At 50.1% G+C, this 64,153-nt stretch overlaps 3 protein-coding genes across 7 annotated transcripts in view; 2 read left to right on the forward strand and 1 right to left on the reverse strand.

Moving 5' to 3' along the window:
- The window catches only part of UBASH3A (ubiquitin associated and SH3 domain containing A), a 46,738-nt gene extending 40,496 nt beyond the window's left edge, over positions 1-6,242 (reverse strand). For all 4 annotated transcript variants that reach the window (XM_032276796.1, XM_032276793.1, XM_032276795.1 and 1 more), the window contains exons 1-3: positions 6,003-6,242; positions 3,743-3,796; positions 2,902-3,088 (exon numbers count right to left, since the gene is read on the reverse strand). In XM_032276796.1, the coding sequence (XP_032132687.1) occupies positions 2,902-3,088; positions 3,743-3,796; positions 6,003-6,115 (354 nt within the window). In that variant the 5' untranslated portion in view covers positions 6,116-6,242. The remainder of the gene's footprint in view (positions 1-2,901; positions 3,089-3,742; positions 3,797-6,002) is intronic.
- Positions 6,243-14,161: 7,919 nt separating this feature from the next.
- TMPRSS3 (transmembrane serine protease 3) lies at positions 14,162-39,864 on the forward strand. 2 transcript variants are annotated; one of them, XM_032276797.1, is made up of 13 exons: positions 14,162-14,310; positions 14,782-14,926; positions 21,079-21,189; positions 22,061-22,177; positions 22,583-22,706; positions 25,948-26,073; positions 27,590-27,633; positions 28,395-28,560; positions 29,383-29,552; positions 31,322-31,417; positions 34,803-34,948; positions 35,552-35,704; positions 38,971-39,864. In XM_032276797.1, exons 2-13 carry the CDS (start codon positions 14,833-14,835, stop codon positions 38,986-38,988), a joined length of 1,365 nt encoding a protein of 454 aa, XP_032132688.1. In that variant the 5' UTR covers positions 14,162-14,310; positions 14,782-14,832; the 3' UTR covers positions 38,989-39,864. The 2 variants fall into 2 exon arrangements, with proteins under 2 accessions (XP_032132688.1, XP_032132689.1); XM_032276798.1 differs by having other exon boundaries at positions 14,194-14,310; positions 34,806-34,948.
- A 9,703-nt stretch (positions 39,865-49,567) lies between these two features.
- TFF1 (trefoil factor 1) lies at positions 49,568-54,062 on the forward strand. Its single transcript, XM_032276799.1, has 3 exons — positions 49,568-49,936; positions 52,937-53,089; positions 53,867-54,062. Exons 1-3 carry the CDS (start codon positions 49,789-49,791, stop codon positions 53,881-53,883), a joined length of 318 nt encoding a protein of 105 aa, XP_032132690.1. The 5' UTR covers positions 49,568-49,788; the 3' UTR covers positions 53,884-54,062.
- The last annotated feature ends 10,091 nt before the right edge of the window (positions 54,063-64,153 follow it).

Below are 64,153 nucleotides of genomic sequence, written 5' to 3' on the forward strand. Positions count from 1 at the left end.
AGCAGTGGAGGGGGGACTGAGCAGTGGAGGGGGACTAAGCAGGTTCTGAGCAGTGCCTGGGCAGCCTTGGAGTCTTGCAGAGAGCTGCAGGGCCGCCCTCTCCTCCACTGCTGAGCGCTGAGCCGGGTTCCACAGGGGACTCCTCCAAGGCACCAAGGCTCTGCCCCACCTCCAACCCTCCCCTTCTCCTCTTTTGCCTTCACCAGCAGTCTCTCCCCTGTGTGTTTCCTGCACTTGGAATGCTGCCTTGGGGTCTGCTCCCTGGAGGACCCTAGCCTGCATAGCCCCTGGCCCGGCCTCCCTGATGCCCCTTGTGTGGCTGTGGGACTCTCTTTTTGAGAGTCCCTGCGGCTCCCGCTCCTGAAGCTGCAGGTTCTCTGTCACCTGGAGAATCCCTTGCCAGGGCTCAGCCTGCCCACCGAGCCTGACGGGTGCTGGTCTGACAGCCTTGCCCATGGGGCTCCCACCCTCACCTCCAGCCAGACGCAGTGTTTCCTGGCATCTGGGCCTGGTGTTGCCCGCCGCCCTGGCCAGGCCACTTCCTGGGCTTGACAACCTTTCCAGTGCCACTGGCCATGTGGGACCACAGGGGAAACCCAGACACCACGACCTCCTGGTGGGAGATGGTCTGATCCCTTATCTTCCCAGCACCGGGCTCACCTTGGAATTTCCCATAGTGCTTTCGACATGCCCAAGTATGAGGCCCGATCCCATTGCTGAATGCGGTTTCCAGCGCCCCGTGGACAGGCCTGCCTGACATTCGTCCTGTTTTCTCTGCAGCCCTCAGTGGCACGCAGCACAAAACCACACAGTGAACGCATGTCCATTCTGGAGTCCGTCTCACATTGTGTTTCGTGGCCTCAGATACATAATTTTCAAGAATAGTCATGTTATAAACGTAGCCGTGATCAATATCACACTTCAAAAGGTTGGTGTTTTCATTTTGCAGCATGGAAGGTATACAGCAAGTCTCTGCCACGCTCTCCTGCCTGCGAGGGGAGCTGCACTAACCACGACTAGGCCAGACCTGGGGAAGGGGACTGGGAGGAGCTGACAACAGAGCGGGGTGTGTGTGTGTGTCTGCACATGTCTATCCGTGTGTCTGCGTGTGTCTGTGTGTGTCTATGTGTGTTGTCTGTGTGTGTCTATGTATGTCTATATGTGCGTCTGTGTGTGTCTGTGTATGTCTATATGTGTGTCCGTGTGTGTCTGTGTATGTCTATGTGTGCCTGTGTGTATGCATGTTTATCTGTGTGCATATATGTGCATGTGGTGCTTATGTATGTCTCTGTGTGTGCATATGTCTATGTCTGTGCATGGATGTGTGTGTCTATGTTTGTGCATGTGTGTGTATCTAGGTGTGTCTCTGTGTATGTGTATCTGTGCCTCTCTGTGTGCGTCTGTGTCTATGTGCATGTATTTGTGCATTCCTGTGTGTGTATATCTGTGTGTATTTGTGTGCATGTGTATCTATGTGCTTGTATGTGTGTCTGTGTATGTCTGCGTGCATGTATGCATTTATATCTGTATGTTTGTGTGTCTGTGTGTGTGTATGTGTCTGTATGCATGTATATGTTATATCTGTATGTGCCATGTATACGCCTCTGTGTCTATCTGTGTGTGTCTGTGTATCTGTATCTATGTATGTCTGTGTGCATGTATATGTGTGTATGTGTCTATGTGTGTGAGCTATGTGTGTGTCTCTGTCTCTGTGTGTGTGCGTGTGTGTGTGCTGTGCCTCAGGGGGTTGGGGAAGGAGCCGGGGGCCAAGGCCGACTCTGATTTCTGAGCTGTGTCACATGGCATGGGCTGCCTTGCCTTGTCCCATTTGCTCCAGAGGGTGACCCAGAAGGAAGCCTACTTGTCACAGATGCCATAGATGTCTATGTAGGGTGAAAAGTCTCTTGATTTGCCTGGGGCTTTCCCAGGCTTAGTCCTGTGTTCTGGGAATCCCTGAAAGTCTCAGGCAATCCAGGGCGGTGGCTGGAGGCTTTGGAGGGTGCTGCTTCTCCTGGGACATCTTCCAGAAATCTTTTCCCTGCAGAGATTTGCGTTCCCCCTTTCCATCCAGCACGGAGGAGCCTGGTGTTGGAATGGAGGGTTCCTTGGGCCCTGATGGAATCCCTTGAAATGGGTGGAACCAATCAGTTTGCCAACAACAGAGTTGGGGTCAGGCCAGGGTATCGGAAGTGGGTGTGCCCTTCCCGGGGCCCTCTGGTGGAGCTGAGGAGGCCGTGGCTGTCTGTCCCCACCTTCTCCTTCTTTTCTCTTGAGCAGCCCCTGCATCCTTCTCGCCTTCCCAGTGCCCTGTGGAGCTGTCCCCTGGGTCATTTTGTGCCCCCGTGGAGCTACCCACTGGGCCATTTTTTTCTGAATAGCAGGGCTGGTCCCTGAGACAGGGAAAGTTCTGCATCTGGGAGTAGCCAACCATCACCTGTTCTCCAGTTAACTTATCACGCATTTTGGAAGCACCAACTCTGTTTTAGGGACTGTGCTAGTTTCTGGGGTGCAAATATCAGTGAAGCATCTGCCCTCCCTTGAGGGACCCAGTCTCGTGAGGGATGCAGTGCTGGACCAGACACATGGCCCATATAATACGCAGGTGCCACTAGACACGTGAACAAGGAATGGGCAGCAACTCCTTTTGCCTGGGGTGCTGGAGAAGACTCAAAAAAGGAAGGGGATAAATGAGCTGTGTTCTGAGGGATGAATAGGAGTTGACCAGATGAAAGCAAAGAGGAAAATAAAGCACAGCTCACATGAAGATGCCAGGTAATGATGCAATTCTGGACAATCCCACTTAAACGAGTCACCTTTGTCCCGTCATGGCCTAGTTATCACAGAAAAAATGCCTCCAGCTGCAGTGATGGAGAGCCTTGAAGGCACACTGGGCTGACTCACCGTAAAGAAGTCACAGAGTGTCACATGTGGGAAGACCTCATGAGCTCTGTTCTTTGCACACTGGCGCTTGCTCTCTCTCCAGAACTCTTGAAGTTTTTCCAGCAGGGGCCCCGTTGGACAGAGGAAAAGGGCATACTCCTGGGGGATGGGGTCGTCTAGGGAAGGGTCATTGCAATGACCATGCAACCTGCAACAGAGAGCAAGCCGGCTTCACCCACCGCCACAACGAGAAGGTTTCTCCCCTTCGAGGACACACAACAGCAATAACAGCAAAGCAGAATTATAGGGTGCACCGAACACAGAATATATGCTCATGACATAAATGAATCCCCGTGCCAACCTATTGGCGGAGGCACCTGCAGTGGAGCTGCGTGTGGGACAGACCTGGTCCGTGTCCATCCTGTCCTCAGACCCACCTGAGTCTCATTCCAAACTCACACGTGGAAAAGATGAAAGAAAGCTGGCAGCAAGACCTGATACCTGGCCTTCAGATCATCTGGGGCCCCAGCGTCTCTTGGATGGTGTGGAAACATTTTGTTTCCACAAGCTTTACCTCAAGCTTCAAGTTACATATAAAAACCCAAACCAAAAACTAGACAAAATTTAGATAGCTACTACGTTTCTTTTGATTCAGTTAGTTATTTTATTTTTAAGATGGAGCCTCGCCCCCTCCCGGTGCCCTGTGAGTAGCAGGGAGGTTACTTTGGTTCACTTCCGCGGTGGCCCCATCCCACCCAGAGGCACCAGGCTTTTCCTGGTGTCCGCCCTGTTGGGAGGGGGCCCTCGAGCACAGGATGTTCAGCCCAGATGCCCCCAGGTCTACAGGAGCAGCCGCACTCACCAGGCCAAGGCCTCTTCTGCCGTCTTCCTGCCTGTGGCTGCCAGCGCTTTCAGCCTGCAGAAGAGCAGACACAGGCACAGAGTCACACCGCCATTCTCAGGGAAAGGGTCAGAGGCACAGGGTAGCCTTGCACTCCTGGATATTTGGGGTGTGCTCTGAAGAGGGCCTGACGCTGAACTTCCAGCGGGCATGTGCCCAGAGGTCCCTGTCCCCGAGTGCCACCATCATGGCTTTGGACAGTGCTGACCAGCTCACATCCCCCCCTCACTTTCCTTCCCTGGCTAACTGCTCTGGCCCTTGGCACGGGGTCTTGGTGCTGAGGACCTGATCTCTGCCCTCTCCTGCAATCCCTCTCCTTGGCCTGCCCCTCCCTGCTAGCTAGAGCAAATGGACCCACCTTGTGGATCCTGGAGGCAGCTTTGGTGGAGTGTGTCCCCGCTTGGACACATGCTTCCCTGACAAACGCTTCCTTCACCCCAACATCCCTTAGCGAAATGGCCTGATCCTCAGGCTCAGCTCCCACACGTGTCCCACGCTGGGGAACAGCCCTTCCCAAAGCACCGGGCAGCCACCTGTCACGGCTCTCATGGTCCTTCGCTCCCACGGCTCTCCCTGCTAGACCAAGAGCTCCCTGAATGCAGGGCTGTGTCCTACTCATCATGGTAACCAGGACGTAGGTACATCACATTGAATTTGGCTGAACTGGACCAAATGAAACAATGGAATGTAGCTTAGGCAATTTATCAGGACTGCCGACGGGAAACAGCGGGTGTCCATGAGGCACCCACCACATGTTGCCCGCTGTTGCTATTTGGGTGGGTGCCGACAGGCTGTGGCCACCTGGAGAGGTTTGAACAGGGGGGTCTCGGGACGGGGCCTTACTCGGAGGTGCTCTGATGTGAGAAAATTCACACCTTTCTCTTCCCCCAACATGTGTTTAATGTTTAAACCAGAAGGGATTTTGAGTAGGAGTCCATGCTACAGGTTCAACAGCAAAATACAACGTGGACTCCTTCAAAGGCAAAGAGGGCTGGTTCAAGCCCCAGCCCCACCGCCAACGCACTGTCTGGGCCCAGGGTCCTGCCTGCACTGGGTGGCGAGCAGAGGGTGAAACCTGCCTTGTACTCACTGCCTGAACGGTGCTCGGCGGTCGCCCTCCCCACGCCTGAACGCGTTCCCTGTTCAGAGGCCTGGATTAGCTTGAACATAACCGTGACAACCAAGCCCTGATTTGGGGAGAAGAAGGCTTTATCTAGCTTCAAAGTTGCTTTACCCAATTTGGCCAAGCTTTTGTGACAGTGTGGAAGGAAAGTTTAGCTCCTTCTCCAACCCAAAGTCACCTCAAGTGTGTTTCGGATTCATATTTCCGCGTGAAAAATGAATGGGCCCGATCGAAGGCGCTGGTTTGCCGCGAAAGCTGAAAAACCCAGTGTTGGCTGAATCTCCTCCTTCTTCGAGAGGGGTGACTCTGAAGGCTAAACTCTCCCACACACAGACCCTTCCCACAGGGGTGCGCTCGCACTGCGTCTGCAGCTTCCGACCCATTTGTTTCATTATCGGACACTCAAGGGATTCTCCCTGAGGACAAGTGGCTCTCCCTGGGCAGTGTGGCAGCACAGTCCTGCTGACAGTTGGTCCCAATGTTAGAGACTCAGCGGGCTTTGGGGTCTTTCACACTAGAGTTTGAACACCTTGAAATACCACCTTCAGAGTCACTGAGCTGCACACAGAGATTACAGCCAGGCCCCGAGTTCCCCCAAGCCCCCACAATGAGGCACCTGGAGTAACACATGGCTTCTGATTTCCACAATTTCAGGATCCCCCTGGCATCAGCCAGCAGAGCTAGTGATTCAAAGGTCAAGAATATCAGGGGTTTCCAATCTTTGCCTCCCTGGCCCCCACTGGAAGAAGAATTGTCTTGGCCCAGACATAAAACACACTGACACTAAGGATAGCTAATGAGCTAAAAACAAACAAACAAACACGAATCTCATAACGTTTTAAGAAAGTTTACCAATTTGTGTTGGACAGCATTCAAAGCCGTCCTGGGCCACACGTGGGTTGGACAAGCTTGGTCAAGATCATGTCCTTTACAACAAGCAGAAGAGAGGCTTCTGAAGAGCCAGGGTGTCACCCCACAAGGTACACGGCTTTGACAGGAGGCCGTGCCCTGCGCCCCTGCAGCTCCATGTCAGGGGCTGCAGCAGGGTCTGGCTCCAGCCCCATTGGCTGGGCCCCAGGGTCTCTGGGCAGTACTCACGAGGTGTGCACCGGGAAGCCCATGGCCAGGAGGGGCTCCAGGAGCAAGGGGGTGCTGCGGCCCTTGAGCTTGTTGGAGACCTTGGCGTAGAGCTGCGTCTCCCCCGCTGCCATCTCTTCCTGCCCGTAGGCCAAGAAGCTCGCCTGCACACAGAAACGAGGAGATAAAGTGAGAGGGGGAGAGGCAAGGCTGAGGCTGCGAAGAAAAACCTCAAGCCCTTTTTGATCTTTCTGACAAAAGCTGATATCCTGTTTGCATGAGATACTGGTTTTCAGAATTCTGCTTGCAGGGTGCTGAGTGCAGTGTCCACCAAAACGAACTGTTTCCACCATGAGTCTAAAGGTCCAGCCGAGCCCCTGCAACGGACCAACCTCAATGGGGACTTGGTCAGTGTTTGGGAGCAAGAATGCATGAGAGCAGGGGAAGGAGGTGGGAGTAGGAGTCAGGGAGTGAGCTGTCTCCTGGACCCTGCCGGCCACCTGCTCTGAACCACCCTGGATCCCAGTCTCCTTGTCTGCGAACAAGACATTAAACCCCCCTCTATCTACTCTCTCTGGGATTGCTGGAAAACTTGCTGGTTCTTTCAGACATTCGTTGACTTGTTTTCTTATTTTAAAAACTTTAAAAGCTTAACATGTGTACAGAAAAGCTGATGAATCATATGTGTACAGATCAAGGAATTTCCATAAAGGAGCCCACACCCGTAATTCCCCCAGGACCCAAAATAAAACTGTGCAACTAGGGGAATATTGTGGGTCCTCCACCCAAAGGGACATTTGGCATATCTGGAGACATTTTTGATTTTCCATACTGTGGGTGGGGGCAGTGGTGGTGGGGGTAGACATTGTGGTACTGGCACTAGTGGGTAGAGGCTGGGAATGCCACAGTGCCAGGAAGGCCTCCCCAACAAAATGTCAGTAGTGCCAAGGTGGAGAAAGCCTGCTCTGGAACATTCTCAGGATCTCAGATGCACCCCTGCCTCTTGCCCAGCCTCCTCCAGTTAGCTCCTCCCTCCCCCATGAAGGAAACTGCTATATTGCTTGTATATGAATTGTGCCTGCTGTTGAGCCTCATAAATAGAACCATATAGCATATTCTATATCACATCTGGTTTCTTTTGCCTCAAATTATGTCTGTAAAATTTATCTACATTATTGCTTGTAGCCACAGTTAGTTCACTGTTACAGCTGTGTAGTATTTGATTACAAAATATACTGGCAAGGTGCAGTGGCTCATGCCTGTAATCCCAGCACTTTTAAAGGCCAAGGTGGGTGGATCACCTGACGTCAGGAGTTTGAGACCAGCCTGGCCAACATGGTGAAACCCGTCTCTACTAAAAAATACAAAAGTTAGCTGGGCATGCTGGTGGGCACCTGTAATCCCAGCTACTCGAGAGGCTGAGGCAGGAGAATCACTTGAACCTGGGAGGTGGAGGTTGCAGTGAGTGAAGATTGCACCACTGCATTCCAGCCTGGGTCACAGCAGGACTCCAACTCAAAAAGAAATAAATAATAAATAAAATAAAATAAATATACCATAATTAATTCATCCATATTTCTGTTGATGTGCATTTGGGAGGTTTTCAGTTGTTTTGCTATTGTAACTAATGCTGCTGAGGACATTCTTATATGTGTCTTTGAGTGTACTGCACGTGCATTTCTGTTAGGTGTGCATCTGTGCATCTAGAAATGGGTTTGTTGGATCACAGAGCATGTGAAACTCCATTAGAAACTGCCAAGCAGTTGTAAAAATTTCTACATCCTCATTCACACTTAATATTATCAGTCCCTAATTTTAGCCCCTCTAGGGGGTGGTGGTGTGTAGTAGTACCTACCTATGGTTCCCATTTGCATTTCCCTGAGGGATAATGATATTGAGCACCATTTCACAGGCTTATTGCCCGTTTGAATATCCTCTCTGGGGAAGTTCCTGTTCAGATTTTCTGCTCTTTTTTTTTTTTTCACTAGGTTGTTTGCTTTTTCTTATCAATTTGTAGGAACTCTGGTTAGAGTTTTCTACATCCTGTTCAAGAGATTGTTGTTAATCCAACATTGATGAAGATAATCTATGCTTTGTTATAGAAGTTGTGCTACTTTTGACATTTGTATTTAGCTCTATGATCTATTTGAATTCATTCTGTGTATGGTGTGAGGTAGGGGTAAACTTTCATCTACTTCCCCATTGAAACGGCCATCCTTTGCCCAGTGAATTGCAGTAGGAGGGTTACTATAAATCAAGTGACTGTATATGGATTAGTTTTTTCTGTTATGCTCTCTTGTTTGATTTGTCCATTTTTGTGCCCATTCTACACTGTTTTAATTACTACAATGTTAAACCCTCTGATTTTGTCCTTTGCTTTTTCATGAACATTTACAAATCAAGTTGCCATAGTATGTCATAGTGTGTCATTGGGTAGTGCAAAAAGATTCACGCCTACCATCAACTGAGTTTCAACAAGGCTGTCAATGAAATTCAGTGGGGGAAAGGATAATGCTTTTGATAAATGGTGCTAGGGGCTAGTGCCTGTAATCTCAGCACTTTGGGAGGCTAAGATGAAAGGGCCACTTGGGCCCAGCCAGGGCAGCAGAGTGAGGCTCTGTCTCAGACAAAAAAAAAAAAAGGGTATCGTGGCATATGCCTGTAGTTCCAGCTACTCAGAGGGCCAAGGTGTGATGATGGCTTAAGCCCAAGAAATCGAGGCTGCAGTGAGCTGTGATTGCATTACTGCACTCCAGCCTGGGTGACAGAACCCTGTCTCAGGAAAAAAAAAAAAATTGATGCTAGGAAAACTGCATATTGATATGGGAAAAAATGAACCCCAACCCTTACCTCACATTATATACAAAAATTAACTCAAAGGCCAAGGCAGGCGGATCACCTGAGGTCAGGAGTTCAAGACCGGCCTGACCAACATGGTGAAACCCCGTCTTTATTAAAAAAAAAAAAAAAATTAAAAAAATTCTGATTTTCAATGTTGTTTACAGAAATTTAGGTCTCGTCTAATCTGCTAAATATGTTAATCAGTGTCAGATGCTGGATTCCAATTCATTTTTAGTGTCCACATCTTTTAATTAAATTTATATTACTTGTTAAAAAAATTAACTCAAAATATAAAAGCTAAAACTATAAAACTTCTTAAGAAAACCTAGAAAAAAAATGTTTGCTATGTTGGAGTTTACAAAGCTTTCTTAGGACATAAAATGAATAAGCCAATAAAAGAAAAAAAAGATGAGCTGGACTTCACCAAAGTTGAAAACTTCTGCTCTTTGAAAGACACTGTAAAGAATATTAAAAAGCCAATCACAGACTGGGAGGAAGTATCACTATATGTATACCTGACAAAGGACTTGTATCTAGAATATACAGAATATTTTATAGATACTTATAATAAAAAAAACAAGCTTCTAGTTTAAGAATGGGCAAAATATCGAAAACGTTACTTGCAAAAAGAAGATACAGACATAGACGTGACAAGGTGCCAACATCATTAGTCATCAGGGAAATGCAAATTAAAACCACAGCGTGATTCCACAACACACCCACTAAAGAGCTAAAATGGAAAAGACTGACAATACCAGGTTTAGACAAGGCTGGGGAATAATGAGAACTCTCACACAGTGTTGGTGGGAATGCGTAACTGTCTGACCACTTTGGGGAGCATTTGGATGGTTTCTTATAAAGGTAAACATACATGAAAATGTGTGTCCACACAAAGACTGGTCTACGAATGTTCATGGCAGCTCTATTATTTTTTTGGGTTTTATTGCACTGGTTTGGACCCCAAGTCAAATGTCAAACAGATGTGGTACTAGTGCACCTTCTTGTATAACTCTCCATCTCAGAGGACAAGGTCTCAATATTTCACCATTAAATGTGAGCATGTTATGATATTTATTTATCTATATATTTTTATTTTTATCTTTTTGAGGCAGACTCTTACTCTGTCACCCAGGCTGGAGGGCAGTGGCATCATCTTGGCTCACTGCAACCTCCGCCTCCTGGGTTCAAGCGATTATCCTGCCTCAGTCTCCTGAGTAGCTGGGACTACAGGTGCCCACCACCATGCCTGGCTAATTTTTGTATTTTTAGTAGAGACAGGGTTTCTCCATGTCAGCCAGGCTGGTCTCAAACTCCTGACCTCAGGTGATCCACCCGCCTCGGCCTCCCGAAGGGCTGGGATTACAGGTGTGAGCCACCACGCCTGGCCTGGTTTTTAAATAATATTCTTTTCACTGTACATATTTAAGGTGTACAATGTGATGTTTTGATATATTTATACTTAGTGAAGTGAGTGCCATCATTAAGCAAACTAACATATCTTCATCTTGCATTGTTACTTTTTTACTTTTTTTAATGGTAACAGAAACTGAAATCTGCTAGTGGCAAATTTTCAGTATTCAGTAGGACATTATACCTCTGGTTGTCAGTTGTACCTTCCATCTCTGGACTTCTTCACCCTACACATCTGCCACTTTACACCTTTTGACCCACACCTCTCCATTTCCTGGCCCCACGCCCTCCCCTCAGAGCCCCCACTTTATTCTCTATGTATTCAACTTTTTTTTTTTTTTTTAAAGATTCCACATATAAGTGAGATCCTGCAGTATGTGTCTCTCTGTCTGGCTTATTTCACTTAGCATGATATCCTGAAAGTTCAGTATTTTTTTTCCTTGAGGAACTCAAATGATGAAATAATTCCACAATCAAATGATTTATCTTGAACTTGAAAGTCTGCAAACAGAGGAAGCTTGTGACCCAAAAGGAAAAAACAGATTTGTGTGTGAATATAGTCTCTATTCAGGTGTATTTTTCTCTTCTAAATAATAAACGCTGTTTTGAGCAATTGTGTTATGGTTATAACATATTAAAATGAAAAATGCAGCTGGGCACGATGGCTCATGCCTGTAATCCCAGCACTTTGGGAGGCCAAGTGGATCACCTCGGCAGGTGGATCACCTGAGTTTGGGAGTGCAAGACCAACCTGACCAACATGGAGAAACCCCATCTCTACTAAAAATAGAAAATTAGCCGGGCATGGTGGCACATGGCTGTAATCCCAGCTACTTGGGAGACTGAGGCAGGAGAATCATTTGAACCCGGGAGGCAGAGGTTGCAGTGAGCCGAGATCACACCATTGCACTCTAGCCTGGGAAGCAAGAGCGAAACTTGCATCTAAAATAAAATAAAATAAAATGAAAAATGCTTCTATGCATTTCTCTTGTAAAAAAATCTTATTTGTGTAAGCCAAATGGAGATGTCTTATCTAGCTTAATTCTTCCTTTACAACTTGAAAAGTTGTCTTCCAAGCCCAACAGGGAAGAGTCTACCAGTTTCCCCCCTCACTTACTGAAGAGAATGTGCCTGTAACTCAAGCTGTTTGCGAATCGTTACTAAAGATTCACTGGGCTCCTGGGAGAGACATCAGGACAGGAAAAGGCGCTCGCGCCCCGAAACCAAGTCTGCTCACGGCACTGGCTTCGTAACTGTCATATGGTAGGCCCCAAATACGCTTATTTCTCTGATTCTTTAACATTTTAGTTTGAGCTCCATGGAATCGATTTGTAGGTAAACCTCTGAGAGGTTATTTTATGGCGAGGAAGACCAGCCATTTTTGTGGGGCCTTACCCTCCTACCCCCGGGGAGCTGGTTTGACCTTTAACATACATCTGACACACTTGCTAACATGCCCTTGTTGTTGGCTATGCATGTCGACGTGTTGTGATTTGCTCCCCCGGGTCAGCTCATCCATGTATACAAAGCCCCTGTCACACACACATGGCTCTGCTGAGCACCGCAGGGTCTTAGGAGTGAAAGCTCATGCCAGAAGCTGTCCCCTGACAGCTTACTCCAGGCGGGAGCATCTCCTATCACACACAGGGAAAAGCAAGGGAAGGATGGCATGTTAAATTTCCTGCCATTGCCTTTGAGGGCAAACATTCATTCAGGGACCGGAAAGAGTAGCCAGGGAAGAGGCGAAGGAGAGAGAAGTGAGCCTGAAGGAGACCTCACATCAAAGTCAAAGGGCACTGACAGGCATGTGGGCAGGCACTCACCGGGAGGGGGGCGAGGCTGACTTCAACATGGACTGCCGGGACGCGTCTCCCAGGCACTTGCCGTCAGCACATCCTGCCAATTCTGCCTTCAAAATCAGTCTCAGGCAGTCAGTCCCCACTGTGGGCACCACTGGCGCCTGGTCCAAGCCATGGCCCTCATGGCCCATGAGATGCAGCCTCCCCGTGGCTGTCCTTGTGTCCCTCAGTCTTACCCTACTCTGTGCCCTGCTTGTCAATCCGAATTTGCCCCATCCAGATCCCCCGAGGATTTCCGCACACCAAAGGTAAATCAGAGCCCTCCCCATGCCCCTGGGCCCCGGGATCTGCCATTGGCCCCGCCGGCCTCACTTCGTGGCACTCCCCGTTCCCTGCTCTCTAGGCTCACGGTCCCTCTTGGGGTTCCTCAAATACTCCAGCACAGCCCGTCTCCAGGCTTTGGAGTTGGTGGTCGCCTCCTTGGAGCAATTTCATAAGACTCAATTCACTGGTCACCAGGGTCCCTGCTGAAACGTCTCTCTCTCTAGAGGCCGTCCTGCCACCACTCTTCCCCCATGGCTCTCAGCCCCTCCTGCCTCATCTCTCCCTAATGCTTATCACCTGGGGCCCACGAGAGCGTTTTGTCTTTTTTGCTGTCTGCTCTCTGTCTAGAGTCTGACTCACGGCAGATGCTTGCTAAATATTTGCTGAAGAAATGCATGGATTCAGGATTCCCCATCCACAATGGTAAATCCAGCCCTTCAACGATGGTCCTCACAGCAGGAGGGAATTGTCCTCACCTGCTAAAACCCCTTGAAGCAGGGCTGTGTGTAGAAGCCTCTTGGGACACAGAAGCCTCTCAGGACGCAGAGGCCTCCGAGGAAGGAAACATGACCTGTCTTTTGTGGAGTGCTGGCTTCAGTGACCATCTTCAGGCTCCCTGTCTTTTGTCTGCAGGGCAGGTGCAGAATTGAATTTGGGGGCTCGGTTACAGGGAGGGACAGAAACCCCCACCAAAGAGTGTGCCTGCCTCTTGACGGCCGTCACTGACTCTGCACGGGGCCTAGTGGTTCTTTCAAGTAAAAGGAGCGCGTGTGTTCCAATGACTCTCTGAGGCAAAGTTTCTGAAAAGGTTTGCTCACCTTACTGACTAATGAAAGGGCAGCCACATTTTTCCCTCCCTGGTCTCTGTAGCCTCACCGCCCAGGGCTACCTGATAGCTCCATGCAGATTGGGTTACATGGGTGCCCACATAATGCCATTTGCTACGACGATTGAGTCGACAAGGCTGAGTGACTCGGGGAAAATGTGCCCCCATTGGTCTAACCTGTTGGCGGCCTGCTTACCATCACACTTGTTTTTATAATGAAAGAGGAAATTATTTCTGCTTTTAGTAATGGCAGCTCCAGAAACGGTGAGTAAAATGGGTGTTCGGAGAGAAGCCTCTCTGCATTTCTCAGTGTTGTACAGCTGCCAACCACAGCCTGTCTGGGAGGGAACGTTCTCACCCTGGTTCCATCTTTCAGAAAGCATTTTCCCACTTATTCTTTTGATACAGATAAACTGTATAATTTGCTACATGCTGATAGTAAACAGAGGTATCAGCAAGAATGAAAGCCAAACAATGGCCCACCATGACCTTCTTGTTTTTCTAAGATATTCTTCGAAGCTATTCTTGCGATAGAAATGAAATAAACATTTTTGGCACAAAACTCTTGTTTAGATTTTACTACGACCATGTGAAACACGGTTTGTTTCAAATGGCTTGCTGGTTTCCTTTGGAATTCCAAATGTTACCACAGGTAGCCCCAAAGGAAATGAAAGCGGATGATCTGGATATCTGTGTTTCTGTGCCTGCTGGAGCCTCTGTGGATTTCAGCCCTCGGAGGAAACAGGTTCCCAGAGCAGCCATGCCCGATATCTGGAAGAGGGAACTGGAGTTTAACTGGGAACATTCTGCTATTTGCCTACTTCCTCCGCCCTCTTGGGGTTACAGGGAACGACTTGGAAAGGCCTCTGGTCTCTTTTGCCTTGCGGTAGGTGGAATTCTTTCGTAGGAAACACAGCCCCAGGGTTTTGATGCAAGCCATTGGTCCAAAGCCACTCCCCACTTTGTTATGTGGGCGAAGGACTGGGCACCGGGCAGCTTGGATACTTTCACTCTTAATTAGGTCATGCTCGTGTGAGCAGGAAAGGGCTGAGTTTATGGGAAGCTGCTAATATCGTGGCCAGCTATCCCTTCCCGGGTGCCATCTACGTTTCTGGGACTCGGGTATTATGTGAGTATCGAAACTTCTTATGCTTTTGGTAGGTGTTCCACACGTGCAGGTAAGAATTGCGTTTATGTGGGACAGGTGAAAACAATTGCAAAAAAGCGACGGAAAGGTCATTGAGAGTAATTTATCTTCTGAAGAATAACAATATGGTCGGGAACTTCTAAGTGGTGAAAGGGAATCTCTCTAAAGATATGCTACGCAATCAGTTTGAAGATTGTTTGGACAGACACCGGGAAAGTCATTGTCTTAGCGGAATTAAGTTCATACTTTCTTTGCTAACTCTAGAAGCTTTTCTGTTATCTGCCGTGGCTCAGACAAAATGTATTCTCACCAGACGAGTGTTTCTGATTAATCCATACTGAATGTGTTTTGTGTGGACTGTCGAATTTCAAAGATTTACCGTGTGACCAAGATGCACCTGATGCTACAACCATAAATAGACTAATAAATGTTTTCTGTTCTTCCTCCGCTAAGGAGGTGGAGGTGGAGGTGGAGCCGGATGTCAGAGGTCCTGAAATAGTCACCATGGGGGAAAACGATCCGCCTGCCGCCGAAGCCCCGTTCTCATTCCGATCGCTTTTTGGCCTTGATGATTTGAAAATAAGTCCTGTTGCACCAGGTAGGTAGACCCAGGTGGGGACCTTGTGATTTCTGCCCATACCCCCATGGAGATGACCAGTGTAGCTGAGTGTCCCTGTAGGGGAAATATCTCCGCAGCTGTTCTGACATCCACAGGCTGGACACCTGCACTTCCCTAGACCTGCAGAATCTCGGGGAGAAGGGGCACTGAAGAGGGAATTGTTTGGTTAAGCCACTTGCTCACTCCCTGGAGATAGGTGTTTTCTTCTCTTGTTGGAGATTTTCAGAGATTGGGCTTCCGCAATTGCACTGTCAATCCTGAAGGAGGTCAGATCCTGGCCAGGAAATCTCTGAGCCCTCCAGGAAGTCCTGAGAAGCAGTGACCACTCATCCTTCCAAAAACTTAGGACACACTGGATGTCACCAAAGATATGAGAGGCCTAGATTAAAATCCAGAAGCAGATGACAGAGTGGCTCCTAGCAGAGGAGGAAAAATCTTGTTTCATAAATGAGTCACAAATGCTTGGCAAAACACTGGACTCTCTAGCAGCCTGTACAGCTAGGATCTTTTTGACGGGAGACGGTCAGGACTGGTCAGAGGGAGCTGTGGGCTTGCTGGTTGTGGAAGTTGGGGCTTGAATGCAGGCAGAATCCTGACCTGTTGGTGCTGGGGAGGAACCACAGAAGCTCTGCCTGAGTTTCCAGAAAGCAGGAGTGGGGGCCACCCTATGGACTCCTTTTAAAGCACCTGGACAATTGGCTTGGAGGAGGTTTGGAAAGGATGAGAGGTGGGAGAAGAGGTTTCAAGTAACTGAAAAGGCACACTATTTAAAAATATGGCTCAAAATTAGCATAAGTGTCGATGAAAGAAAAGTCTTGCAATCACCGACCCCCCCAAAACTCCCCTGGTTTTTATGTCCACATTCAGTCCCTTCCTGCTTTTGCCTCTAAGTGTGGTTTTGTGCACGGTGCAGATATAGGCAGGTGGGTTTTTTCTGTAAAAGGTTTTTATAAATCTTGTGGAATCACAATATTCGATCAAGTAGATATGCAATTTACATAGCCATTTGGTCATCATTTGACCTGCAGTTGTTCCTAATATAATTTAAATAATATGAATATTGATAGCACTATAATATTCCTTTCTCTTATTTTTTGATGATTTTGCTGTGACTAATTCTTAGCAATCATGAGGAACAAAAACGTTTCCTTGTAAACAGACCAACATATTGTTCATTAGAACAATTCAGAAAATACAGTTCAGCAAAAAGATTTTAAAAAATCACCCACAATGGCACCGTTACTAAGAGATAATCCTGCTAGCAATTCATGATTGGATTTCTTGCCTTCTATCTGTAGATCTGTATTTCCTCTTGGAAGTACCGTGTACTATTTATAATATTTTGAAGCTTTTTAAAAAATTAACAATATCATCTTTATCTTTCTATGGCATTAAATAATTAAATATTTTCTAGATATTGACAAACTATGGCTGCTGGGTGAAATCTGGCCCACCCCCTGCCTTTATAAATAAAGTTTTATTGTAACACAGACACATTCATTTGTTCACATACTGTGGCTGCTTTCATGTCATAAAGCAGAGTGGGGTTGTTGGGACAGATGGCATGGCCCATAAAGTTTAAATTGCTGTGTTTACTATCCGGTCCTTTACAGAAAAAGCTCGCCGACCCCCTTTCTATACCATCTTGTCCTCCTATAGGTATTCTAGTATATGTGTACATCATTTCTGATTTCAACTGTTCTGTTTTGTGGATCATTTGGTCTGTTTCCTGTGCATCAATATTATAAGTGTCCTTGGGGGTCGATATTTGCATACATCTATGGTGACATTTTAGGATAAATTCCTAGAAGTGGAACTGCTAGGTCAAAACTTTCATCTGTGTTTGAGCTTTCTGGTTTCTAAGTTTATATAGTTGGGAAGTTTACGTAATTTATACCCCTATGGACTGTAGGTGGGGGTCCATTTCCTTTCACTTCAGTTGAATCATTGTGAAGTTGGTATGTAATTATGTCTAATTTACTTTGTTTTCATTTCTCAAGAAGTCAAAAGCTTTTTTATTTTTTTTTCTTTGAGACGGAATCTCGCTGTGTCGCAGGGCTGGAGTGCAGTGGCACAATCTCGGCTCACTGCAACCTTTGCCTCCGGGTTCAAGTGATTCTCCTGCCTCAGCCTCCCAAGTAGCTGAGACTGCAGGCACCCACCACCACGCCTGGTTAATTTTGGTATTTTTAGTAGAGATGGGGTTTCACCATATTGGCCACGCTGGTCTTGAACTCCAGACCTCGAGTGATCTACCTGCCTTGGCATCCCAAAGTAGCTGGGATCATAGGCGCGCACCACTACACCCAGCTAATTTTTATGATTTTAGTAGAGATGGGGTTTTACCATGTTGGTCAGGCTGGTCAAGAAGTCTAAAGCTTTTCCATACTTGTGTGCCATTTGCATCCCTTCTTTGGAGAAATGCTGTACATTTCACTGTGTTTTCCAGGTATGCCCTCAAGGACCAAGCACAGGGGAGGCGTGGGGCCCCTACAGTGCCCAAAGGGCAGCCTGGCAGAGGAGTAGGGCAAACGGAAACAAATACAAAATTTCTATTACATGTCAATCTGTGATTTTACAATTTGGGGTTATTTTCTAAATCTAACTTAGATACAGAGCAGCTGGAATGCGAAAAGGTCATGCCTGGGGTTCCTGCAGATTTCTAAGTGTAAGATGGAGGGTGGGCATCCTCATAGGAAGAATTGTTAGTTTGCTGGGGATGGAGGTGTGAGGGTGGAGAGAGAATCCGTTCCGCCAACTCAAGACCACAGATAGGCTGTCCTGAAAGCACTTGGTCTCAGATCCTGAGTTAAAGCAACTTCATTATCATGATGTCATTCATTCACTCACCTAGATTTTTAAAAACGAATTTTTATTAGAACACAGCCATGTTCATTCACTTATGTATTGTCTTTGTGTGTGTGTGTGTGTGTGTGTGTGTGTGTGCGTGTTATGTTATTGTTTTTGAGACCAAGTCTCGTTCTGTTGCCCAGGCTAGAAGTCTTGCTCTGTTGCCCAGGCTGGAGTGTGGTGGCATGATCTCTGCTCACTGCAACCTCCACTTCCCAGGTTCAAGCTATTCTCCTGCCTCCGCCTCCTGAGTAGGTGGGACTACAGGTGTGTGCCACCACACCTAGCTAACTTTGTATTTTCAGTAGGCATGGGGTCTCTCTATGTTGGTCAGGCTGGTCTTGAACTCTGGACCTCAGGTGATCTGCCTGCCTCTGCCTCCCAAAGAGATGGGATCACTGGCATGAGCCACTGTGCCCGGCCTGTCATCTAGCACATTTTCACCAAGGACTACTGTGTACCTCCTGGTGTTCTAGGAATGGAGAATGCAGCCTCAACAAACTGCTGAGCTTGTCCAGGCCTAAAACACAGAGCTTGCCTGTCTCTCGTCCTCCAACCCTCTGAGTTCCTCACAGCCTCCGTGTCTGTGGTGTGCACCTCCTGTGCCCCTTCTCTTCCTCCACCTCTCACTCACCCTCTCCTCTGCACACTCTTTTCTCCTCGCATTCTGTGTCTTTTCACCATTTTTGTCTTCAAATTCTCATTTCTTAGGCAACCTCTGCTGATATTGATCATTTCATAATCATACCCCTTATTGCCAGAGGGTGAAGTTGTGAGTCTCCATGGACAGGCAGGGAAAGATCTTCTTAGCTGTTCCATGAGAGAGCTTTTGGTTCAACATGTCCAAGACTAGGAGAAGCGAGGCGGGTGCTTAGTCTCGTCCTGGGCAATTGTGCCACCCTGGGCAGGCTTCCCTCCCCTTTCTGGATTCCAACTTTCCTAATTTTTAACAGAGGTGACTTGGGCACAGATGTGTTTTCAGGATTGACAAAGCAATTTTTGTGAAATGGCCTGCTCTGCCCTGGAGGAAAGAGTGCTAGTGGGAAATTTCCTGCTACCCAGAGAGACATTCTTCTGGGCAGGCATCTGGACACTGCCTATACATTGTTTCCACCAGATGGGCCTGGTTCTCAAGGCAAGAACTGTGAAGGGCCTGAGATTTCACCCAACCTGCAAGCTAAAATTTAGTTTGCCACAGTTTCATGGGTGCTTCCGAAGACACAAGACTCCTGGGTCAGAGACAAGGGACGCTATTCCTCACAGTGCAGCAAGAGGCACAAGCGTCCTGATTGTGCTGGGTGGTTGCCTTTGCGTTCTCAGTCCCACAGAGGCATGCGGAGCAGCCCATGTGTACACTGCACGTGCAGGCAGCTTGCATTGCTGCTGCACATCCTAGAGTTAAGGAAACCCTAATCTTTATAACGGGCTGCAAGCAGGCCTGTGCAAATTTTGCTCTGGAGGAAGACATTGTATTTGTGAAACTGGACAGTAAACAAACCTGCCACATGCTCTGGAGGGAGATGCTATTTCTATATTCCAAGGATGTTTGCTCTACACACATCCTTGAAGAGATGATCTGGAATGAAAGCTGTCAGTGTTTCTGTGCACAACAACTGTGGAGTATGGTGTATCAACATCCTGTCCTTGGCTGGACATGATGGCTCGCAACTAGAATCCCAGTACTTTGGAAGGCTGAGTGGGAAGAATCGCTTGAGCCCAGGAGTTTGAGACCAGCCCGGGCAACGTAGTGAGACTCCCATCTCTCTAAGAAAAAATTTAAACAAGCAAACCAAAATTAACATCATGTCCTTGCATCCCCTCTGGCAGACCCCAGCACTACCTCTGGACTGCAAGTCCCCGTGCCAGTTTCATACCCTCCTCTGAGGGGGAACTGCCCCTCTGTATTAGTGTCCTAGGGCTGCTGAAACAAAGACCCCAAAACTGGGTGACCTAAAACAACAGGAACTTATTGTCTCAGTTCTGGAGGTCAGAAGTCCGAATTGCAAGGTGTCGTCGAGGCCATGCTCCCTCTTAAACCTGCAGGGCACCCTGCCCTGCCTCTTTGTAGCTCCTGGCGGTCTCCCAATAATCTTTTGCATTTCTTGGTGTGTAGATGCATTGCTCCATCTCTGCCTTCATCTTCATGAGGCTGACTTCTGCCTGTGTCTCCTCCCATCTTCTTCCCTCCACGCATGTTTGTCCCTGTGTCCTGATTTCCCCTTTTTGCTTTTTGGAGACAGAGTTTTGCTCTTGCCACCCAGGCTGGAGTGCAGTGGTGCTATCTCATCTCACTGCAACGTTCGCTTCCTGAGTTCAAGCGATTCTCCTGCCTCAGCCTCCCAAGTAGCAGGGATTACAGGTGCCCACCACCACATCCAGCTAGTTTTTGTATTTTTAGTAGAGACGGGGTTTCACCATGTTGGCCAGGCTGGTCTTGAACTCCTGACCTCATGTGATCCACCTGCCTGAGCCTCCCAAAGTGCTAGGATTACAGGTGTGAGCCACTGTGCCTGGCCAATTTCCCATTTTTTAAGGACAACAGTCATGTTGGATTAGGGCCCACCCTAATGACCTCATTTTAACTAGATGGCTCTGTAGACACCCTCCAGTTCATCTCCAAATAAGATGCCATTCAGAGGTAGTAAAAGTCTTTCTGGGGATCCTATTCAACCCGTAGCACCATCCCTGCAGTCCCCATGGAAGGACTGGGTCGAAGGTGGAGCAGGTAGGACTGAACTTCTAGGGAACGTGTCCCTCGGCAGGTGGCCCTTTCTCTAATTAAGGCACCTTTCTTTTTTTTTTTCTTTGAGACGGAGTTTCGCTCTTGTTACCCAGGCTGGAGTGCAATGGCGCAATCTCGGCTCACCGCAACCTCTGCCTCCTGGGTTCAGGCAATTCTCCTGCCTCAGCCTCCTGAGTAGCTGGGATTACAGGCATGCACCACCATGCCCAGCTAATTTTTTGTATTTTTAGTAGAGACGGGGTTTCACCTTGTTGACCAGGATGGTCTCGATCTCTTGACCTCGTGATCCACCCGCCTCGGCCTCCCAAAGTGCTGGGATTACAGGCGTGAGCCACCGCGCCCGGCCAATTAAGGCACCTTTCATTGGGCTGAGGCTTCTCTGCAAAGAGGGGAAGGGGAATGGATAGCTAGATTTGTGAGTTTCACGCCACCCCAAGTGAAGCTCTGTGGCCTTCTGCTCTTCTAGATTTGTGAGTTTCACGCCACCCCAAGTGAAGCTCTGTGGCCTTCTGCTCTTCCTCTTCCTTCTGGTTTTCAGATGCAGATGCCGTTGCAGCACAGATCCTGTCACTGCTGCCATTGAAGTTTTTTCCAATCATCGTCATTGGGATCATCGCACTGATATTAGCACTGGCCATTGGTCTGGGCAGTGAGTACAATTCATTATTTAGTAGGCTCTCCAATACCTAGCCAAGCAGTTAAACTTTCATGAGCGCCCCCACTCATTCTGGCATTTTGCTGCTGCCCAGCCTTAATTACTGGAGGCAAACATCCTTTTCGTTTGCTGACTTGAAGTTTTATTTGCCTGCTTGGATGTAAAGCCAGTCTGGGGCACAGCAAGGGCTGCTGGCCGTGCTCATGACTTTGTCACCAAGGAACCTGCCCGGTTAGGAGCGGCCAAAGGCAGCTGATGAAATAGAATCCCGAAGGTGGGAAGGAGGTGCTGACCGGAGCAGTGGGGAGAAGACAAAGGGGCCCATTCATGCGAGGCAGGCGCACCAGCTGTTTTTATAATAAGGTGCATGTGGCTTTTGAGAAAGTGGGTCATTTGGATGGAGGGTCTCTAATAGGGAACAATTTTTGTTTCAAATAACTGAATCACAGGTCAGCTGAATTTGCCACCTGCCCCACTGTGTGGTCCGAAGCTCATTTGCCTTCCCCCCAGGGTAAGAGAAACCAGGGAGATGAAGGAGTTCTCAGTCAGGACTCCTTGCTCGGCCGGCTCAGCAGGTCGGCCCCCAGCCATGCAGTTTCTCTCTTGACCTTGAGCCCTCCAGAGTCTAAATTCACCTCGCACTGTGGTTTCCTGGCCAGGCCACTTAGTGAGACAAAGTGGGGCACAGCAGCCCCACCCCTTGGAATTCAAAACAGAAACTAGGCTTTGGGAAACAGGGAGGCGATTTCAATACAGGTTTTATCATTTTGCTGGCCGGCTCCGCGCTGTGTGGCAGGTGGACAGTTGTTAGTGCTGCACACTGAAGGAGCTGTTGGTTATTCCCTGCCTTCCTCCCTTTTCCCAGTCCACTTCGACTGCTCGGGCAAGTACAGGTGCCGCTCATCCTTTAAGTGTATTGAGCTGACAGCTCGATGTGATGGAGTCTCAGATTGCAAAGACGGGGAGGACGAGTACCGCTGTGGTAAGGTCATGGCTCTTCCCGGGGAAGTGGAAGGAAGCAGCAGAGGCCAACCCTGACCCTTCCCGTCTGTGAAATGGGTCCAAGTCACTGCCATTTTTAGGTCATGTCCTCAGTGGGGATTGAACTGACATTTGCCCAAAGACATGTTGTACTGGGGGTCAGGGAGGGCCTTCCAGGCACCACACAAGCAATGAGACCACCGAGAAGTCTCAGGGGTCCAGGGTCACTGCTCTGTAACGGGGAGCCTTCTTACCCTTAATGTGCCCCCTCTGTGAGAAAGTCCAGGGACAAGGAGTGGGTCAGATTCGGCAGGGGAGGGGTTTGAGCTGGCTGTGGAGAAGCCCCTGCCTGTGGTTCAGGGTTCCACTGACCACTAATGAGCCTTTCTCCCTGCGCGTCGGCCAGTCCGGGTGAGCGGCCAGAATGCCGTGCTCCAGGTGTTCACAGCTGCTTCGTGGAAGACCATGTGCTCTGATGACTGGAAGGGTCACTATGCAAATGTTGCCTGTGCCCAGCTGGGTTTCCCAAGGTAAGTTAAAGAGCATTTCCAACCCACGGGCAAAACACAGAGAGGATAACAGCGAAGAAAGGCAATGACCGTTCAGCTGGGCAGCCTCGGCGCTTTCCCGCTCTCACATCCCATCCTCACAGCCACCTGGGGATGCCCAGTACTATCCTCACTTAGCAGGAAGGCAAGCCAAGGCCAGCCAGGCTAAGTGACCTGCTTGAGGTGCCTGGGAAATGGCGTGTTTGGGGTTCTGGGGGCCAGGCCAGGACCTCAGATGCAAACATGCAGTAAAAAGCCTCAGAGTCAAAAACAAGTGCTTCAGCTCCTCAGCCTGCAGCTCCTGGAGGAGACTCCTGGACACTTTCCCGCCTGGTCCTGGTGGTCACAGCAGTGTCCCTGCACACTTTGCCAAGAACCCCACAGAACCAACTGTTCAAAGTCAGGAGTGTAGTGAAGACACAGTCATTCAAAACGGTTGTTTAGCAACATGTAGAACAAAGAGCCATAGCAGTTGACTGCACTTGTTAGTGTTTGGTGTTGCCTACGTGACTGTTTGCATTGGGATGACACTGTTTTGGCCCAGGCCTGGGCCTCCTTCTCTCCCCGGTCCTTCCTTCTGACCTCCACAGCTTCCGCTGGAGTCTTCCTTACTCTCCTTTGCTCCGGATTCTCCGTGTTCAGAGCAGGCAGGCACATTCTGCGTTGTACTCAGGAAGATGGGGTACTAAAGCCACGCTGCCTGAGGCCCCCACAGAGACTCAACTTTCAAAGTCTATGCATCGTATTCTCGGCTCTCTTTCTCCAAAGCCGGTGACGCCAAATTACCCTCCAGACTCTAGCCCTGAGGTCTGCCTCCTTCTCCCTCCACACCAGCTGAGATTCAGAAATGAGCTGCCATGCAAGTTCAATGAGAACAGCAAAAATCATCCACGCTAACGCCTTTAGGAATTAAGTATTACTCCTCAGAGACAAGGAGGAAGAGGTATACACACACTGTACACACACATACACACTGCACACAGCTGAGAAGAGGTACACACACTGCACACACACACTGCACACACACTGCACACAGCTGAGAAGAGGTACACACACACACACACACACTGCACATACCTTGGAGCTTTCCCATTGGGTATTTCTCTTCCCTGCTGAGCCTCTTCCTCTGACTCATTGGGTGGGGGGCATGGGGGGCCTCCTTTTCTCTTCTCTCTGCATTCCTTCTCTGTCCTGGAGGGCCACTCCTCTCTCTGAGCAAACCCCAAGGCCTCTCTGCTCTGTCATGCAGAAAAACTCAGCTCAATCCCGCTCCCTTCCCAACCAGCAGACCCAAGTCAGGGGCCCCAGCTGTCCCAGGGATCAGTTAGAGGCCACCTCACGGTGGTGCAGCCTTCCTGTCTGTCTTCCACCCCAGTCTGTTTGCTGAAACATTCCTTCTTACACTTAAGGTTCTCCCTCTGCGAGGAAGTCCAGGGAATGCCATCTCCCCTGTCTCTCACACAGCATTGTCCGCTTTCTTCTCTACAGGCTTGTGCTTTCGTTCCCTAGCCATTGCTTCAGTTTCTAAGATTTCTTTCTGCGTTTTGTTCTGTTAATTTTTTAAAATTCTCTTTGAAAATCCTTCTTTAATATTCTCTGCTCTACTAATCCTATGTCAGATATCTGTGATTCAGAAAGAAAGAAGGAAAGAAAGAAAAGGAAGGGAGGAGGGAAGGAAGGAAGGAGGAAAGGAAGGAAGGAAGGAGGGAAGGAAGGAAGGAGGGAAGGAAGGAAGGAAGGAGGGAGGGAAGGAAGGAAGGAGGAAAGGAAGGAAGGAGGGAGGGAAGAAAGGAAGGAGGAAAGGAAAGAAGGAAGGAGGGAAGGAAGGAAGAAGGGAAGGAAGGAAGGAAGGAAGGAGGGAGGGAAGGAAGGAAGGAGGGAAGGAAGGAAGGAAGGAAGGAAGGAAGGAAGGAAGGAAGGAAGGAGGGAGGGAAGGAAGAAAGGAAAGAAAGCAGGAAAGAAGGAAGTAGGGAAGGAAGGAAGGAAAGAAAGAAGGAAGGATGGACTGTCAAGCCAGATTGCTTGGGTTCACATCCCAGTGTAGACTCAGGCAAGTTCCACACACAGCTCCTGCCTCAGTTTCCTTCCTTAGAAAGCAGGGATGGTAATAGCACCTGCCTTGAGGGGCGTGGTAAGTTCCGATGACCCCGTGAGGGTGAAGAACTTGGTGCGCGACAGCACGCTGGCGGAGCATGGGGCTGCGGTTGCCATTGTTAGCACTTTGAGACTTGAACAGTTTATGGGGCTCCAATTGCAGCACTGGGGTCTTCTTGCCTGGCACAAGCCCTGCCACTGGCACCGGGACCAGGCCATCCCAGCAACAATCCGCCCTTTCACGCCAGTGCCCGTGGTATCAGTGCATTGAGCAATCCTTGGAAGGGTGCCTACTGCCTTGATTACATTTTCCTCAAAACTCCAAGTCGACTGAACTTTGTATTTCACATACACATCCCCATAGCATTTACGGTAAGCTGATGAATCCTGTGGGTAAGCTGGCATGCTCACCACGAAAGCAAGCCTTCTGCACTGTGTTTTCACAAAGAAAGGGGAACATGGCTGTTTATTCACCATTTTCCATCTTGTGACTTTCTAAACATTTGATTAAAAAAAAAAAAGTTGCACCACTTTCACCATTGTTCTCCAGAAGACCCTTGTCCTGGCACTTTAAACATGAGCTGGGCTCTGATGTTCACGGAATCACTTTCTTGTACGTGTTCATCTCTTTCCGGTGGGGACCCATGCTGGTCCTGGGCAGATGAGGGGCATCTCTCCTGTTTCTCCAACTCATTGTTCTTGGGGACTTGGTGTCCCTGCTTTGCTGCCCCCTGACAATACTGGGCTTAGTTCTGTGCTCAGCTCCACTCAGGACTTGCTTCAAGCCAAGCAAAGGGCATTTCAGCTAAGTGTGTAAAGGGTGTGACCCATTCAAGGACATCAGGAGGTGGTCATTCATCCGTGTGGCTGCAACCCAGGGTGGGTGGATGGGGATGCTGGGTGCAGGCAAGAAGCGGGGGTCATCCCAGGACACAGGAGACCTGGAATGAATGCCTTGCCAGGGTGAGTGAACTTCATTCTCTTGGAAAAAGGAAGCCTTCGATGGGTTTGGGGGAACAAAATGACACCCCCCATGTACAATCCCTGTAGTATTGTGACTCACACATGGGTTGGATGCTTCAAAGGGTAAATTTAACACGTCAGGTCTGTGTTTCTGATGTGCTTGCAGCTATGTAAGTTCAGATAACCTCAGAGTGAGCTCGCTGGAGGAGCAGTTCCAGGAGGAGTTTGTGTCCATCAATCACCTCTTGCCAGATGACAAGGTGACGGCGTTACACCACTCGGTGTTTGTGCGGTAGGTGGTCAGGCGATGCTGTCGTCTGCATGGGCCTCGAGACACCTGCTGGATTTGTGACGCTGTGCTCAGCTCCACAAGGACTTAAGAGGCATAAGTGTGTCATCTCAGATGGCCAGTGGGAGGGGTCCACCTTGGTTAGACTGGGGGATACACCAGGTTGGGGTGCGAGAACCTGGTCCCAGCTGGGCAAGTATGGCCCAGCAAAGAAAGAGAAGGAAACAGAGCAGAAGGGTGACTGTGTGGTGCGTGTGACCAAGGTAGGGTTAGCTTGTCACGTAACGGGCACGCTGGGTGTGTCTGGGGAATGAAAGCAGGCAAACAAGAAGGGGGGGTGGGAGGAAAAGAGGAAGGAAGGAAGAGAGGGAGGGGACAGGAAAAGAGGAAGGAAGGAAGAGAGGGAGAGGACAGGAAAATAGGAAGGAATGAAGAGAGGGAGGGGACAGGAAAAGAGGAAGGAAGGAAGAGAGGGAGAGGACAGGAAAAGAGGAAGGAAGGAAGAGAGGGAGGGGGACAGGAAAAGAGGAAGGAAGGAAGGGAAAAGAAAAAAACAGAAATTCAGATAGAAATGTATCCTTCTTTGTTTACGAAGTATTTCAGCATTCATTATTTATTTTACATGTTTTCCCCAACAACTCATGGGGAAGGTAAAACCAGGTGTCCTTAAAAAACAGTCAGGTACCTGAAATTTACAGGGACCACCTGCCTTGCCCCAGGTTAGATGGTCCGTAGCAGATACAGCCAAGCGGTCTGAATCCAATTCCATAGTCTCTTCCTGACATCTTGGCCCAAACTCCAAGATGTGCCTCCTGCTCCGGGAATAAGCTCGTTGGCCTGTACGTCGGGGATGAATAAGCACGCAGGACCCACATGCGGTGGGCGGGACAGCTCATGTCTTGGGTGCTGAATCCTCAGTCTGGTGACATTAGCTTTCTCTTGCATGATGAGCGGGGGCTCAAAAGACAGAACATTACAGAGATTTTGGGATCGCTTTCCCTTCACTATGAGAAAAGCACACACCCTGGTCTCCCCCTGTGTGTGGGGTGGGGGTAGGAGTGTCAGGTCTGGGGCAGTCACACTGCTGCTCTGGGGAAGGAGCCCTCTGCCAGGTGTGTGAACCCAGGCTACAAGGAGTCCTGGAGGGCTTGCCACGCTATCCTTTGGGCACTCTTGTGTCCCCAGGGGCCAGGAGGTGGAGAACATTGGGCTGAGTCACCATGCAATGACAGCGTGATAGAATAGATCTCCTTACACATCCTTTATCATTAGCTATCTAAAGCTTAGAAATACAGAACGGCCCATTGCATACACAATACTTCACTGTTAGTTGAGTGTTTTAGAATGAATCATGTGACCTCATCCTCATTTTTTTTTAACATAGACTAAAATTGTAATCTATATTCAAGAGAGGGGGAAATAGAATTTATTTTTCTGTTACCCTAAGATTAAGTTTTTGAAAGTGTTCCTTTCACAGACCTGAGCATTGTTCACGGAGCCTACTTTTTCTCCACTTTAGGGAGGGCTGTGCCTCTGGCCACGTGGTTACCTTGCAGTGCACAGGTAAGAGTTCTAGAAAGGCAGGGCTCCAGGGGAAGCAAGCACACACCGAGCCCCATCTCCCTGCCCTCAGAGTCCTCTCTCCCCATGCTGCTCTGTGTCCCTTCCTCCCTGGTGCCAGGCGGGAAGCCTGTGTACCCCTACCTGCTGGAGAAGGGGAGCAGTGTCCTCACCTGCCAGCCTCACCCGTTAGGTGGGGGAGGCAGACGGAGGGACTCATTAGCTGCAGATAGGACCAAGGTCCACGGTGTCCCATCACTCTGTAGAGCCTTGAGTCCCTGACTCAGTCCCACTTCCTCCTTACACCTGCACAGTGCCTACTCCAGGCCCGGGGCAGGGCCCCTCATTCCTGGCAGAGGGGAGTGTCCACACAGCAGGGGTGGGGTCCAGAGCAGTCAGGGAGGTGCGTGCACCCGTGTCAGTGAGAGGGGGCTGCAGAAGGTTCCGGCCTGCTCCTGACATCCCAGGGTATTGTCATCACCAGGGGACAGGAGGGGGGTGGCGCTGCCAATGCCGGGCACTGACCAAGCAAGGCACGTGCTTCTCCCACCACATCCCCCACAGCACCCACCATCCTCAGGTCTCCCCAAGAGCCTGACCACCTCCCCCGCTGAGCCCCCTCCTACAGCACTTGTCGTAGAACTGCTGTGAGCTTTGGGAGTGGGGCAGTGAGGGTGGGAAGACAGGAGCAGGTGCATGGTAGTGACACCATGTCCCCCAGAGATGTCTGCAGGGTGGACCCACCAGCCCTGTTTCCCTCCTAGCCTGCGGTCGTAGAAGGGGCTACAGTGCACGCATCGTGGGTGGAAACATGTCCTCGCTCTCACAGTGGCCCTGGCAGGCCAGCCTTCAGTTCCAGGGCTACCACCTGTGCGGGGGCTCTGTCATCACGCCCCTGTGGATTGTCACCGCTGCACACTGTGTTTACGAGTGAGTGCTGCTGACCATCTTCCCAGACCCCTGTTCATGCCCTGGTCATGTCGGGTGAGGCGAGCTGCTTTGGGTGGAGGGCAGGGGCTCCAGAGGGAAGGCAGAGAGTCCAACCCCCAAGTAACGTCCAGCTGGAGAGGTGCCTCCAGCCTCACGGTGGCCCCATCGCTATCGGTGACTGGTGACCCTGAGCTTGTTTTGAGGATTGTAGCTTCTACAGAAAGGGCAGACAGAGGAGGGAGGAAGCTCTTGTGCTGGAGGAAAACTACAAAAATTAAAGGACCTAGACCTTCTGATAGCTGATTCTGGAGGACCATGTTATGGCAGAGATAGGGTGAGATGCTGGCGAGGTAGGCTAGAGGGTACATGTTGGGGGCCGGGCTCCGGGTCTTTTTTCTTAAAATCTCAGGATCTTAGAGTGCAGGAAAGCTAAAGAAAAGCCTTCCAAACACAATGGTTCTCAGGTAATTTTTACCCCCTATTTTGTTGCTGTTTGATGAAGAATGGGCCCAATAGACTCCTTGCAGTGAGCCAAGTTGAGCTCTGCCCTCAAATGCCAAGAAGACTTCGGAGGTGCTGAGAGTGAGGCCTGTCTGGGAAGCACAGGGGCTGTGGGTCTGTGTTTCTGCAGGGCATGGCACTGCAGTTGCATGTACAGCACAAACAAGAACCTGTACTTGTTTATGCTGTAAACATAGGATGGGACCACCTCTTGCCTGATAACCTCTGTCACCATCTTCCTAGGTTTTCAGGACACCTGAGGTCGATGAGTTCAGTGGTTGGGTTTTTCCTGCACTTCACCTCGTGCTCTTCTCATTTCAGCCTGTACCTCCCCAAGTCATGGACCATCCAGGTGGGTCTAGTTGTCCTGCTGGACAGTCCCGCCCCGTCCCACTTGGTGGAGAAGATTGTCTACCACAGCAAGTACAAGCCAAAGAGGCTGGGCCATGACATCGCCCTCATGAAGCTGGCTGGGCCGCTCACGTTCAACGGTACGTCTGGGTCTCTGTGTGGGGCTGCTGTGCTTCATTTGTTTCAGGAGGATTTGCAATTGCTTGTTTAAGCATTCTTACGATGGCTGCTTTACGATCCGTGTCAGACATTAGTTAATTATTCCAACTCCTGATTCATGTTGGTGTCGGCATCGGTTAACTATCTTTTCTCATGAAAGTTGTGATGTTTCTAGTTCTTGGCATGTTAATTGATTTTCAATTGTATCCTGGCTCTCCTGTTTGCAGACTTGTTGACTCTACCAACATTTTCAACGTTACCCTGTTTCAGTGTGGTTTGTAGATCCTGGGATACAGAACGATAGATTGGTGGGCTGTAGTTCCAATGATAACTATTTTAGTGCCTTCGTGGGCTGTGTGATTTGTCTGGTGACACCTTCTTCCTGTTGGAGCCACCTGGAGGCAGGAAGAGCTTCTCAAGGCCAGGCCACCTGGGGCCTCTAGGTGGCGGAAGAGAGTCACCCAGCTGTCATGACAAAGAGCACTTCTCTGTCCAGGTGCCCATTGTGGAGGGGTCACCTCAGCCAGTGCCACCCACCTGCCAGGGGCCCTCTCAGCTGAGGGGCAGACCTCCCAGGCTGGTCAGCTGGTGTGGCGGTGTCCTTTCATCTCTCTACAGGCTGAAAGACACTGGGCACCCTCAGCCCCCGGAAGTACAGGAAAGTTCTCTCCCAACCAGCAGCTCCTAAAGACCCTGTTTCTTGAAAAAGTCAGGCCCTGCCCTCTGGACATTACAAAAATGCCAGAAAAGCCACACCTGACAAAACTTTCAAACATCGGTAGACACAAACAAAGAACTGGAAGCCTATTCCCAAATAAATCAAAGCCCTTTTCCTTCCCAAGAAAGCAGGGGTAGCATAATAAATGGGTGAATTCCCTCTCACTGGAGCAGAATCCCGGTCCGAGAGCAGCCACAGGCTCTACCTGGCAGAGTCAATACTGCATCCATCACATGGACACGTAATTCCTGGAAACAAACATTTCCAGAGTAGGAGAAAGGCTGTGGCCAGGCCAGTTTGCCAACTATTATTAACGATATTTGGTTACAGAAAATGAGGTGCCAGCACTTGTGCTTTGACAGAAATTAAAGTGAGTTCTTGTGTTCCTTCTCTACCTCTTTATTACCGTTCTGCACAGAAAAGGTGAGGGAACCTCAGGGTGTGTTCGCACGAAAGCCTGGGATCCATGCAGGGCGCTCTGGCTTTGGGCGAGGCCAGCAGGACCCAGCCCTACACACAGGCAAACCCGCCACCTCCAGACGTCTCAGGGACCATAGGAATATTCGTGGAGCCATGTTCTACAAGCAGTGCACACACTGTGATCTAGACCAGGAGTGGGCCCGTGTGGCCTGAGGGTCAGGTTTTGGCAAATAGACGTTTCACTGGATGCAGCCACGCCTATGTGGGTGCGTGGGGCTGTGTTCATGTTCCAGTGGTGGCTGTAGAGACCGCACGGCTCCCAAAGCCTAAAGCGTTGAGTATTCAGCCCTTTCCAGAAGAAATGTGCTGATCCTGATCTAGACCCCCTTCCACTGCCACGGGGAGGGCTGGTTCCCAGTTTTAAGTGCTCTGGGTGTGGTGGATGGGGTGAGGGGCTCCTGCTGTGAGCTGATCGCTTTCTAGTAATCAAGGGCTTGACCTTCCCTTGGGAGATAGTCTGTGCTCCGCAGAGGCATAAGCACTGATGAGATGAATTGCTTTCTCGGACTCTGGCCTCAATGGCGTTAAGAACTATTGTTTCCTTTTAAACAGAGATGATCCAGCCTGTGTGCCTGCCCAACTCTGAAGAGAACTTCCCCGATGGAAAAGTGTGCTGGACATCAGGATGGGGGGCCACAGAGGATGGAGGTCAGTGGGCTGGAGCCAAGATTCTGAGCCCAGGAGCCCAGGACCCAGTGGGCTGCGGAGAGGGCTCCTCCAGCATCCCAGTGTGATGTTCCCATGGGCCTCCCAGATACCCTAGCCAGGGAGTGTGTGTCAGCTGCTCAGAAAACACAGTCAGCCAGGGAGCTGTGGGTCAGGAGGCACAGTTCCATGGTTATGGGGACAATGTCACACCTCAGACCTTCTCAGGAGAGAGCTAGACCTTCTTAAACACAGCAGGTGTTTCTCTTCCCCTGTCCGGACCCCTGGCTTTCACGGGGAACATACAGAGTCCACCTAGGCAACCCTCCCAGGCTTCATTCAGAACTCAAAGATTCGTGTTTGTGAAGACCAGTTGCCTTGTGGGACTTTGGAAGATGTGTTCTTTCATCCTGCAAGGAGCAAGTGGAAGAAGCAGCAGATGGGATTGCTGTGACAACAAGGGCAGCAGGGGTGGCAGTAGCCACAGACCGTGCAGAGGAAGCCTGGGACGCCCTATCCTAAGTGTGGGCACAGAGCTGGTCACAAGGCTAAGGTTTTCCAGCCAGCGCTTTCTTTGTTAGTAGGAAGAAGATTCATTTCCTGTGGCTGCTGTAACAAATTATCACAGTCTGGGTGGCTTAAAATTATGGAAATTGGCCAGGTGAAGTGGCTCACATCTGTTGTCCCAGCATTTTGGGAGGCCGAGTCCATGGTATCCCTTGAGGCCATTAGTTTGAGACCAGCCTGGGCAACATAGAGAGACACTGTCTCCATAAAAAAATGCAAAAATTAGCCAGGCATGGTGGCATGCACCTGTAATCCCAGCACTTTGGGAGGCCAAGGAGGAGGATTGCTTGAGCCCAGGAGTTTGAGACCAGCCTGGCCAACATGGTGAAACCCTGTCTCCACTAAAAATACAAAATTTAATCAGGCACGGTGGCGCACACCTGTAATCCCAGCTACTCAGGAGACTGAGGCTAGAGAATCACTTGAACCCAGGAGGCAGAGTTTCCAGTGAGCCGAGATCATGGCACTCCACTCCAGCCTTGGTGACGGAGTGAGATTCCATCTCAAAACAAACAAACAAACAAACATTAGCCTGGCATGGTGGTCCTAGCTACTCAGGAGGCTGGGGTGGGAGGATTGCTTGAGCCCAGGAATTCTAAGCTGCAGTGAGCCGTGATCATGACTCCATACTCCATCCTGGTGACAGAGTGAGACTTTGCCTTTAAAAAACAAAATCCATGGAGATTTATTGAGATTTATTGTCACACCCAATCGAGGTGCCTGCAGGGTGGCCTTCCTGGAGGTTCCAATGCCTTTCCTTTGGGTTCTGGTGGCTGAAGCTGCCCTGGTGTTATGGGGCTTGTAGATGGATCTCCAGTCCCAGTTTCCATCCTCTGTGGCTTTGTCCCTCTGTCTCTGTATCTCAAATTTCCCTCTCCCGTGTCTTATAAGGACATCAGTCGTTGGATTTAGGGTCCGCCCTAAACTCAGAGAGATCTCATCTTGAGATCCTTACCTCAATTACATCTGCAAAGACCCTATTCCAAATAAGTTTGGGCTCCATAGTGGCAGGAAGGCATATTTTGGAGGGGCCCACCGTTCAGCCCAACAGGAAGTTCAGGATTTTCCTCTGTACCCCAATTACTTGAGCCCACCCCCTGCTGAAGGCACCAGGGGCTGACCTGGATGCTTTGGGTCTGCGGGGACTGCGTACTCCCTGCCTGCTGGTGGTGCTGCCCACCTGGTTAAGGGTACTCACAATTCTCTAGTTTCCAACCCACCCACGTGGCCCAGCTCTGTCCCAGCATGGCTGGCAGGGCCCTTCATCAGGACCAGTACCCCTCGTGTGAGGTGGGAGCTGGGAGACCAGGCCACGGTCCCCTTCCCTCCTTATCCAGGACCTCTCATTCAGGACCACGCAGCCCGTCACACTGGGCTCTGAAGAGGGGGCTGAGCAACAGCTTCATCCTCCCAGGAGATTCTCCATCCCTCTGCAGATTCGCTTCTCGCTGTCAATCTGCTCTGTCCAACACGAAAGGTCCAACCAGCCCCTCTCCTGACACGACAACCCAGCCTGTGTTGGAATCTTCTCCCACCATGCGTTGAGCTGTTTCGCTGCATTCTGGGCACAAAGCTGAGTGTCTTGTGATACCGTGTGCTCCTAGAGCAGCCCCTCAGGGGCCGTCATTGTGACGTTTTGTTGTCTCCATGGAATCTCTGTGGGATGAGCAGGAATGAACAGGTTCTCCCTCAGCCGTGCAGGCAGACCCCGCTGCGAGGACACAGCTGGAGGGGTGGGGCCTCTGTGGACTCACTCACAGCACGTGTGAGGTCCCAGTGCTGAGGAGAGCAGGCCCTCACGCCACCTGCTGAGACCTCTGTGAGGAACGGAGGTCTGCCATATTGAGTCTAGAAAACGTCAAGATGCCCGGGTCACAAAGCAGCTAAGTCGGAGGGGGTCCCTCCCTTTGGTGTCAGGGTGCCCTTTGGTGTTGGGGTGCGTTTCAGTGTTGTGGGTGCACCTGGCCCACTGCAGGTGTATTAAGTCTCCTGTGGCTGTTGCAACAAATGACCCCAAAGTTGTGGCTTAAAATGACACAAAGGTATCATCTCATAGTTAGGAAGGTCACAGGTCCAAACTCAGTCTCAGGGCGGCGGTGTCAAGTGTGGACCGGGCTGGCTCCTCCTGGAGACCTTGGGGAGCCTGTCCCCTGCCTTTTCCGGCTTGTCTTGTGCTGTCCTTGGTCTTCCAGGTCAGCAGCGCCACATCTGTGAATCTCTCTCTGACTCTGGTCCCTGCTCTGTGGTCACAACTCCTCCTCCAGCTCCTCCGAGGACCCCTGTGACTTCCTTGGGTCCACTCCCTACTCCAGATCCTCTCCCTGCTCAAGGCCTATCCCTCACTGCACTTGCAATGTCCCATTTGCCCTGTAAGGTGACACAGTCATAGGTTCTGGGGATTGGGGTGAGAATGTCTTTGGGGGTCATTTGTCTGCTGAGTACCCCGGAGTTCACAAAGACACTGAGTGTGCAACCTTCATGAGCCTCAGTTTCCCTCCCATAACCTGGGGTATTCTGATGGCTGATGGGGCTGGTGCCCTGGGGAGGTGCCTTGGCCACTGTCACCCCCTTCTCCTCCCTTTGGACACTTAAGAAGAGTCAGTGGCCCTGCCTTGAAGCAGAGTAGCCCTTGCAGTTGCACACAGGTGGCAAACTCTGGGCTTGGCGCGCTTAGAGACAGCGGGGTCTGCCCGGCCCACTTGCAGGGCCCTGTTGCATCTCATCAGATGGCGCCCCCCTTGTCCTCGTTCCCTCATCCCCTGGTCCCAGCACACACGAGCCAGGCTTCCTTCTCACACACATTCCCTCACTTGCTTTGAAGCAGGCGACGCCTCCCCTGTCCTCAACCACGCGGCCGTCCCTTTGATTTCCAACAAGATCTGCAACCGCAGGGACGTGTATGGCGGCATCATCTCCCCCTCCATGCTCTGTGCGGGCTACCTGAAGGGCGGCGTGGACAGCTGCCAGGTACGGGGCCATGGCGGTGGGTGAGGCCATGGCAGGGTGACCCAGCCCTTGGGACAGGCCGTTGCTAGCGTTTCCCTGTGACCGAGCAAAAAGTAAATTTACAGGGTGTGGAGAAGAAATTTGCTCAAGATATCACTCCTTTTCCTGGCCACCAGGCCTGTGTTTACCCAGTGATCTGGCTCTGTGTGGGTGCTGGGTGGTGGGAGGGGTCTCCAATTCTGACTTTGTCGGGGACCGCAGAGGAGGAAGGTGGCAGGGAACTGGTGAATCTGGCCCTCCGAAAGCTACAGTGGGTGGGACTTCTATTCTACCAGGTGGATCACAGGTCAGCTAAAGGCCCTGGCCAGGTGGACCCTCCCTCTCCAGCTGCCCTTGGCCTTAACAGGGTCAGTGTCTGCATTCTGGAAGGGACACACAGCTGGAGGCAGCACCCCAAAGGGGCTGAGGGACCCCTCTCTGGGGGATGCCATGCCTGGAAGGGCCGGTGTGTCCCTTCTGTAACCTGGGTCGTCCATTGTGAAATCATGAGGGTCCCACTCCCACAGCAAGCAGCCTGCAGGGCAGTGCCTGTCCCCTGACCTTTGCTTCTTTTCTGTCACCCAGGGGGACAGTGGGGGGCCCCTGGTATGTCAAGAGAGGAGGCTGTGGAAGTTGGTGGGAGCAACCAGCTTTGGCATTGGCTGTGCCGAGGTGAACAAGCCTGGGGTCTACACCCGCATCACCTCCTTCCTGGACTGGATCCATGAGCAGATGGAGGTGGGTGCAGCGCCCTTCCCAGCTCACCTCATTCCTGGCATTTGACCTCTAGGGTCCATTAAATGCAACCTGGTCTTGCTATAAAGAACCAGGGAATGTCCGAGTGGTTGTCAATTCCGAAGCAGTGATTTGGTGGCTCCAGGGTGTCAGACTCATGGGCTGAGAACAGAGATCACAGCTAGTCTTGGGCAGCTCTGGCAGGTGCAGCCTGGCACACAGAGGAGCTGGGGCCGGGAGGAAGGAACCTCACCACACGGAAAGGAAAAGAGGAGGCGGCAAGAAGGAGCCCCTGCTGGGATGGGGATGGGCCAGTGTGTCCTTGTGTGCCAGAGCAGGGAGAGAGTGGGAGGGGGCAGGGGTGGGGGCTGAGTCAGTGCCAGAGAGGACCCTTCCTGCCCACTGAGGAGCTGGAACCTCACTGGGAGCCAGGGATGAGAGGCAGCGTGTCCTGTCAGGAGGGGCTTTGTGAGTTCTGCATTGGTGGTGGTGTGGTGGTGGGGGGTCTTGAGGGGGAGGGGTGGAAGGAAGTAGGAGTGACCTGCAGGGCGGCACTGGGCAGCAAGGCTGACTTGGCAGGACCCGGGCAGGGAGGGGAACCCTGAGACGGTGGAAGAGCAAGAAAGAGCCTCAGGGCCTCGCTGGGAACCTGGCGGCTGCCTGCTGGAGGTGGGCACAGTGCCTTCCTCATGTGGCTGCTAGGCAGACATCTGCTAGCTTCATCTCAGATGAAGTCTCACCCAGTCCTTGGATGGTTTGAAACACAGGAGGCTCTCACGGAATGTGGCCAGTGGGATCCTGGGACCTGCGGCTTTGGGAGAAGCGCGCGCACAGGCCCTCCAGCAGCGTCCTTGCTGGCAATGCAATTTTGTTATAAAGTTGATGGGGAAAAAATTTGGTTTCATTATATATCATTTTGCTTAAAGTTGTAGTTTCCAAGAACTATCAATGATGTCAAAGTGAGTACGTTTTTTTTCCCTAATTGAGGTGAAACTTATCTAACCTAAGTGAACAGCCCTGTGGCATTCAGCCCATTCCCAGGCCAGTGCGGCTGCCGTCTCTGCTGGTTCCCAGCATTCTCATCTCCCCAGACACATGGGGTGGGCCCCTCGAAGCAGGCGGTCACCCCCAACTCCACTCTTCTCCGCAGCCTCCGGCACCCACCAGTCAGCTTTCTGTCTCTAAGGCTCAAAGACCTTTTAAAAAAGCGGCTTTAATTGGAGACAGTTGACCAAGAGAGGACATCAAATGCTGAATGTGCCTCAGCCGCCGATTCCTATTTTGCTGTCATAGATTTTGTGCTTTAAATGAGAAACTACGAACTGGTGCCCACAGCACACGGTGAGGCCTGGGACTGAGGCGTGGCCTAGTTTCACCTCCAGCACTGATGCCCTGCAGCCCCAAGCCGACCCCCAACCCTTGAGATGTGGTGCTCGGCTGGGTGGAAACTGCCTGCTCTGCTCCCCTTGCTGGGAGAGGCAGCTTGGCCCCGTACTGGGCACGGAGTGGCCTGCAATGCCCTTTAGTAGAAAGCTCAGCTCAGCTTGCCCACATGTAGAAAGGACCAGGATGGACAGCTGAATGGAGACCTCCTCACTGTTCAGGGTGCTGTGGGAGCCTGGGGTGCACATGGGCCTGTGGGCACAGAGTGCCGAGGGCAGGAAAGGAGAAGCCAGTCCTCTGCACTGGGTCTGCAGTGCATGGAGGTGCTCATGGGGCTGAGCACCGAGCTGGTGACCCTAAAAGTCCCCCTTAAGACACTGAAGGTGCAAGGCAGCAAAGCCCCCTCCCATGTCTTCAGCTGTCCTGGGTGAGCTGGAGACAAAGGTTTAAAATCAGTCTGGGGAGCCAGCTCACAACAGTGCCAAAGAAGGGCTGCCTCAGCTCTCCCCTGTCAGCCCTGCCCTGGGCAGCAGAGCCTGGGACCCTCCCTACACTACAGGGGAGGTGACCTGCATGAGGCCCCCCGCTAACAAGGGCAGAGCGAGAGTCACATCAGACCCCCACGTGGCCCCAGAGTGACTACACTGCAGAATCAACAGATCTCAAACTTAGGGGTGCATAGGCCCCTTTGTTAACTGTGAAGATTGCAGGTTGTTTCTCAGGAGTCTGATTGGGAGGTCTGGAGTGAAGATCCTGATGATTTTGTTGCACGGGGGCTTCAGGGCACTCTGAGAAACCCTGGGAGTGGGTTGGAGGTAGATTCCCCTGTTGCGGCGAAGCTGGGGTGCAGGAGTTTGACTGTGATGCTGGCTGGCTCCCGCCGTGCCTGGAGCCCCTGCTCCCTGCAGAACACCTGCTGCCTCCACACGCCAGCACCTGCGTGAGATGCCGCGGCCTCAGACGTGCCCTTTCCCAAGTCTCTTTTCAGACTTCCTAAGGCAGACCCAGAAGACGCTTCCTTTCTCGGGAGGGTTTCCAGCGGGCCTGCTGTGCATTTCAGTTGTTCCATTGTGAGGAATGTCAATGCGGGGACCTTCCAAGAGCTCACTGTCTTGTGGGGAAGTGTCCCGTCTGCTAGTTGGTGGCATGCCCACTGCCTCATCTTCATGTTTTTTTCTTTTCCCTCCCTGCCTCCCTCCCTCCCTCCCTGCCTCCCTCCCTCCCTTCCTCCCTTCCTTCCTTCCTTCCCTCCTTTTGAGACACAGTCTTGCTCTGTTGCCAGGCTGGAGTGCAATGGCAATATCTCAGCTAACTGCAACCTCCACCTCCCGGGTTCAGGCGATCCTCCTGCCTCAGTCTCCTGAGCAGCTGGAGCTACAGGTGCACACCACCACACCTAGCTAACTGTTGTATTTTTAGTAGAGACAGAATTTCACCATGCTGGCCAGGATGGTCTTAATCTCTTGACCTCGTGATCCACCTGCCTCAGCTTCCCAAAGTGCTGGGATTGCAGGCATGAGCCACTGCGCCCAGCCTCATCTTCATTTTCATCCAGCACTTTCCTCTATCTAGTTGGGGCTTAAAACGAAATTGTTCTGACTCAAACCAGAACTTAGGAACACAACGCCAAGGTTTGGAAGGTTCCTGTGGAAGTGATGGGCTGTTGCAGGCAGAAATGTATTGCTGGTGTATTGCTGGTCAGACCTTTTCATCCCTGCCCAGGATCTGCTCAGAATGGCAGCCCCAGGAGGCGGCCAACCTTGTCTTCACCATGGAGAACAGCCCCACCATCCCTGTAGGGCAGAATGCAGGTGCCTGCTCCGTCACAATGTTGGACAGATGGCCAGACGTGCTAAAAACAGTAACATCTTTGTTTTCATTTTTAGAGGGACCTAAAAACCTGAAGAGGGACCCAAGTAGCCACCTGAGTTCCTACGGTGATGAAGACAGCCTGGTCCTCCCCTGGATCCCATGTGGAAACTTGCACATGAGCAAATGCCCTCGGAGCTCTGCATTCCAGCACCAGCAGCCGACCTGAAACAGGCACCCTTCGTCTGATTCCAGCACAACCCTCCAGCTCCTTCCTTTTTGTTTTTCTGAATTGGAGCCTCGATCTGTCACCCAGGCTGGAGTGCAGTGGTGCAATCTCTGCTCACTGCTGCCTCTGCCTCCGGGTTCAAGCGATTCTTCTGCCTTAGCTTCCCAAGTAGATGCGATCACAGGCGTGTGCCAACATGCCCAGCTAATTTTTGTATTTTTAGTAGAGACAGGGTTTCACCATGTTGTCCAGGCTGGTCTCGAACTCCTGACCTCAAATGATCTGGCTCCCTCGCCTCTCACAGTGCTGGCTTACAGGTGTGAGCCGCTGCGCCTAGCCTCGAGGTCCTTTCTGATCTTCGCTGAGAACAAAAGCAGCAGCAGCTCACACGTGTGGCCTTCCCCACCGTCCATTTGGTTTTCTCTCTAGGGCTCCTGAAAAATTCCTGACGAGATAAGCAGTTAAGTGACTTCACGTGCAAAGTCTCCAACAGCCACTCAGTAAAGATGCGCCCACCAGAACCGCCGCAGCATGGTCACTGCAGGTGGAGCTGCCTGCGTGTTTTTACCCCTAGGACCAGAACCAAACCCACCCTTTCTACTTCCAAGACTCATTTTCACACGTGGGGAACTTAATCTGGGAATGACTCATTTAAGGCATATTTTCATCACTTCTTTGTAGCATTTGGTGCTTGATGTGTTATTGCCCCTTGATTCCAAAGAACATCTGTTTTCTTTCCTCACTGTCTGGCGTGTCTGAGTGGATGCGACTGGTCATGTGGATGGAAATCATACACTGAATTCCAGGGGCTCCATTACTGTCATCTGTCCTGTGCGCATTGTGGACGTGGCATTCTTCTGCTGGAATGAGTGCTCAGCAGGTTAGCATCAGCTCATATCATACACAGCACTCAGAAGCAGAGCAAGACTAGGCATAGTAGTGGGAGTGAGCGGGGGTGGGGGGTCAGAGGGAGTGAGCGGTGGCTGGAGGCTGTGAGACCTGGCCGGAGGGTGTGAGCAGGGGCCGGAGGGTGTGAGCGATGGCCGGAGGGTCACAGGAGTTGCTGAGATCTGCGGTTCCCTTCACATGTGCTGTGGCCACTTCCCAATCACTGTCTTCACCAGGAGCCTGGGATATATGTGCTCTATCCTCGTGGATTTACGTGGATGCTTAGAAAAATGTGTATTCTGTTACTGTTGGGTGGAATGTCCTATAAATATCGATGAAATGCTATTGGTTAATCAGTTCAGATCTTCTAGATCCTTGCTGATTTTATGTCTAGTAGTTCTGTCCGTGTCCCTTGCTGTGAAGGAGTCTCGAAGCCTCTCACTAACTGTGGACGTATCTCCTCCTCCTTTCTGCTCTATCCATTTTCTTCTGTGTAATTTGGAGCTTTGCTGTTTGCTGAGCACTAATTCTTCTGAAAATTTTAAATGGAAAATAGTTTTTAGAGCCATGTAATTGTCATAACGCATTTGAGAATGCGTACACCCCGTTTCTCCAGCCACATCCAGCTTCTTCATCACGCCATTCTCAGTGCAGGCCAAGGCAGGAAAGATCAGGCCCATGGAGGTCCAGGCCTCAGAAACGAACTTGCTGCTTTCATTGGTCTTGGGAAATGTTTTTGCACAGTCTCCTATGTGGAAAACTGAAAAAAGATGAAGGGTAGACTTGCAAAGGAGCTTTCTAAACGTTCCATCCCTTAATAAAGCCAAAATTTAAAAATAGAACATAACGGACAGATGAGTGGGCTTCAAACATTCTCTGCCACGTGCACTAAAGATGAGTGTCTCATGGGGAGCCTGGCTGCCTTCAGCTCTCAGCTTGAGAGAACACAGCCACCCCTTCCTCTCCCGCTGAAGAAAGTATGTGAGGATACAAACGAGGGACAGCAGTCTGAGAGAGACATTCTTAGATCTCCTCCAACGTGTTTAAAAATGAAGTCATGCATCTAACATGCCAGGCGACACCCTGGAGCACTGCTGAGCAGCACTGACCGTGGCCACGCTTTCCAAGGACAGCCGCCTGTGTGCCTTTGGGAGATGCCTCAGTGGTTCTCGAGTGGTGAGGAGGGCCCAAGAGGGAGGCAGTGCCACCCGAGAGCATGGGGAGTGAACCCGGGGTGGAACAGGAAGTCTGGGGGTCCAGGCCTTGCACCCAGAGTGATCAGGCAAATCAGGCATTCTCCTTAAGACCCCTTTTCTAGAGTCCCCCTTCGTAACCTGTCTTAGCCAAATCTTAGGATTGTTAGGAGGACGAAGGGGGATTGTTGCTGGGAGAGACCATTTTGGCTGTCTGCTTTTGCACAAACTTCTAGCAGCAAGTCGAATGACAAAAGTGGTGGCCGGGCGCGGTGGCTCACGCCTGTAATCCCAGCACTTTGGGAGTCCGCGGTGGGCAGATCACAAGGTAAAGAGATGAAGACCATTCTGGCCAACATGGTGAAACCTCGTCTCTACTAAAATATACGAAAATTAGCCGAGCGTGGGGGTGCGCACCTGTTGTCTCAGCTATTTGGGAGACTGAGGCAGGAGAATCGCTTGAACCTGGGAGGCAGAGGTTACAGTGAGCTGAGGTCTCGCCACTGCACTCCAGCCTGGTGGCAGAGTGATATTCCATCTCAAAAAAAAAAAAAGTGATATAAACGCCTTCAGGGTGTTCTGCGGGTGTGAAGTGCGCACAGACGTGAAAGTCTGACGGCCCCCTCAGACAGGCAGCCGAGGTCATGCCTGTTGTCAGGGCCCTGTCCTCCAAACACACAGCACAGCAGGGGTGGGGGCAAAACCCCGCAAATGCCGTGGCAAGGGTCTGAAGCCTCAGCCTGTTCCCATATAAATATTGAGTTAGAAAAGAATTAGAAATATAGGCACAGTTATTCCTTTACATGATCATATATAATCTCAGGGTTACTCACTTATAATCATAAAGATATATACTCAATATAGCCTTTAATTTTACTAATGGCCATCAGGTTATGAAGCATGGAACTGAGGTGACCTTGTGAACAAAGTGATGCTAAGGCGAGATGCTCTAAGCCCTCTGTGACACCCACATGAGGGCTGCTGGAGGGCGCCTCGGCTGTGTGGCAGTGCCAGTGCTGGGAAAGCGCCCACTGTTTAGCCAGCTAGGGAAGGAGACGTCCAAAATGGCAGAGACATCTTTCTGGGGGAAGTCTGGAGAAAACTCCGCTTCTCCAAGCTCTTGCGGTAGGTCTGACAGCTGTCAGGGAGGCCCACAGACATCCGGGGTTACCTGTCTCTACGTGACGCTGGGCCTCAGTGGTCACGTTCCGTGTCCACTTTCATGCTCCGCTTCTGCACCTGGTTTCTCTTTTTCTCAGAAGATAAGAATTAATAATTGTAACATAATGTCCTTGACATTTCTGACAAATATGCAAAGAGTGCTGACACATTAGGTTTTCTCCTCGTCTCAGCTACTTGAAAGTCCTGGGCCCCTGTCTCCAAGACACGTGATTTACTTGACCCTGTCACTGACCACCATTACCTCCCCCGAACTTCCCTGCCCCCTGCTTTGTACTCAATGAAAGTCAGAGCATCCAGGCACTCGGGCCACTGCAGGTCTCCACGCTTTGCTTGGCAGGGGACCCCGAGCCCAAACTCTCTTTTCTCTATCTCTGTGTCTGCGTCTTTTATTTCTACAGTTTCTCATCTCTGCATGAGTAGGAGGAGGCTCACAGAACCCTATAGGGCTGGACCCTACAGCAGGGACACAGAGACTCAGATAAAGGCACAACTGATGAGACAGGACGCACCCAGGCGGCACAATACCACATGCATCCCCCAACGATGGATGATGGACGTGGTCGGGCTGTCCTGGCCTTCAGAGCCCTGTGCTCTGTACCTATATTTAGAGGAAGTAATTTACAATGGAAGATATGGTTACAAGGTATAAAAATAGAAATAAAGTATCTTAGAATAGAATAGAGTGTCTTTAGAGATTATCAAATCCTGGGCCTTTGTCCAGCAAACGATCTTCCTCTTGGTCGATCTTGATGGCTCGCTAAACCAGTGGAGACTCTGGCCTCCTCTTCACCATGTGTTTATCTCTGGGACTCATAGAGTATCACGGTGAGACCAGCCTTGGAGCAGTACCAGGGATCAGTCACCACCATCCTTGGGATGTTCTCCTTACAGATAATTTGTAGTTCTTGACCTTTCCTCAGTAGAAGCAGGAACTGTTCGTCATCAGTCCCACATAACATCCTCACATCTGAAATAAAAACTTCACCGCACATTTATGCCTTGGGTAGACGTGAGTTGACTACCACCAGGGGCTATATCCACAGGGTTCAGGCCAGGGTGGTGGCAGGAGGGAATACGTGTGTCATGGGAGGAGGGGTCTGTGGGCTGCACCAGCCAGTGCATGGCCAGGACAGGGGCAGTGTCCAAGGAGGCGAAGCTCCAGCAGTGCCCACAGGCGGGAGGGAGGAAGGGACATGGTGTCGAGAACAGGGCTGGCCTAGTCCACTCGCTGCAGGGACTCGGTGCCAATGAATGGGAATCTGCAGTGTCCATGCTACCCCAGGCTGAAACCTTGGTGAGGAGTCAGCAGCTTAATTCCAAAGTCACCCGCTGGAAGGAGCAGGACTGCGTTCTAGCCTGGTTGGAGCTGTGCCTGAGTATTGGTAGTTTAACTGCAGCTTGGCAGATCCGAGGGTGGTTGGAAAGGCGGGTGTGGAATTGTGTGGAATTGAGACCTGTGTAGAATCCTAAACACAGGAAAGTCACTTTGTGTGAAGATGTCCGTCAAAAGAAACCTTCCTTAACAGTGAAAAATTGTAAGCAACCTAAATTACCAATAATAGAATTACTATTCTTTTCTTCAACTTTTAAGTTTTGGGTACATGGGCAGGATGTGCAGGTTGTCACATAAGTCAGCATGTGTCACAGTGGTTTGCTGCCTAGATCAACCCATCACCCAGGTATTAAGCCCAACTTCCATTAGCTTTTCTTCCTGATGCTCTCCCTCAGCGCACCCCATTCCCCCTCCACAGACTCCAGTGTGTGCTGTTCCCCACGATGTGTCAATGTGTTCTCATCATTCAGCTCCCACTTATAAGTGAGAACATTTCGTGTTGGTTTTTCTGTTCCTGCATTAGTTTGCTGAGGATAATGGCTTCTAGCTCCATCCATGTCCCTGCAAAGGATATGATCTCATTCCTTTTAATGGCTGCATATGGTGTAGATGTATGATATTTTCTTTATCCAGTCTATCACTGATGGGCATTTGAGTTGATTCCATGTCCTTGCTATTGTGAACAGTGCTGCAATGAACATACACATGTATGTACTTTATAATAGAATGATTTACATTTGAATATATGCCGAGTAATGGGATTGCTGTGTCAAATGATATTTCTGCTTCTAGATCTTTGAGGAATCGCCATACTATCTTCCACAATGGTTGAACTAATTTACATTCCCATCAACAGTGTAAAACATTCCTTTTTCTCTGCAATCTCTCCAGCATCTGTTGTTTCTTGACTTTTTAATAATTGCCATTCTGATTGGCATGAGATGATATCTCATTGTGGTTTTGATTTGCATTTCTCTAATAATCAGTGATGTTGAGCTTTCTCCATGTTTGTCGGGCACATGAATGTCTTCTTTTGAGAAGTGTCTGTGCATGTCCTTTGCTCACGTTTTAATGGGGTTGTTTTTTTCTCATAAATTTGCTTATGTTCCCTTAAACTGCATATCAGACCTTTGTCAGATGGATAGTTTGCAAAGGCCTTCTCCCATTCTGTAGAGCGTCTGTTTGCTCTGACGATAGCTTCTTTTGTGGTGCAGAAACTCATTAACTAGATCCCATTGTCAATTTTTGCTTTTGTTGCAACTGTTTTTGGCATTTTCATCGTGAAAACTTTGCCGATGCCTGTTTTCTAAATGGTATTGCCTAGATTTTCTTCTAGGGTTTTTATAGTTTTGGCTTTTACATTTGAATCTTTTAGTTTTACATTTAAGTCTTTACATTTAGTCCATCTTGAGTTAATTTTTGTATAAAGTGTAAGGAAAGGGTTCAGTTTCAATTTTCTGCATATGGCTAGCCAGTTCTCCCAACACCGTTTATTAAATAGGGAATCTTTTCCCCTTTGCTTCTGTCAAATTTGTCTCTTCGACATTTGATGTGAGTGAGGTCTCACTCCCAGTTCTCAGTTCCTTGGAGGCCATGGTTATGCTTTCTTGGCTTTTGGAGCCATGATGATGGAAGGGCTGCTCTGCCTTTCTGTGCCCTTCTGAACAGGAAGAGTGGTGGGAGCTGCAGCAGATGGCTGTGAGGGGCAGGGAGCACGGAGAGGAGGGATGGGGGCCATTTTACCGTTGATGGGGCCAGGTGTGTTCTCCTCCCACCATGGGCATGTCTGCATCTCACTGGTTTGTACTGAGTGAGCCTCTGGGATTTGTTGGGTGGGATGAGGAGGAATCAAAGGGCAAGAACAGGCAGCTTCTCCTAGCAGGTGCTAAAATCTAAGAGATTACAGGCCGCTCACACCGCGACTTTAGACCTGTGTTTAACTTCAGGGAAGGTGTGAGGACACAGGTCATGGGGCAAACATGTCATGGGGCACGGCCTGCAGAGAAAACCCCAAAGTTAAACACCTGCCTCTGTCTCTTACTCACTGAGTCATCAACTAGGAAACGTAGGGGAACTCCTCTCTTTCTCTCTTTTTGGGGAGAGCTAAATCATTACATTTGATCTGGAAGCATACAGTATTTTTCCATTGCAAAAATTAATTATGCTTATCGTGGAGATATTTCAGCAAATAGGAAGTCAGAATCCAAGGAAAAGACACGACTGACGCTTAAGCACTCACTGACACCCTCTGGTGTATTTTCTTTTTTTCTGCTTTTTTCTCCTGAGTGGTTTGTAAACTTTTGTATCCTGTTCTTTTTGATTTAACACTGAAGCATGAAAATACTCCATGTTATTACAAATTCCACAGAAATATGCTAGGGAGCGTTCCATAATATTTCCTCATGTAGCTAAACTAACATTTAGTTAATAATTCCTCATATTACAATTTTTCTTTATGAACTAAGATTTCTCTTGATGAACATCTTCATGCAAAGTGATTTTTCCCAGGAATAGGATTCTTTCTTTAGAACACCCACCAACATAGTCTATGGCCGTACCACCCTGAATGCATCTGATCTTGTCTGATCTCCAAAGCTAAGCAGAGTCTGGCCTGGTTAGGAAGTGGATGGGAGAACATTTACCCATGCAGATTTACTGGGTCTAAGAGTGGACTTTTCCTCAGGCTCTTGATACAAAGTATCATGTTAATTTCTGAAAAGGTGACACCGATTTCCACGTTCTGTTTCTGTAGGTATCTGTTTCCTCCAGTGGAAGATGTGTGACCTTATTGGACCCATTGTGAGACCCGCGTGGGCCCAGACTTCCCCTGTCACCTCCAACCCACAAGCTGCACCCTTTGGTGAACCACCATGGGGTCTGGGTCTCTGAATGGTGTCAGTTCAGAGATAATATGCAATGCACTCAGAGTCTCAATACTTTCCTCTTCCCAGTGCAGAGTCACTCTAGCTGTGTTAATTTCCTGGGGTTGTTGTCTAAAGTCCCACATACTGAGTGGCTTAAACAGCAGAGGTGGATTCTCGCACAGCTCTGGAGGCCTGGGGTCTGAAATCAGGATGCATGGGAGGATGCACATAGCTTCTATGCACATACTATGTCATTTTATACCAGGGAGTTGAGCATTTATGGATTTTGACATCCTTAGGGGGTCCTGAAACGAGTTCCCCCAGTGAGGAGTCAATCACCACCTGTGGAGGTCTGTGCTCCAGACCCTGACTTAATGACGGGTGAACGAATGCACTCTCACACCTATTTCAGTGATTCAAGTGGGCTAGGGAGGCTCATCAGCTGCTTTCAGAGGACAACTGCCACCAATCGACCAAGACCTCCTGTCCCATCCTCATATTTTTTCAGTAAAGATTTCATAACAGAGGTTCTAAGTCAACACACTTGTGATAATTAACATGGTAAAAAGAGTGGCTTTAGGAATGATGAAAGCTTTAGGTTCTGGGGCCCAGAGTCAACACTATTAATGGGAAATTCCCCTTCGATTTCCCCCCGAGAAGACCATCAGCACAGAGTTTACGTGAGTAAACAGAGTAGAGACAAAGGGATGTGGGGTAACCAGGATGAACTGGGAAGGCCTCTTATCATGACTGTCTTTTCCCTAATCTAATGTAAATGAGCTGGCTGCCTTTAGCCCATCCCAATGAAACCTTTTGGCCTTCCAAAAGGTTTGAGGCTATCATCTACAACTTTCCCTAATATTTTCCTAACATTCTGGCAGCCAGCCCAAGTGAATTCCAATAATCCAGGGGTGCCAAGGGATGACTGCATTGCATTTTCAGTTCATTTTCCCTTTTCTTTGCTAATAAACATTGACTTTGCTTTTCTTTCCCTCCCTCCTTCCTTCCTTCCTTCTTTCCCTGTTTCCAGCTGTTACAAACAATACTAAAAAGAATATCTTTGCCTGTGTTTTCTTCTGCCCAATTACGAACATGTTGCTGGGTTAAGAGACCCAGTCTGGAACCAGCAGAATTTGCTTAGCTATAAAATCTGTGTGGCTTAAACCTCACCAAACACTGCACACCTTTTCACCAAATGACTGTACAGTTTACATCCCATTTCCAAGAGCCCCTGTTTTGATTCGAGAAATTAGAGCAGGGAAAACCACTGTCACCATGAGCACCACCCCAGGCCTGGCACCCCTGTGCTGTCTTTGGTAAACTTAAGCTGCCCACAGAGGACTCTGAGCCTTGACCCCTCCCCAGTTCCTGCGGTCAGGCCTCTCCTGGAGACCCCGGCGCAGAAGTGGCAGCCCCGGAAGGAGGGGCTGGGTCCTGTGGTGGAACAAAGAGGAGCATGGCAGCCCCCATTCTGACCCAAGCTCCTCTCCCAGAGGGCTGCAGGAATGTACTGACTAGGTCACCCAGGAAAAGAAAGTGCCTTTGTGAGGCTAGCATTCCTTTTCCTCAGGGCCTAATCTGTCACTGAAGAAAAATGTTTCTCGCATTGTCCATTTATTCACTCAGTTCTTTAGCAGCTGTTTCTTGAATGTCAATTGAAGCCGCTGTTCTAGGGTCTGGGACCATCTCAATGAACTAAGAGACGATAACCCCTGCGCCCATGGGCCCTCCCATCTACTTCAGGGAGGAGTGCAATGAATAAATAACAAACAACGTGTCAGTCACTTGTTTTATCCACCAGGAGGTAATGAGAGCTATGGAAAAAAAAAGCCCCCAAGCATGGAGTGGAGGGAGGCATGGTGCAGGGGAGCGGGAGGCTGTCCTTTAAAATACAGGAGTCTAGGGGCCCAACTGAGGAGGCGTGAGAGGGGGAGGGATTCCAGGGGACCAATTGGGGAGGGAGCCCCATAGACACGGGGGAGTGAGCTACATTCACGTTGTCAGTTTTTAATGGCAGTTCTTGTATATAATTGTTTTTCTTCCCCCCCATGTCACCCCTCTCAGAAGGAGTCTCGATCTGTCACTCAGGCTGGAGGGCGACAAGCTTGCTCAGTGGTGCAACCTTGGCTCACTGCAGCCTCCACTCCCGGTGGAGTGGAGAATCAAGTGATTCTCTTGACCCAGCCTCTGGAATAGCTGGGATTACAGGCACCTGCCACCACGCCAGGCCAATTTTTGTATTTTCAGTAGAGATAGGGTTTCACCATGTTGGCCAGGCTGGTCTCAAACTCCCGACCTCAAATGATCCGCCTGCCTCGGCCTCCCAAAGTGCTGGGATTATAGGCACGAGCCACTGCACCTGACCTACAGTTTCATTATTAAAACAATTCCACTGTGAAAGGGAAAAGAACAGAAAAGAAAGAATTAATTTAGATAAATAAGTGAAAACGTGCGCGCAGTTCCTTGGCTTAGGCTGCTGAATGGTTGCCGGCGGCTGCCGTCGGCGTGAGCCCGAGCAGGAGCCGCTTTAGCCGGGGCCGAGTTTTCCCGACAGAGGACCTCGAGGGCTTTGCTCATGCAAATTGGCCATGGAAATGTCTAACTGGACAACTTCCATGAGAAGAGATGCAGTTTGAAGCCCCAGATCCCCTGGGTGCAGAGGGAAAGAGGAAAGAACAGGCCTTTTATTTCCCTTCTTGTCTTGTTCAGACACAGCTGTCTTACCCCAGACTTGGATTTCAAAGTTGTGCAAGACTGCTCACCTGCCCATTTGAATTTGAGAGCAGAGCAGACAGAATGGGCTTCATCAGCTCCTTATCCCTCTGCAAGGTCACGGCAGCCACCCCATGAGCCACTGTTGTCACGGCTGAGACTATCTCTGGCCGTCTCTATGAATCACTTCTGCAGTGAGTGCATTGTTTACGCTGCAGGGAGGGCCTCTCACATACAGGTAGGACGGGGATTAAGGTCAGGCTGGAGGAGGCTCCCACGGGATAAGAGGGACTTTCTGGATCTCAGATCCCTCAGCCAAGATGACCTCACTGCATGCCATCCCTCTGTATCAGCAAATCCGTCACTGTGGCTTGACCGAGCCTAGGAAACACCTTTTATAAAATCAGTGGAGATTATCATCTCGGAGGGTCTCGGGACCTCCTTGGGCAAATGTTATCTAACGCTCTGTAAGCAAACAGAGCCTGCCCTATAAAATGCAGGGCTCCGACGGCGTCTCATCCCTGACTCGTGGTCGTCTTTGGGGCAGAGAGGAGGCAACGGCCCCCATGGAGTACAAGGTGATCTCTGCCCTGGTCCTGGTCTTCGTGCTGGCCCTCAGCACCCTGGCCGAGACCCAGTCAGGTAAGACACGCTTCTTCCTGCTCTGCAGGGCACAGCCAGGGCGGGCAGCCTCCGCCAGAGCCACTGTTTTACGTGCATATTTTTGAGCACCTGTTTCGTGCTGTTCTAGGCCCTTAAAAGTATATCCCATTTTATAGGATCAGCAAAACCAGTGGAGAATAACACAGGGGGCAGGGCCCCGGGAGGCCTTTGAGAAGCACTTTGAGGGGGCTGCTTCCCTTGGCCGGGGCTGTTCTCCGTGTTGGGAAGAATATACAATGCTCCCAAGTGTCATGTTTCAAAGAGGAAGTGTAGGCATGGGGTCTCAGAATTGTGCTTCAGAGTGTTCAAGCCAACATCTCCCCCAGGGGTGGACCCTCCAGAGGCCCACCCAGAGAGGCCCAAATGCTCCTCCTAGCAATAGCCAACTGGGAGACCCTTTCCCATAGCGTCCTGGGCTCCCCTGGGATCCACGCTCTGGGAGTCAAAGCCACCTCTCCCATGGGTGCGTGGCTGGCAATGCCTATTGCCTGGTGTCGTCCAGTGGATCGGCTGCCCTGGGGAGTGGAGGAGGAGGCTGTTCTTGTTTCCTTGGCAACTGTGCATCTCAGCTCTGTTACCTGCAGAATGGAGAACAGTCTGCCCTAGGCTGTCAGGGGAATGCCGTGTGGCAGTGCCTGTGACTTGCGCTTTGCCAGTGGCAGGGAGCTGAATAATGTGTCTGTTGTTGTTAGACACAGTTTCAAGGTGGGGGGCAGGAGAAAGGGCTTTCCATGTTTCCAAAGCAAGGGTTTCCAGAGATGTCTGAACAGGGGGTGCCCAGTGGTGGTGTCCATGCTCCATTGCCCTCTGGCTACCTCCTGATCAATGCCATGGGGTACGGTGCCCGAGGGGTGGGCTTGGGCAGCATGGAAGAGGAGATGGCATCAGGCGGCCGTGGGAAGCCCCCTAAGCCCATGGCAGGGAGCAGGGGAGCCTCAGAAGCCGAGAGGGAAAGTGACCTTTTGTGCAGGATCAATAGGGCGGGTCCCCATGCTGGCCACCTGCCAGGCCCATCTGCCTTCGCCCTTGCCCCCACCCCTGCCCCCAGACCTGCCCCCTGTGCTGTGGGATGGCAGAGGCCGTGGCAAACTCTCCTCTCCCTCCCCTCCACGCCCTCTGGCCCAAGGCTCAGAGCTTCTTTGTGGGTCACTCAGGTCCATGGTCCTGTTACAACAGAAATCTGGAATACTGTGTACAATTTAGTGCATGCACGTGTGGAAACCATTTCCATTTATTTCCATCACATCACGTGTGGAAACCATTTCCATTTATTTCCATCACATCACGTGTGGAAACCATTTCCATTTATTTCCATCACACAACAAAGTGGGTGGGCAAGACAGAGCGTGCAGGGGGCAGAACGCCAGGGCTGGAAATCCTTCCTGTGGAGGAGCCCCCTCCGGGGTGCTGATCCACCCCCCACAGCACCTCTCTGGACCCCCACAACCTCCTTGGGGTGGGCGATGATCACTTTCGCCTCATGATGGAGCCCAACCTCAGCAGGGCAAGGTCCCCGCAGAAGTCACTGGGTAGTAGGAGGTGGACCTGGATCCTCCCCAGCAAGCCAGGAACACCTTTTCCAAAGAGAGCATGAGGCAGCCGCAGATGCCAAAGCAGACAAGGGAGCAGTCCCGGCTGGCTTCCCCTGGGGCGTCCTCACCTGAGTCAGTGTGGCCAGACTGAGCTCCTCCCCTCCTATGCCCCAAGACAGGGACAGGGACAGAGATAGGGACAGGAACAGGGAGGGTGTTCTGGGCTCCTCTTTCATCCCTGCTGCAGGCTGTCACCCACCAGATCCTAATGGGTTGCCTTGAGACCTTTGACTCCACGGGGCTCAGAGCCTGAAGCTGTTGTGTTAGAATCTCTTGCATAAGATCCCTCGATGGCCACCAGCAGGCCATGCCCACACATGTGTCTTCCCCTCTAGACTCCCTTCCTCACTGCCCTGCTTCAAGCTGTTTAACAACGCATAGTCCTTGTGGTCGGCTCCTCCCAGACCACCCCACCCCATCCTCTCACCTTACCTGCCACGGGCTTCCAGCTCCTGATCACACCTGGGTCTCTCCAATGGCCTTTGTACATGTGGCTCCATCTCCACCTGGTGAACCGCCTCCTGCAGGGAGCTCCCCTGCTTTGTTCAGCCTGCTTGTCATTGACCCCTCCTCGGAGCGCTCCCCCACCCCTCACCATGGTTACCCTGGGCACCCTGGGATGATGGCCTTGCGTTCTCTCTCACATTTTCTTGGCTTTCTCCTCCATCAGATCCTTAGACCCTTTTTTTTTTTTTTGAGATGGAGTCTTGCTCTGTTGCTCAGACTGGAGTGCAGTGGCATGATCTCGGCTCACTGCAACCTCCCAGGTTCAAGTGATTCTCCTGCCTCAGTCTCCCAAGTAGCTGGGATTACAGATGTGCGCCACCACGCCTGGCTAATTTTTTATATTTTCAGTAGAGATGGGGTTTCACCATGTTGGCCATGCTGGTCTTGAACTCCTGACCTCAAGTGATCCACCTGCCTCAGCCTCCCAAAGTGCTGGGATTATAGGCATGAGCCACTGTGCCTGGCCCAGATCCTTAGACTTATAACAACTTCTCTGGTCTGAGTTTCTGGGTCCCTCTCACCCGGCACAGTGCCTGGCTTTTGCCATGCTAGCTCCTGCTTCTCATGCACACAAATGGTGCTCAGTAAATATTGACATATTGAGTAAAATTTAATAATCATTTGTTGAAATTGAAGAGTGAATAAGTGACCCAGAAAGATGCAAAGTCCACAAAGCCTGGGCCCCTTGCCTTTTCCCTGAGTGGAATGTTTGCACACCAGGGGGTGAGGACCAGGTCTCCCTCGTGTGCTGAGGATTTTAAATCTGCCACACCCGACGGTTGCTGATGTCACCGAGAAGCAAGCTGGACCGGCGTGTGCATGATAACATCAAGGAACTCAGCCCACAACTTACCTTTGCTTCTTACCTGCTCGCTTTTAGAGACGTGCGTGATGGCCCCCCGTGAAAGAAAGAATTGTGGTTTTCCTGGTGTCACAGCCTCCCAGTGTACAAGTAAGGGCTGCTGTTTTGATGACACCATTCCTGGGTTCCCCTGGTGCTTCACTCCTAAGACCATCGACGTCCCTCCAGAAGGTACGGCCTTTTTACACCATGCTGGGGTCCGAAGATTTAGCATTAGTTAGAAAAACCACGTGAGACCACAGAGGCTCTGATCAGCATCACCAGCTGTGCCTTTACCTCGAGTCACGGTGGCAGGTGGTGGTGCCATGGGGTAGCCTGAGTCAGGCTGCATTCAGGTCCGGGGATAGAAAGGCAGGGCTGAGGGGCTGGGGAAGGGACCCGGCTTTCCCTGGCTTCTCTTCACATCTCTAACCAAAAGCCCGTGAAGAGCCACTGCTGGTTACGCTTTCTAGCTTGCCTGGGATAGAGGGGGCAGGCATGACAAAACCTGAAGACAGTTCACATTTTCTTTTTTGAAGGGGCAGAGTCTCACTCTGTTGCCCTGGGGCTGGAGTGCAGTGGTGTGATCTCAGCTCACCACAACCTCCATCTCCCGAGTTCAAGTGACTCTCCTGTCTCAGCCTCCCGAGTAGCTGGGCTAACGGGCGTGTGTCACTGTGCCCGGCTATTTTTTTTTTTTTTTTTTTTTTTGCATTTTTACTAGAGACAGGGTTTCACCATAGTGGCCAGGCTGGTCTTGAACTCCTGACCTCATATGATCCACCAGGCTGAGCCTCCAAGACAGCTGGGATTACAGGCATGAGCCACTGTGCCTGGCTGACAGTTCATGTTTTCTAAAGAATGTGCCTATTGGTACTTTTAACTAAAAACTCTGTAATCATTTAAATGTGAAAGAAAATATTTATCCTCACTAAAGCATCTCTTCCTCCCTCCTCCTCACCCCCGTAGATGAGTGTGAATTTTAGACGTTTCTGCGGGGATCTGCCTGCATCCTGACACGGTGGTTAGTCCCAGAGCTTGGCTGCCACCTCCACGGGATACCTCAGACACGCTCCCGAAGCCGTGCCTCGATTCTCAACACAGGTTGACTCCTCTGACTTTGACTACTCAAAATTGGCCTGAAAATTAAAAGAGATTGATGTTATTCTGTGCTTTTCAATCTTTTAAGAATATGAATGATTTTCCTTTCTTTGAAAGTGAAGCGCGGCCTTTCGCCCTGGCCTCTCGCGGTGGGTTATGTGTCTTCTGGGCTGCCTGAGCTGGGACAGGCGTGGGTAGCGGAGTGTGGGAAGCGGGGACGGTGGGGCGTGCACGAGATGCCTGGCTCTTAGCGCTCAGGGCTGATGCCCGAGGACCAGATCTCAGGCTCCTTCCATGAAAGTGCAGAGTCCCCCAGAAGCAAGTCCGAGCCACACTCATGTCTCCAACTCTCCTGGCATTTCTTAACTACTCACCACGATGCCCCAGCCGCCAAGTGACACAAGTTACCTTTCCATGTATTTGCGTTTCCAAATAGAAATTGGCGTTGGAGATGAACCTGGAGCAAAGTGTCTGAGAGCATGGGTAATGAAAATTGCAGAAGGCGGCATGAGCTGACCCCTCCAGGAAACCCCCTCCCCATCCTGAGGTCTGAACTAACCGGAAAGTAGAACAACAGGGGAAGGATATCAAAGCCAAAATAGCACTTTATCCCCGCTGGCCCTCTGCGCCTCGGAGAGGTTTGGGAGAGGGTTCCCCTTGACCTGGTCGTCCTTGCTGCAGGACCACAGCTCAGCAAGCCCCAAGCCACCTGCACCCTGGGTTCCTCCTCCTCCCACTTGCCCCTACATCTGGTGCTCTTGTGCTGGCACAGATGGCACAATTATACTGGGGATGGGGTCCCAGGAGCTCCAGAAAGCTCCTACTCTCTGCAGCCAGCTGGTTCTAGGAAGGAAGAGGGAGGTGCAGAGCTAAGCAGGGCCAGCTCTTTCCACATTAACCGGTCCAGTAAATCACTCCCAAACCCTTGGGTGCTTGGGTAAGCAGGTAAAGTGGCTGAGAAGCCAGGAGGCACCCACCATGAAGAACCGCCAGGAAGCGCAGGCTTTCACCCTGGCCCCGAACCATGGGTGGAACAGGAAGCCCCCTGCCCCCTGCACACAGCAGCATATACATGAGCTGTCACAATACATGTTGTCACATATGTTGGGGGGCCACAAACACCTCCTCTCACCTCTCAGATGTAAGGAAGTTTTAGCTTCTCTTTTTCATCTATGGTATGTCTGATCTTACATTCTCTGTCTGCTAATTACAGGTAAAGACAAGGTAACTTTATTTAGTCCAATTCCTCTTAAAATTCAGTTTGTCGTCATAATTTGCACAGCTTCTGTTGGTCACAGTCTTTGGGGGATGCACTGCTCAGTCTCTTACCTCGCTCCACCCCGACCTGCCCTCTCTACTCCTGGGTGGAGTGAAGGAGCCCCTGGGTCTGCCCACACCCCTTGGATTCCTGCTGGCCCACTGTGGAGCGAGGCTGGGGGTTCTCAGAGTCCAACTGGCATGCGTCCTGACCCTTCTCCCCACGGTTGCCCAGTGCCAGGAAGGTGGGATTTCTCCTCGACACCTGGTAGTAGACTGTTTCCTGGGTGTCCACCATCCATTCCTTCCCTTCTTTCTTACCTAACTTCACTCTACAAAGAAAGGGAGAAAAATTCACTTTCCTAGCCCCTCTTTTAGCCAGAAGTGGCTATGCAATTCTATGTGGCTCATGAGACACAGGGCATCTATTTGAATGTTTTGGGGACAAATTTCTTCCTTGATGAAAGAAAGTGACTTCTGACTTCCCAGGCTAGCCCCTGCAGCCTGCCTTTAGGTGTTGTGGAAGGGAGGTGTGATGTGGTGCTGCAGGCAGCCATTCTGTGATAATGAGGTAAGGCCCAAGAGCTAGAGCCTTAATAACACTGAGCTGCTGATTTGAGCCCCTCACCCACCTCCAGACATCATGTTAAGTAAACCTAAGGGTGCTTATGGGTTAAATCACTGATGGTTGGGTTTTCTGTTACATTTCAATATGTTACCAAGGCCCATATCTTCCCTCTACTATAGAGCAGTGAGCCGATGGCCCAGCCACAATGGCCAGCAACAACTGCTCTCAACAAGGACAGCAGGCAGGGCCAGTTAACAAGGTGGCGTTCCTGTGGGTTCCCTGGGCCTTCACCCAGTGGAGCCTGGGCAACAGGGCAAAACTGTTTCTACTAAAAATACAAAAATTAGCTGAGTGTGTGGTACAAGCCTTTGGTCCCAGTTACTAGGGATGCTGAAGTGGAAGGATTGCTTGAGCCCAAGAGGTGGAGACTGCAGTGAGCCGAGATTGTGCCATTGCACTCCAGGCTGGGCGACAGAGTGAGACCGTGTCAAAAAATAAAATAAATAACAGCCCTTCCACTTCAGATCTGCTCAAGGCAGTTACATATCAGTTTATACTTGTCGTGTAAGCCGCTCCTTGGCCTGCAGGCAGCACCCTGGTGCCCCCCCTTCCCATGCTTGTCTGTGTGTCTGGGGTCTGTGTGTCCAAATGTGCCCTTCTCATAAGGACACCAGCCAGACTGGACCAGGGCCCACCCTAACAACCCCACTGTAACTTGATAAGAGAAAAACTTCAGCTGAATTAAATGTAAAGGAGTTTAATGGAGCAACGAACCATTCACACATGGGGCAGCCTCCTAAGTCGGAGTAGCTCACAGGCTCCAGCACAGCCACCTGGTGGGAGCAGATTTATGGACAGAGACAGGAAAGCGACGTGCACAGAAAAAGGAGGTGAGGCACGGAAACAGCTGGACTGGTTACAGCTCAGAGTTTGCCTCACTTGAACACGGTTCAGACAGTTGGCTACATTTGATTGGTCAAAACTCGGTGATTGGCACAAGTGTAGGCTATGGGTTGGTTTACACCTCCATCTGCTACATTCATGATGTACAGAGAAAACTTTAGGCCAAACTAAAATACATAAGGGGGCGGCTTTAGGCTAAACTTGATTTCACAATTTTAATCACCTCTTTAAAGTCCCCTTCTCCAAATACAATTCCATTCTGAGGTGCTGGGGGTTCCGGCTTCAACACAGAGGAACACAGTTGGGCCACAGCAGTGGTCTCTGTTACTGTGACCAAGGAGCCCTGGCCAAGGCAAGCTGTTACAGAGTGCTGTCACGATTGTTCATCACTGTTTGAGACGAGGCATTCTGCTGTGGGTGACAGGAAGACAAAGCGGACATCGTGAAATTGGAGGGGTGTCAGTTGCAGATGGGGGCACGCGTTTGTAAGTCATGTTCAAAGCGGACGGTGAAGGAGTGGTACCCTGTGAGTTATGCTATGTGATGAGAAGGATGGAAACAGCAAGAACATCACTGGGGAGAGAAAAGGACCAGAAGCCACGTCACAGGGAAGAGATGGTGTATGCTAGGCTGACAACTCTTTCAGCCCTGAATCAGCAGCACACAGTGGCCCTACGTGCTCGGCCCCGGAAATGCGCCGTAGACATGGGCTGCTCTGTGGATTGTGCAGGGCTGCAGCTGGGCTCAGGAGCCCTCGCCCAGGGGCTCTTAGACAAAGCAAGACCATGTGTCAGTCCGAGGCTCCCTCCACCTCCTGGTCCCCAGCTGAGGTCTGTGTTATCATGAGCCTGGTGGAGAAGGTGGAGTGGAGGGGAGGGCTCGAGAGTCCCTCACGGCCTGGATTCCAGTGTGTGGTCCGTCTACCCTCCCACACAGCTATGAAGTGTTCACCTTCTCTTCCCCTCATTTTCCACTACGTGCTGTCAATCGATTTAATATGTAGCAGGTTTCACACCCTCATTTGGTCTGCACACCCCTCTGTTCTGCCACAGGCCATGTACTCAAGAGGCCACAGTTGCTTCTAGATAATTTCCCATACAACAGCAGGGTTCTGTTCGGGGCATGTCTTGAACTAAATGTCAGACCAGGAACTAATTCTTGAAGCCAAGTTGTGGCTTAAGTTCATATTTGTAGGGTCATTGGGAAAGATATGATTAACTTAAGAAAACTCCCTTGCCTTTCTTTGCAAGTAGAGGGAGGGGTGATTTGTTGCAATATTTAATTTTTATGAGTCTGATAGGAAACATCAGCTCATAAGAAAGAGACACACACCTGGCAAATCTCAGTCCTCATAACTTATTAGAAAGAATGGATGGCCGTCAGGAAGAAGGGGCTCCCTGACTTAAAGGTCCAAGCGGACAGAAGACACCCGTTGGTAACACAAGAAAAAATAGTGCTATTCTTAAAGGATTCCTGACTTGTTCTTCTCAGCTCTTAACAGTGCCCTGAGCTGGACATGTTTGAGCCAAACAGACTAAATTAGACCAAGCCATACATGGCCACACATGCATGAGCTATGAGGGGACTGAGTGAACCTAAAGGCAAGTATTGGAAGAATTTTCTACATTTCATCTGATCTAGCGTATCGCATCCTATATACAAGCTAACAGGTGAGTCTGCCACAGTTTCCTGGTTGCTGCCAGAAGACAGGAGATTCCTGGTTCAAAGATAAATGACTTTATCACTCATGCTACAGCAAACAGCATAAACAAAGGTTACTTGTGTTGGTTCTGTTTTCCTCCAAGACCCTCAAGGGACTGGGACTGGGATTGGCTCAGACAGGCACCTGCGCACACAGCGGGTTGCCTAATAGAGAAGCCCTGGCCTGAGGCTCCTAAGGGACAGTAAGCTCCCTTGCTCTTTGCTCCAGAAGGAGGCACCTTATCCACTTTCTCATAAGGACACCACTTTGTGGTGACACAGACATTGTGACACAGATATCCTTGGAGAGAGATCTGGAAGAAAGGACTGTCTTAATTGCCTCCTATGCGTTTCATTGGTGGGGGGATTACACACCGCCCCCAACACCACATAGGTGAGGACAATAGCAGCTTGTGAGTCCCATATCCTTAGAGCCCAGGGGCTAAAGACACTGTGCCATGTGGGGCCACACAGAGGGTGCATTCAGGAGCAGAGTGAACAAGCAAAGGCTGTGGGAAGCAGGCTTGGTTAGTATCAAGAGGGTGTGGTGGCCAGCGGTTCCTACAGGAGGATGCAATTGACTTGTTTAAATAATTCTGTGGGCTGGCAGAAAACTAAAATCTGCTATTCACGGATAAGCAGGCACGGCGCCGGACGCCTTGATAGGGAGGGTTGTTTGGCTTGGGGACCTTATCCGTGGGAGCAGGGATGGGAGGGGAACTGTTGGTTAGGCTGCTTGAGGCCCCCTCTATTTTACCGGATGTCAAGGCAGCACTTAATATTGGGCCTTAATTTTAGGTCTTACACCATAAGGATAGTTTCTTATTCACAGGATGTGCACAAATGTGAGAAATTCATGGAGAATTGTCTCCCAACAACAGATATACTAAGTATCTTGTTTTCAGGACAAGATTATAGAGTGAGGAAAAAGGATTAAGGCTCATTTCTGTAACATTTCATTAAGAAAAATAGAATACAAATATTTCCTTCCATTGTCATTTTTACATTTTATTTTTGGACAGCTTAAGACTATAATATAAGAGTGTGTAGAAATAAATGGCAAATTTCTATTCCCCAAACTCCTGGGATGTGCGTCGTCCATTTCTCCACTTGACTCCCCTCATTCAGTCTACCACGTGCCCGAACGAGGGTGGATTCTGGGGATGTAAACAGTGAGGCATGGGCTTGACTTGATCTCATCCTACATTTGCTTGCTGTGTTATTTGGGCAAATTATTTTGCCTATGTGATGATAAAATGAGGATGATCATTTTAGGCCTCCTTTGGATTGGTGTAACGATTAGAAAAAGCAAAAATAGCAGAAAGCAAAATTCTTAGAATAATGCCTGGCACAAGTAAACCTGTAGTACGTGTTAGCCGTTATCTTTGGTACAATTAATAAAGGACCCAGAAAAGTAAAAAATACACTCACAGTGTGGGTGTGGCCAAGTGTTATGATTCAGATAGATACAGGGCGCTGTGGGGAACTGGGTGAAGAGCACCCGTCGTTATTCTGGAGGAAATAGAGGAAGACTTCCGGGAGGAAGTGGCTCCTGACTTAAGAGCTGAGGGAAAGATGAGCGTTAACCAGGCAGAGGAGGGGAAGGGTACTGTGGGGCAGGGGCACACAGGAGCAAAGGCTCCAAGGTGAACCGCAGACGCATGTGTGATAACACAAGGCCTGACAACAGAAGGAGGTGGTGGCACATGTGGAGTCCAGTTCATTCATGAAGTGTCTTGCTTTTCACACTCAAGAGTTTGGTCTTTACCCTCCAGGCTGTGAGGAGCCAGGGAGTGACAGAGAAGGGACATAGGTTTTTATTTTACAAAAAGTAAGCAAGAGTTTTTTTTGTTTTTTTGTTTTTTTCTGGGTAGGGACAAAACCATTTTTATTTTAGAGTCTAGTTAGGAGATAGTTGTAGTGAACCGAGTGAGAAATCCTGCAGACTGGACAGAGTTGTAAACTCGAATGCTGACAGAGTCCAAGCAGAGGCCACAATTGAACAGATTCGGCCAGGTGGAACTGGCTGGAGCAACCTGGAGAATTCGTGTCCTGTGTTAAGGGGTGCTCATGATTTCAGCCTAAGCATTTAAACATTTTCTTTAAAGTTCCTTGAAGAGCAGATTTGCAGGTGAGAGCTTCTCTAAACTTTTGTTCACATGAAAATTGTTTGGAAGGACATTTTCTGAGTGTAGAATTCTGACTTTCCCCTAGCCACTTACACATGTAATCCCACTGTCTTCTGGTTTGCATTATCGGAGAAAGTCAATCATTATTGTTATTACGTTCCACTCCGTGCCATATGCCTTGGTCTTTGCCCATTTTCTGTTGCTAAGTTGAAACTGGTAATTTGTAAGAAATGAACTTTATCTCTTACAGTGCTAGAGACTGGGATGTCCAAGGTTGAGAGGCTGCATCTCTTGAGCGCCTTCTTGTTGGTGGGGTCAAGGTCAGCTTTATGTTCTAGCTCAGGTCTCTCCTCTTATAAAGCCGCCAGGTCCCCTCCCATGATGACCCATGAATCCATCATCCCATGAATCTATTAATTCATGAGCGCAGAGTTCTCATGATCCTACATCTCTTAAAGGCCTCACCTCTCCATACTGCCACAGTGGGGATTAAGCTTCACCATGAGTTTGGAGGGCACTTTCAAACCATAGCAGACTTTTTCTCCAGCTGCTTTAAGAGTTTTTAAGTCATTGGATTTTCAAAAGTCAGATCATGCTGTGCCTTGATGTGGTTTTATTTTGGTGTCTATCTTCCTTGAAGTTCTTTGAGCCTCTAAGATTTGTAGGTTTATACTTCTCATCAACTTCACAAACAATCTAATGAGTATTTACTCAATACTCATTCTTGATCAAGTATTTCTTTAAATGATTTTTTCTCTTCTCTCCTGCTGGTACATCAATTACATGAATGTTAGACAGCTTGACATTGTCTCACAGGTCATTGGGATCCTGCTTATTTGTTTAGCCATTTTCACTGCATGCTTTAGTTTGGATAGTTTATCTTGCACTGGCTTCATTCAAGTAAACTGACCACTCCTCTTCAGTACCTAATGGTATTTAATTTAAAAATCTATACAGTATATTTTTCATTTCAGATGTTGTATTTTTTATTTCTAAAATTTGTACAATTTTTAGTTTCCGTGTATCTATTTAAATTCCTTTTTGTTCCTTTATTATATTGTTTTTTCTTTCAATCTTTGAACATTTTACGCCATTTCTAAGTCTGTTTTCGTTCCCTGATTTTTCTAATGATTATGGGCCATGTTTCCTAGCTCTCTCCACACGTCTAGTAACTTCTGATGTTGTGTTAGACATTAGGGATGTTATGTTGTGTGTTTAGGTTTTACTGTCTTCATTGATAGTGTTGAAAGCTTTGCTCTGTTAGGTAATGATATTGGTTGACTTTTTTCCCCCAAATTCATATATGAAGCCTTAAATTCCATTACCTAAGAATATGACTACATTTGGAGACAAAGTCTTAAAGGGGGTAATCAAGTTAAAATGAGGCTGTCATGGTGGGCCCTGATTCAATCTGACTGATGTCCTTGTAAGAAGAGAGGCACCAGGGTTGTGCATGCACAGTGGCAAGGCCATGTGAGATATGGGAAAAGTTGGCCATCTGCAGCCGAGAGAAGCCTCAGTGGAAACCAGACTTGCTGACACCCTATCTTGGACTTGTGGCCACTGGAATTGTGAGAAAGTACATTTCTGTTGTTTAAGCCACACAATTTGTGGTATTTTGTTATAGCAACCTGAGCAAACTCATACAAGCACTTAATTTACTTACAGGTTAACTTGATTCTTGCAAGACTTGTGTTAAAGTTTTGTTAGAACAGGTGTCGAGTAGCTTTCCCCTAGAACGATCAGGCTTCCTTTTACGGCATGGCCTTTATGGAATGATGGAAGTGGTCAGCACCTCTGGCTGCTCAGAGCTCAAATGCTTTCCAGCCTAGTTGTTCAGTTCAGCCTTCCCAGTGATTGTTCTGTCCCCAGGAGCTGTTTTGCCTGGCTTTGTGTCATGAACAGGGTAGTATTTGATGAAAAGCTCAAAGATCCCCGTTTATATTTCTGGAGCTCCCTTCTCTTACCCTGAAAACCTGCCTGCCTCAGAAGCTTCCCGTTCCGGCCTCTGTCTCCTCAGCCCGGTGGGGCTGCAGTGCTCTTCAGTCTCCCCTCCCTGTGCTGTGGTCTGGAGAGCGTCTCCAGGAAACCATGGGGCTCCCCACATTGCTTCTCTCCTCTCAGAGATCGCTGTCTGGCACTGCCTGCTGCTCCATATCTGTAGAGAGTGACTTCATGTAGTTTTAGAGTTACTTATGGTGGGAAGCTAGCCTGGTACCAGTGACTCGACAGTCAAAAGCAGAAGTCTACCTGGGTGATCTCTGTGGTGGCTCCCATTTATTGACTTTCTGTGTGAACTGATGGACAGTATCATCCCCAAAGTATGCAGAAGGACAGTCACAAAGAAGGAGGGAGCCAGCCCTGAGTGCCCGGATGGTGCTGAGATGATGCGTTTAGAGTGGCAACAATTGATGGCATGTGTTGGCCTCACTGGGCAGATGGTGTGGGCATGGAGACGGTGGTGCAGTACAGCAGAGGGGAAGACGGTGGGTGAAGTCAGGCAGGAGAAGAAGGAAGGAAGGAAGGAAAGACAGGAGGGGCTCCCAGAGGGGAAGCTGGGGGGTTAGGAGGTTGGAGGGCTTTAGGATTTAGGCAAAGGTGTGGTGGCAGTAACGGAGAGAATGTTCAGAGCTTAGGATACCCTGGGCAGAAAGGACATTTGCATACCCTCTTTCAGAGGTGGAGCTTGAGTTCTGAGTTGGTCACAGGAGGGTGGCAGAAGTAGAGTGGGGATGGGAGCTCCTAGAGATGAGGAAAAATAAAATTTGAGAGACTGTGAATGTAGATGAAGCGCCCACCACATTGTTGAAGATGGCTGGGATGTGACCGAGTCTTAGCAGGACAAGACAGTGAACTCGAACTCGGTGCCAAAACCCCTAACAAAAGGGACAGGCTGCACCAAGGTCGGGACATGACAGCAAGGCAGGACTCTGGACATGGCTCCCCTCCCCGCCACACCTCCAAGGAGGATGGTTTTGCATGAGGGTGAAGACTTGGGGCTCAAAGTCCACGTCCAGCCCCCCAGCCTGAGCCCACGTGATGGGGTGTGGCCACCAAGTACAGTTGCGGAGGCTGTGCACAGCTCCACTTTCAACTAGCAATGCCACTAGACTGCAGGCATCCCATCTAATGTAATGGTTTCCCAGCTCTGTGGGCACTTGGTGTCCCCACGTGGGGGCCTGACCAGGATTCCAGGGAAGCCTTCCCAGGAAAATGTAGGCTTCCACCAGGGCCAAGAGACTGCGAGGGGCCGGGATGAGGGCGATAATGAGTGGTCTCTTTAGCATGGGTCAGGTGGTTGCAGCAGGAATCTGGAGGGGCTGCAGTGAACAGTGTGAAGTCGCGAGGGTGGGGAGGAAGCGGAGAGGAGGGTGGGTGGGAATAGGAGAGAAAATGAAGACTCAGGCACTTACGTTGTGATGGTGACTACAGTGACAGGGAAACTGACCTTGCCAGAGCTTTCAAGGATTGAGTCCCCAGTGTGAGCGTCAGTGGCGAGCCTGGAGGCACTTGAGCCGGACCCAGAGGAGCCTGGAGGATAAAGCCTGGAAGACAGGGGCCGGGAGGACGGGCGTCAGGAGGACAGGGGTCAGGAGG

The sequence above is a fragment of the Sapajus apella genome, unplaced genomic scaffold (assembly GCF_009761245.1).
Source record: "Sapajus apella isolate SASKATOON/1434 unplaced genomic scaffold, GSC_monkey_1.0 scaffold8, whole genome shotgun sequence".
Lineage (NCBI taxonomy): Eukaryota > Metazoa > Chordata > Mammalia > Primates > Cebidae > Sapajus > Sapajus apella.

Excerpts from the sequence above, each read along its gene's own strand:
- TFF1 (XM_032276799.1), top strand. The coding sequence starts at position 49,789 with ATGCAGGGCTCCGACGGCGTCTCATCCCTGACTCGTGGTCGTCTTTGG. Across the intron at positions 49,937-52,936 it reads CCTGGCCGAGACCCAGTCAG|AGACGTGCGTGATGGCCCCC; the intron begins GTAAGACACGCT and ends GCTCGCTTTTAG.
- TMPRSS3 (XM_032276797.1), top strand. The coding sequence starts at position 14,833 with ATGGGGGAAAACGATCCGCCTGCCGCCGAAGCCCCGTTCTCATTCCGA. Across the intron at positions 21,190-22,060 it reads ACTGGCCATTGGTCTGGGCA|TCCACTTCGACTGCTCGGGC; the intron begins GTGAGTACAATT and ends CCCTTTTCCCAG. Across the intron at positions 22,707-25,947 it reads GCCCAGCTGGGTTTCCCAAG|CTATGTAAGTTCAGATAACC; the intron begins GTAAGTTAAAGA and ends ATGTGCTTGCAG.